This window comes from Onthophagus taurus, chromosome 6, assembly GCF_036711975.1.
Source record: "Onthophagus taurus isolate NC chromosome 6, IU_Otau_3.0, whole genome shotgun sequence".
In the NCBI taxonomy this organism is placed as follows: Eukaryota; Metazoa; Arthropoda; class Insecta; order Coleoptera; family Scarabaeidae; genus Onthophagus; species Onthophagus taurus.
Genome location: NC_091971.1, coordinates 29,244,358 through 29,316,446, shown reverse-complemented (window position 1 = coordinate 29,316,446; position 72,089 = coordinate 29,244,358). Strand labels below are relative to the sequence as shown.

At 34.5% G+C, this 72,089-nt stretch overlaps 4 protein-coding genes across 8 annotated transcripts; 3 read left to right on the top strand and 1 right to left on the bottom strand.

Annotated features, from left to right (window-relative positions):
- Positions 1 to 26,058: 26,058 nt before the first annotated feature.
- LOC139429954 (putative nuclease HARBI1) lies at positions 26,059 to 28,238 on the top strand. Its single transcript, XM_071196427.1, has 3 exons — positions 26,059 to 26,299; positions 26,359 to 26,671; positions 27,459 to 28,238. Exons 1-3 carry the CDS (start codon positions 26,163 to 26,165, stop codon positions 28,236 to 28,238), a joined length of 1,230 nt encoding a protein of 409 aa, XP_071052528.1. The 5' UTR covers positions 26,059 to 26,162.
- A 13,997-nt stretch (positions 28,239 to 42,235) lies between these two features.
- Positions 42,236 to 44,533, top strand: LOC139429953 (uncharacterized). Its single transcript, XM_071196426.1, has 2 exons — positions 42,236 to 43,970; positions 44,047 to 44,533. The coding sequence occupies exons 1-2, from the start codon at positions 42,806 to 42,808 to the stop codon at positions 44,133 to 44,135; spliced, it is 1,254 nt and encodes a 417-aa protein (XP_071052527.1). The 5' UTR covers positions 42,236 to 42,805; the 3' UTR covers positions 44,136 to 44,533.
- Positions 44,534 to 51,011: 6,478 nt separating this feature from the next.
- Positions 51,012 to 52,599, top strand: LOC111423542 (uncharacterized). Of its 2 annotated transcripts, none has more exons than XR_002707499.2 (2): positions 51,012 to 51,961; positions 52,099 to 52,599. XR_002707499.2 is itself a non-coding variant. In XM_023056785.2 (2 exons), the coding sequence occupies exons 1-2, from the start codon at positions 51,368 to 51,370 to the stop codon at positions 52,284 to 52,286; spliced, it is 723 nt and encodes a 240-aa protein (XP_022912553.2). In that variant the 5' UTR covers positions 51,232 to 51,367; the 3' UTR covers positions 52,287 to 52,599. The 2 variants fall into 2 exon arrangements, 1 of the variants encoding a protein (XP_022912553.2); XM_023056785.2 differs by having other exon boundaries at positions 51,232 to 51,902.
- A 16,357-nt stretch (positions 52,600 to 68,956) lies between these two features.
- On the bottom strand, positions 68,957 to 70,533 carry LOC111419713 (uncharacterized). Of its 4 annotated transcripts, none has more exons than XM_071196428.1 (4): positions 70,369 to 70,533; positions 70,226 to 70,266; positions 69,136 to 70,156; positions 68,957 to 69,080 (listed from the first exon to the last, which is right to left on the bottom strand). In XM_071196428.1, the coding sequence occupies exons 3-4, from the start codon at positions 70,154 to 70,156 to the stop codon at positions 69,034 to 69,036; spliced, it is 1,068 nt and encodes a 355-aa protein (XP_071052529.1). In that variant the 5' UTR covers positions 70,226 to 70,266; positions 70,369 to 70,533; the 3' UTR covers positions 68,957 to 69,033. The 4 variants fall into 4 exon arrangements, with proteins under 4 accessions (XP_071052529.1, XP_071052532.1, XP_071052531.1 ...); XM_071196431.1 differs by having other exon boundaries at positions 70,222 to 70,266; positions 70,369 to 70,531; XM_071196430.1 differs by having other exon boundaries at positions 69,136 to 70,176; positions 70,369 to 70,531.
- Between the last annotated feature and the right edge of the window lie 1,556 nt (positions 70,534 to 72,089).

The window sequence follows — 72,089 nt, the reverse complement described above, 5'->3', positions numbered from 1 at the left end:
CGTAGTTCGAAAGATTGTGAAAAAAATATCGGTATGAACTTTGGTAATTGATAATTGATGTTACATACAGCATGTGCGGGTCCTCTATACAACCCAGTTAGGGGATCATGATCGCATACTTTATTACCTTCTTTTATTTTGTGCGAACAAATTTGACAGATATCCTGCATCTCATGTATTAATCTATCTATAGGCGGTAATGGGAGCATTTCTTTTGATTGGCTTAAATAATTTTTGTATATATTCAGAACGTCATGTTCCAACTTGTTCATGAAAATTTGAGCAGCATTACGTCCGCGATATATTTCAAACTTCGACAATGATTCGTCATAAGAACATTTTATATAATATGCAAATGCATAAGGTTCGTGTTTGAAACATTTGACGGAGTATGAATTATCATCGTTAAGTTCAGTTGCTTCCGCATCGGCGATCGGTTTCTGTAATGCTTCAAAATCTGCATACACCACAAACGGTATTTTTAATTGTCGTTCAAAATTTTCGAACTGTAATATATTTTCCTTTTCTTCATTTCCACTTTGATGACGGATAAGTTTATTTTCTGACGTAAAGAACACCAAGCATCCATCGCAAATATACTTTTCATGACCATTCTGCGATGCTTGCGATGATAGTATTCGAGACAGATTTTTTATCCAACAATAGTGACTATTTCCGGAATCATTTGTAACCAATAATAAATTTATATGTCTTTCTTCTTTTTGCCGACATATATACATTGTAATTATGTCATAATTCATAATACCGTCTTTAAAATACTCATTTATTCCATATACATTAATAGATAATTTGTTCTGCTTTTCAAATACAGGTATATCACGTAATTTAACTGGAAAAACAATATTTGAATAGTCTAAGCCGCAGTCCAGGTAATTCGGATACGGAGATGTCCTCTGTGGTAAACCGTTCGGTTTATGTAGCGCGGATGTTACAGCCCATGCAAAACATGCATCATCCGCGTTTTGTATATTTATCACAGCATGCTTTGCTTTTATTTGCGGCGGTAAATCGATGTAATTAGATGCTCTTATAGGATTATATTTGTTTAAATTTAACTCCATATAGAGGATTTGCATTAAAATCCAGAGTAAGATTGTCTATTTACATAATCATCGCAAGCCTCACATTTTACTGCTTTTGGAATTTGCGGTGCGTCAAGCTTGATTCTCTTGCCAATACAAGATAATCGTTGATGCCTTTTTAAATTGTCAACTCGAGTAAAACTTTTTCCACAATCCTCACACATGACCATTTTACAATTTAATGTTGTACACTTCTACTTGTTATGAAAGAACTACGTCAATACCACATTTCGCAGGCGTTTATAAACCCTCACCGCTCCTGAAACTTATTGGGAGGAGGAGCATGCATCGAGTGCGTTTGTATATATGTATATTTTTAAACTCCGTATACCTTTGCATAATAAATTAAAAAAATATATATCTCGCAGGTAGATCATGACTCACTTACTAGTCTCAAGTTAATTGACCTCCTCCTCGAACGTATAAAAATTTGCCGATTTAAGAACCTCCTCGCATATTTTAAAGCCCCGTATACCTTTACATAATAAAATAAAAAAATATCCCGCAGGTAGGTCATGACTCACTTATTTGTATACCTACATGACTCAAAACCGTATACCTTTTTGTGTATAATAAGTTAAAGGATATATCGAAGACATGTTCTAACAGTTCATTGAGAAACGTCGAAGGATAAACATAGTCATTGTTTTCATCTAGGTAAACAAGTTACATATAAAGATAAATTTTTAATAACTTTCTCAAAATAAATAAATAAAGATAAATTTTTAATAATTTCGTCAAAATAACATGACCTTCTCAAGTTAATTGACCTTCTCCTCTCCTCATCGAATCTCCTCCGACCCCTAAAAGAATCGCCGATTCAAGAACCTCATCGAACCTCCTCTGACAACCAAAAAATTTGCCGATTCAAGAACCTCCTCCTAGAACGCAGGTTCGAGGAGGAGGTTCTAGAATCGGCGAATCTGTACTACTTCAAAGTTTTCTGGGCCTTACTGGTTATTTCACAAAGTACATCGCCGAGTATTCTTTGATTGCAAAACCGTTAAGCGATATGTTAAGGCAAGACAAAAAGCTTGTATAAAGAAGAAGAGCAAGCGTTTGAGACTCTTAAACAGATTCTAACTAGTGAACCAGTATTGAAAATTTTTAACTATTACAATAAAACTGAACTGCATGTAGATGCAAGCAAAGAAGGCTTTGGGGCAGTATTGAGTATTGCTGCAGAAAGACCAAGATGATGGAAAGTTATATCCAGTTTACTATTGGAGTAGAAAAACGACAGACGCACAAAAAAGGTATCACAGCTATCAACTTAAGGTACTTGCTATAATAGAAGCACTAAAGAAATTTCGAGTTTATTTATTGGGAAGTAATTTTAAAATATCAACTGACTGTGCAGTATTTGCAGCAACAATGAAAAAGAAAGACCTTTACACAAGAGTTGCACGATGGGCCTTGTTACTAGAAGAATTTGACTACACGATTGAACATCGGCCTGGAGATCGAATGAAACATTGCGATGCTCTAAGTCGAAATCCAATAACAAGAAAGACGGAACTATAACAAGAAACGGAAAATTGCCACTATACAGGATGTATCTGAATGACTGCAACAAACTTCAAGGGGTGATTCTTTAGTGAATTTTAAGGGTACTTTCATATATGAACCATGGGCGACTTCGGCTCCCCTAAGGAGCTACACCCTTCTAAAAATGGCGGAAAATTTTGGTTTAATTTTTTTTTTGAAAACCTTAAACGCTAAGAAAATGAAATTTAGGGAATATGTTTAACTCATAATAGGGCACGTTTTGATGCTATTTGTACTTTCAACCTACCCTTCTAAACTACTAAACGCAACCACCCCTGTTCAATTTATGCCTAGATTTTTTTTATGAAGATGATAAATACATTGGAAAAATTTCAGTTAGATAGGTAAAACTATTCTAAAACTTTTTTATCTCTCTGAAGTTCTTCGAAAATTTAATAATTTCTGAGAAAAAAAATAATTAAGCAAACACTAACTGTTAAGCTGTAGGGTTGTTAATCGAAAGTTGGAATGAATTTTTAATGAAAAAATCTTAGTAGGCTTTGCAATCTTTGTCAGAAATATTTTTGACGTTTAAATGTCAGTAGTTTTCTTACTATTATTATTATTTTATTTAAAATTTTGAGCGTAAATGCGATAGAACTTTATTCAAAAATTAATGTGAAAAATAATAATAATAGTAACAAAAACATTGACATTTAAACGTCAAAAATATTTCTGATAAAGATTGGAAAGCCCACTAAGATTTTTTCTTTAAAAATTCATTCCAACTTTTGATCGACAACCCCGTTGTTTAACGGGCAGTGTTTGCTTTATTTTTTTTCTCAATAATTAGTCGTTTTTGGGAAAATTTTAGAGAGACAAAAAAGTTTTAGGATACTTTCATCTACCTATGTACAATTTTTCTAATGTATTTATCATCTGCATACAAAAGATTTTAGCAAAAATGTAAAGGGGGTGGTTACGTTTAGTAGTTTAGAAGGGTAGGTTGAAAGTACAAATAGGGTCAAAACGTGCCCTATTATAAGTTAAACATATTCCCCAAATTTCATTTTCCTAGCGTTTATGGTTTTTGAGAAAAAAAATTAAACCAAAATTTTCCGCTATTTTTGGCTCCTCCAAAATTTTACAAAATTTTACTTCGAATACAATGATTCAATTCAATGCATTTTCATTACAGGATTTAGCCCTCCATAATCTCAAATCAATGTATTTCGAATATTAGCTTTGGAAAAACACGTCTTATCAAAAGTTTCTAGAAAAATATTATATAACAGGAAAGAACTAATGCCGTTATCAAAACCGCAAACCAACCGTCTTTAGTGCTTCAATAAAATATATTAAATTAAACGATATTATCTTTAGTACTTAACGAACACTTTATTCTTTATGAAAAGGTAATTAAATTTAATTTTAATTTAATTTAATTGAATTGAAGAACATTCTTTAATTTTAACGTGTTAACTTGTAATTTTGTCTTTAATTTTAAAAATTTTATTCGAATAATCACCTTTGTAAACTTAATATTTAACGATATGACTTTTCTGTGAACTCTTGTAAAATTAGTCTCTGAGGATGGCCATGGGCCGAAACTAGTCAGACTTAATTAATAAAACCAGTTTCAAAAGTACAAATTGAGAAAATTCAATTTAATTGCGTTTTCATAATTTAACAACTGGTAAAATGGATTTTAATTATAACTATCTAAACTTTATTCTTTATTGTTTTTAAATTTCTGTGAGTTTTTGTTTAACAAATCATTATGAAATCATCATTTATTACATTTATTACTTTTTCTCTTACCATTGTGCCATGATAAGTGCTTGTTTCGCAAATATTCTCAAAACTTTATCAAATTTAGAATTAAACCACTTACACTAAGTGTTACAGGGGAAGAACATACTAAGTCACAAAAATTCATTTTTTAGATTTTGGTGTCATCTGTTAGCGACGACATGACTCTAGCTTTGTTCAAGTCCATATAATGAAATATCAATCCTAGTCAATAGAAATCGGCTTTGAAATTTGAGTGTGCAACGAAAGAACATTCTAAGTCCACGGGAGTCCGGACTCATCAAGCAGGCTTGCATAAATGTGACGTTTGCATCAGATTGCGTCAGTGTGACAAGTTATTTCGTTGTAACGTGTTTGTGCTTGATGTTTTTATTTTCTTATTGACTTACTGATCGTGTTTAATACAGTGTTAATAATGTCGAGTGAAGACGAAAATGAGACGTCTGTAAGTTTTGGACGAAATACAAAAAAAAGGAAAGTTACAGGAAGATTACGTTCTGCTAATAAGAGGTTACGTGTTGCTAGCCATGAGTGTGGTGACAGTTGCTCCTGCAAGCGTTTAAAATCTTTTGAAACAGTATCCGTTAAAGAAAGAGACGGTTTGTTAAAAGATTTTAATTTGCTGGGATCGAAAAACAATCAAAGTGCTTATTTAGCTGGCTTAATTTCAGTTCATCAGATAAAACGTAGAAGTCCACGAAAAAATGAAGCAGACAGTAAGTTGCACAATCATGCATTTTGTTACAAAGTTAGATTGGTACGTGAAACAGGTGCGATTGAGGTTCCTATATGCAGGAAGGCATTTCTTTCAATTTTTGGGATAACTTCTCAGATCATAAGGACTATCCAACATTCACTCATTACAACAGGAAATCCTCCAATCGACAACAGGGGTAACACAAAAATAGAAAACACAAACTGTCAGACCAAACAATAGAAAGGATTCATTCCCATATTCAGTCTCTAAAAGGTAGGAAATCACACTATAGCTTGCATGATTCCAAACGTTTATATTTACCCGATGATCTTTCGATTAAAAAATTGCACAATATGTACACTGATATAAATCCAGAAAATCCCGTGTCATACGAATATTACAGGAATATTTTTAATACCCAATATAATATTTCATTTGGGGATCCAAGAACAGACACCTGCTCGAACTGCGACGAATTCCAGGCTAAGGTGTCATGCCTTCAAAAAGAAAAAGAAAATTGTACACCAGAAGAGTGCACCGCAAAAGAAAAGGATATACGGAATTTAACCGTACTTAACGAGTTACATTTGAGAAAAGCTAAAATGTTTTATAAGAGGAAAAGATTAGCATCTGCATGGATTTTATGAAGAATCTGCCGGTGCCTAATATTCCAACAAAAGACGTCAGTAAACGTCAGTTGTTATTTTATATGTTCAATATCCATGTTCTTTCTACCGCCGAATCTTACTTTTTCACATATGATCAGACCATTGCAAAAAATGGAGCAGATGATGTGGTCTCTATGCTTTACCACTTTTCAATTCTGTTATTCGATTCTGTTATGTGCAGTCGAACCGGTTAGTCGCTCATAGTGTTCTCTCCTCCGTGATAAATTTTTAAAAAACTTAATAATGTACGGTTCTAGTGAATACAACTTAAGAAACAAGGTAACAGTCGACGAAGACAGTATAGTCGAGAAGATCTTTAATAAAATGATAACGTCTCAAGAATTTTTACATAAGTTCGCGAACATTATTAGCGAAAATGTGGTCAAACAACTTCAAAACGACCTCAACAATATGGGAAAAGAGGTTATCGATCTCAAAACACAGCTGGACGTGGCCAACCGGAAAATTGATGAGTTAGAACAGTACACCAGAAAGGACAATCTTCGTGTATACGGAATTAAGGAACTGAAGGGTGAAAATACGAATGAATTAATTATGAATGTGTGCCGCGAAAAAATGGGTATAAACATTCAGTCATCGGACATCAGTACTTCTCATAGGCTTCGTGCCCCTGAAAATGGTATAAAACCGATCATTGTGCGGTTCACTAGACGGGACGTTAAGAAACAAATATTCAACTTCAAGAAGAAACTAAAGGGAACCCAAATAGTTATAAAAGAAGATTTAACCGCACGAAAGGCGCAATTATTAAAAACAGCTGCTGGAAAGTTGGGACCGAGAGCGGTGTGGACATCTAACTGTAACATTTATACCAAGTTGGGTGGAAGATACTTAGAAATAAGAAGATTAGAAGATATCCCTAAAAAGGAGGATGAGACACATGCGTAATGAAGGTTTATTTTTTTTTTTTCCTAACATTTATTTTTTTAAACGCTTACTTTATAATACACTTAATTGTTTCAGTTTGTTTTTGTTGGGTTGAATTTGCTGTGTTATTCTTGGTTGGTTCACTTGTTTATGGGATCGGTGGGGTTGTCTGTTGCTCATTTAAATGTAAGATCTTTATTGCCTAAACTAAATGATATTGACTATTTGTTGCGTAATTATAATTTTGACATATTTTGTTTATTTGAGACGTGGTTGAGCGGAGCTGTTCTTGATAATGCTCTTAACATAAATGGCTATACCTTCTTTAGAAGGGATAGGGATGGTCGTGGTGGTGGGGTAGGAATTTACGTAAGAGCTGCACTGTGAATATATTCCGTGTCAGGGCGATTATGAGCAGGTATGGGTTGCAGTTAAGGACAAAGGTAAAAAATACGCCTTTGGATGTATTTATAGACCTCCTTCTTTTACTAGTTCTATTTTTATTGTTCAATTAGAGGCTCAATTGTCTGATCTTCGTTTGAATTATGATTTTGTTGCTTGTGCTGGTGATGCCAACATTAACTTGTTGAACGAAGAAATAAGTGAGGCTATTGAGTTAACTAATGGTCTTCCGGCGGTTGGTATGTTGCAGCTTATATCCGATCCTACCAGAGTCACGGAAGCTACGGCAACCCTGTTAGATATCATTGCGGTTTCGGATGAGCTGGGGGTGACTGATTCTGGTGTGATTAATTCAGATATTTCTGACCATGATTTGGTGTTTTGTCGTCTGAAATGTGAATCTTTGAAACCCGTGCCATTTATGCACACTTATAGGGATTTCTCACAATTTCATTATGAATGATTTTTTGCTGATCTACGCGCAATTCCCCTTCATCATATGTTTCACATGGAATTGGAACAAAAATTAGAATTCTTTAATGAAACCTTATTAAATCTTATCGATTGCCATGCACCAATGCGTACTGTAAGAATCCGTAAAACAAAGATGCCCTGGTTGACTGACAATATCGTCTTACTACAAAGATTGAGAGATGAGGCTAAAACAAGGTACAAAAAATGCAGAACTGCTGGGTCTTGGATAGCATACTTTAATAATTTACATACACGCACGGATAAAAAAGAAATGTGGAACACTATTCGTGGATGTCATATAGGGAGTAAAAAGTCGAAAGATATACCGTCTCATCTTTCAAACGTAAATCAGATAAATAATTCATTTGTTGGTGGTACTCCTGACGTCAATATTAATAACATAAAGGATACGATACTATTTTACTCAAATAACAGCTATAGCGATACGAATACACCCTTTGATCTTCACACGGTAGATGAAGATACTGTATTTGGCATTATCAGGTCAATCACCAGTAAGTCTGTTGGCTCTGATGGCATTGCTGCGCAGATGATTGAATTAATAGTTCCTTATGCCCTTCCATATATCACACATCTCATAAACAGCTGCATAATTGAGTCACATTTTCCCTCGCAGTGGAAGTCTGCTGTGGTCATTCCAATACCGAAAATCGAAAAACCTGTAACGGTTCCGTTTGAGGTTATTGAATTTCTTAGATTTCGTTCTTTAAATCGTTATTTTTCGTATTCATATTCTAATAGTTCGCGCCTTTTTAGTGGAGTTGTTGCGTGCTTCTTTTTGATTGGTCGGATGAATGCGGAACGTTAAATTTCCGGTCGCGATCTGGAAGAGACGAGAAAAGGTACGAGAAAAGGTCGTGGTCTAGAGAAGATCTTGTCTCACTGTCGTTAGTGGTTCAGTTAAATTTTAGAATAGTTTAGTCCTTTTGAAGAATCAATCATTGAGTTTGGTTGTTACTGGGATTGTTCTTCGACCATTTGATGGGATTTGTGGACTTCCGTATCTATTATTAGTCGATAAATTTTACTGGAGGCGTTTACGGTAGTTCTGGTCCTCCGTGGAACGTCTTAATCGTGTTGAACGATTACCAACCCACCAATCGACGAGATCATCTTCCCCTTGATAAAGAATTTTAGTGGAAGAATTTTTAGAACGCCATCTTGAAACTGACGTTGACAATTCAAAGTATTATTTTTTTAATTATTTACATTTTTGTAAGGGTAATTGCATTTGGGGTTATAATTCTTTTTTATCGTTTATTTTTGATATCCCCTTACTGTTCAAATTGGCCAATATGAAAAGTTTTCGCGATAATGTTTTTTTGTTCATTTATTCTAAATAAAGTTAGGATCGTAATTGTGTAACTTACGATACAGGGGTGCTATATTTTCTCTTTTTGTATGCGATTACAGCAACATTTTGATTAAGTTGTATAAACTTTATTCTTATAATTTGGGAACTTTGTTCCAATTGTCATTACATATTTTTTATATACCCACGTATATTTACATGTGTATACATGAATATTTTTCTACGATTACATATAATATAGATATTCTTTCTTCAGTTTCAAATGTGGTTGTTGGTTATTTGTTCTCATTCCTTTCTGTAACTCTAAGTTCGGACTTGATTAGGGTGTGGTCAAGTACGTTCGTAAAGGTTTTATATAAGTCCGTGGCGCCCATTAACATCTTTGAATATTACTTTAAATCCACGCCGTCTCCACTGTCTAAAGGCTGGCTGAGGTAAGTAAACCTTTACGTAACCTTGACATCGTCTGGTGTTTTGTTTGCCCTTTTGCTTGTTTAAAAAGAAGTGCCACAAACCTACTGACTTTAAGCGGCATATATTAAGATTAGCTGTCCCTCTTAAAAATCGATGAATTTTTTTTAATCGGTAGGAAATAACTCAAAAGTTGTGTTAATGATAAAAAAAAAGTGCGGAAAAGTGTAGTACTTACCGAAAAATCACTTTAAAGTTGCGATTTGACGTTTCTTTTTGGAAGTTAAAAGCAATCTTAAAATTGCATTTTCGTATTAAATTCTAACCTGAAATTGTTTAATTTATACCCACGCACGAAATAAAAAGTTATTTTCACTAAACTTGTTGAGATTACAACATATTTTCGGATGAAAACCTTGTTTCTTAGGCTATCGATGCAGAACGATAATTAAATGGCGTTAGATAGAATTGTTTCTACCAAATGTGTATTAATAGACTTTGTGTTAATGGATTGTGTATCAATTGATCTGTCAAATGACTGAAAGCTCTTTGCAATCTTTATGTTGTAAATATAAATGATAAATAAGTATAGTAGCTTATTTAATAGTAGTTTAGTTAAATTAAAATAGTTGTTAAAAAAGACATGGTTACAAAATAAAAATAAATAAATAGCCTGTGTGACGATAGCAACAAACTGTGTATTTAACCAAATGACAATTACAACTGACAACACAAGCAATGTTAACCATGTATTTTCTCGTATTAAATCCTAACCTGAAATTGTTTAATTTATACCCACGCACAAAATAAAAAGTTATTTTCACTAAACTTGTTGAGATTACAACATAATTATTCATAATGACACCTATGTGAAGTTAGCCCCCAATTAAACAGAATTTTACAGGTATAGTATTTTAATTATAACATGAGAACCAGTGAACCGATTTCGATAAACAATGTCTCATTCGAAAGCTTAATCCTTGGCCAATACGAAAGTGGAAATGCCCGATTGACGATGTGACGATAGCAACAAACCTTCCAACAACAAATTTTTATTCGCAATTTCCTATCTATTTTATTAGCTGATATCTTTGTTATTATTAGATATAGCAGAACACTAAATGCACCATATGAAAGCTTGATTCTTTCTTTATGAAATCGTCGGTCCTTGTTTGCCGATATGTTAATATTAAAATCAATAAGAGATGAAGAACACCGTCCTGTACGTAAAATAGCTTAATATTACCAAACTTCAAGCCCTTGTGCAATTGTTATCAAACCGAATTTTAAAAAACTGTGTTCACAATCAGAAAGAACGCTCCTTCAAATATCTTAATCCTGGTTTTTGTTGGTCAATATCAATTAGCATCATGGTTAAATCACCTTTAATATACATCTTTATATACAGAAACGTTTAATTGCTCTACCTCTAAACAACTTTCTTACATATTTGATATGAGGAAAACTATAGAAGTATATCATGAAGTTATAGACTTACACAAGGACGTTTTTGGTCAAAAAATTATCAGATTCACACGTTGTAGCTACTTTTAAACATTGTTGGGATCAATAACTTTCTTATATCACCAGGAAAAAACTCTATAACCAAGCAGCGATAGCCGCGTGTTATACACCATTAGAAACAGCAGCAAATTGTAGATAAGATAGATCTATACTTCTATAGTTTTCCCCCTATCAAATAATAAAGTTGTTTAAAGGAATAGTAATTAAGCGTTTTTACGTGTAGGGATGTAGGTATATTAAGGGCGATTTAAGCATGACGGCGATAGACCCATTTACCAACGAAAACCCGGGTTAAGATATAATAAATTTAAAGAGCGCTCTTTCCGAGTGTGATAATAGTTTTTTAAAATTCGGTTTGATAACAATTGCACAAAGGCTTGAAGTTTGGTAATTTTAAGCTATTTAATCTAAGTACATAGCCACCGCTTTGTAGTTTAAGTACAGATTGATTTTAGTATTAACTTATCGACAGACGAAGACCGGTTTTAGATAGAGAAAGAATCTCTAATTATTATCTCGAATTATCTCTAATAATAAGAAAGATATCAGCTAAGAAAGTAGATAAAAAATTACGGATACAAGTTTGTTGCTATCGGACAAATGTGGAGGAGGCTGAAAACTAAAATTCGTAAACAGAAAACTAAAGAAAATTCCAATATTTTTAAGCACGACATAAAGACTGAACATAATATAAATTATGGATGAGTTGAGCTTTTACATTCGTGTAACAAATTATAAAAGTAATAATAACTATCTACTTATGAATGAACAAGTTCAACTTTTCCATAAACCCATCTTGGTATAATTTTACAATATACATGTTGCTTAAAAATCGTCAATCTTGCTTTTATCGATGTAATATCGCCCAAATAAGAATTTTGTGTAGAAATTAGATTTTGAGTTAGGTTAATTTACGTTTAAACTAGCGAAAATTTCCTAAATGTCGGATTAGATATGGAGAAGGGTGTGGGTCAAATATAAACACCAGCTATAAAAATAAGAATAACTATTTATAGGAACTCAATCTGTTTTTACAATTGATGACTATTGTTTATTCTGTTCTTAAGGTGGTCCCACACGACTGGTGTAATTGGCAAGTACGCAAGTAGGCAAATATTTCTGTAAACATTGGCCTTACATTGTTAATTCACGTGTAACATAAAAAATACCTATAACGATGTGAGCTCCCAGACGCTACGCAAGTGTATCCGAGTAGACGAATATATATAGACGGTTCGTTATCGGATGGATACTCATTTGCGATTTCCGCCAGGTGCTGTTGCTCAGCTGGCTTCCTAGGGTCGTACTTACATAATCGCAGCTATTCGATAAAATTCCGCCGCCTTATCAAGCTTCTTCGCTGTGCACGATTTGTGGAAAATATATCTGGCAAGATTCCCTGGGAGATGACTTTTAGTACGACCAGATGTTGACATACTACTCTTCGCATGACGCCAGGTGGATTCGATGGATTTGTAACTTAAAATATGCAAAAAAGTTGCCCTTTCGAAACGATACAACCTTACCGCACCTTTCATCTTTTTTGTTTCCGAGTGAAAACCCGAGTACCCATCAATTGCATTTCTACCTTAATCTTTTGAATTTCTCCAAAATAAGGTTTATTATTCTTCTCTTTCAGATTTTACCAAAGGATTTGACGAATATTATTTCACCCTACGTTATGAATTTTTGATGTTAAAACTTTGTAACTACGAAAGGGATTTTTATCAATAATATGTGTTATTAAGTTCCAAAATAACGTTAAACTAAATAATAAGTATCCTAATTATAATATTTAAGTGGTTTGAAGTCTTTTAATAACAAATTTAAAAAATAAATTAATATTATGTCAAATTTAAAAAGTGTGAATCTCAATTCTAAACTTTTTTAACTCTCATGCTCTCTATTTAAATGCGATAACAGATTATAAACATTTCAAATAGATTTTTAGAATCTATTTGTATCTTATATTCTATTCAATTTTTTTTCGAATCTATCTTTGTTCCTATCTGGCAACGCTCTTGTACATAGTTAATAGACACACAGTCTATGTAACGACAGGCACTTAGTTTACGAGTTATCATCACTTAAAGAAGGTCAATTTTGTGTTATTTTCGTGTATCTTCGCATTATTTTGCCGTTTTAGCGAAATTCGAAAGAGTTTTCAAATCGGACATTTCCACTTTCGTATTGGCCAAGGATTAAGCTTTCGAATGAGACATTGTTTATCGAAATCGGTTCACTGGTTCTCATGTTATAATTAAAATACTATACATGTAAAATGCTATTTAATTGGGGGCTAACTTCACATAGGCGTCATTATGAATAATTATGTTGTAATCTCAACAAGTTTAGTGGAAATAACTTTTTATTTTGTGCGTGGGTATAAATTAAACAATTTGATGTTAGGATTTAATACGAAAATACATGGTTAACATTGCTTGTGTTGTCAGTGGTAATTGTCATTTGGTTAAATGCACAGTTTGTTGCCATCGTCACACGGGTTTTTTTTTATTATTATTTTGTAACCATGTACACATCTTGTTTAATATTAATTTTTAATTAATTAACTATTTTAACTTAAGTAAGGTACTATTAAATAAGCTATTATACTTATTTATCATTTATATTTACAATATATAGTATATTGTTTTATATGGAAGAGAAGCAGTGCTTTTTATGGCGTGGTCTGTCGCTTAGCGACGAACGCAGTGAGTCGCTAATGACAGATGAGCCGTTAAAATTGTGGCGTGTCCGACAGTTTGCCGGACGAACGAAGTGAGTCCGGCAATGACGGACCAGCCACAAACGAATCTGCTTCTCTTCCGAATAAAACATAGTATTTTTTCTTCAAACGTTGCAAATAATACGGCGCTAAAGTGAAATGTTCTTCAACGTTATGGCGCTAAAGTGAAATTTACTTTAGCGCCATAACGCTGAAGTACTTTTTTGCTATGTTGATCTTAGCAACCGTCGTTATGCAACAATGACTTACTTCTACCGCGAGTAAACACGACAACAAAGTTGTCATTTAATGACGTTTGAAGAAAAAAGATATTTCAGTCGTTTGACATATCAATTTATTAACACACATTTGGCAGAAACAATTCTATTTAACGACAGGTAATTGTCGTTATGCATTGATAGCCTAAGAAATAAGGTTTTCATCCGTAAATATGTTGTAATCTCAACAAGTTTAGTGAAAATAACTTTTTATTTTGTGCGTGGGTATAAATTAAACAATTTCAGGTTAGAATTGAATACGAAAATGCAATTTTAACATTGCTTTTAACTTCCAAAAAGAAACGTCAAATCGCAACTTTAAAGTGATTTTTCGGTAAGTACTACACTTTTCCGCACTTTTTTTTATCATTAACGCATCTTTTGAGTCATTTCCTACTGATTAAAAAAAAATTCATCGATTTTTAAGAGGGACAGCTAATCTTAATATACAGGGTGCCCATTATGTATGGAATATAGTATATATCTTTGTAGGTATCAACTTTATAGAAAAACATTTTATACAAAACTTATTTCATATTTTATTTGCCATAATAAGACTGCAGTCAATTGTTTTTAATTCAGAAAACAAATGAGTAAAGAATAATACTTAAATTTTTTTAAATAGCAATGTGTTCTTTCTTTAGGCTCATTTGATAGAGATTATTTTTCTCTTTACGATGGCGTAAAATTTTTGTATCCTTACATCAGAAAATTTTTGAGAAAAATGGAAAAATTGTTTATTAATAAAAATTAATCAATAACATTAATCTAGATATCCGAGATCGTCAAGTACCTCGAATTATTACTGTAAATTAAATTTACATACAAAATAAAACAAATAACCGAAAAATTAGTGTACATCTCCAATAATTCGAGGTACTTGACGACTCGGATATCTAGATTAATGTTATTAGTTAAATTTTCTTAATAAACAATTATTACATTTGTTTCAAAAATGTTCTGATATAAGGATACTAAAATTTTACGTCATCGTAAAGAGAAAAAAAATCTCTATCAAATGAGCCTAACGAAAGGGTACATTGCCATTTAAAAAACTTCAAGTGTTATTCGTTGCTCATTTGTTTTCTGAAATAAAAACAATTGAATGCTGTCTTATTATGGCAAATAAAATATTAAACAACTTTTGTATAAAATGTTTTTTTATAAAGTCGATACCTATCAAGATATATACTATATTCCATACATAATGGGCACCCTGTATTCCGCGAATGTCAGTGAATTTGCAAAGAATCACGCCTTGATATTAAAATGTAATATAAAAGTGTAGTTATTCTGTTTGGCAGAAATGTGGAAGTCGAGAAATTGAAAGCTAATCTGATTCTTAGGTTGAACGGTTGCAATATACCTATTGTTGATCAGGCAACGAATCTTGGGCTAGTCGTTGATAATGCCTTTAGGTACAAACAGCACATTACTAAAACATTAAGTGTTTGTTTTTTGAAATTAAAATTACTCTATTCTTTCAAAGATATTTTTAATTTAAAAATGAAAAAGATGCTTTGTTGTCACAACTGGCTCGCCTAATTATTTGAGTAAAAAGATTCAGTTTAGAGGGGATCTACACAGTATAAATATTAGAAATAAAAATGTTGTTAATCCGCTTGCTCATAGTACAGCTCTGTTTTGTCGTGCGTTTAGCTACTGTGCCTATAAGCTGTATAATTCTATCCCCGTCACCATTAGGGCCAAAAGGGAGGGTGCTTTCAGAACGTTATTGTTTAGGCATTTATTTGAGCGACAGTGACTTCTTGTTTGCTTTGTAGTGGATCAATCTAATTTTAATGCAAGTGGAATAATTTGTTTTTGTTTATTTCATTATATTATTTTTTATTTTATTAGCTCATATATAAGATAGATTATAAGTGAAATGAAGATTATAATGCAGAATCAATTAATAGTTTTAGTTTTTAGGAGTAGGCATGTACTACGATTGAATAAAAGTGCAATTATTTTTAAGGTTAAGTGGAAGAGCAGAAGCGGGCTATATTATGGTCGCATTCTGAACTTTGCCTTAGAATTTCCACCTGTTTTGTATTTAAGTTATTTTTCTTTTTAAATATTGTTTTTTTTTCTTTTTTGATTATCTTTATTTTGCATTATAGTAACTATAGTTACTATTATTATTGTTTGTTCTCTTTACTCTGGAAATAAAGGCAGTTTATTATTATTATTATTTTGCCACCTGAAGTAAGACACCTTGATATATTTTGCGATAGTTGTGCCGGGCAAAATAAAAATTATACGCTATTCAGATCTCTTCATCACCTTGTTCATGACCTAGATCGTTTCGATACAGTTCAAGTTACGTTTCCAATTAGGGGAGATAGTTACATGGAGTATGACAAAAATATGGGCCTTATCAACACAAAAGTTAGAATTGAGCAGCCTTCACAGTGGAATGAACATGTACGAACATCACGCTCAAAACCTTCCCCATTTACAGTAATCGAATGCGATAGGAGCCTCTTTAAACTTTGGAGTAAATACTTTTTGACCACGTCCTACAAAAAAAAAGCTTCTTTTCAGACCAGACCCATTATTGAGATTCTCTTTGATAAACAACATCCACGGACAGTACAGTTACGGGAATCTTATTCTGGGAGCTGGGAATCTCACATTATACTGGACAAGAAGAAGAAGAAGACGAGTGTTGGACAGAACAGAAACCGAGAAGCAGAGGAACCAGAACTACTTTATGAGGGCCCAATTCCGATTCCAAAAAAGAAATTCGATAACATAATGTTTTTAAGTCGCTTCTGCGGACCCGAAGCTAAACTGTTCTACCAAAATCTCAAAATCGTTGACCAAGATAACGATGAAGATGACAAGGATGTTTTTCTAGAGGTAAGTTATTTTATAATAACCTTGAATCATTGAGTCGTACTGTTGTTTTATTATTGTTGCAGGACGCTAATTAGATATCAAGATCTCCATATCAAAAAACAAGACGCTATACTGATTAAAATGTACTATATGTAATCTCTATATTAACTTTAGTTCTTTCGTTAAAAATATAATTTAAAAAAAACACAGATTTTTTGCTTTGGGTCATATTAGTAATAGACTTCACATAAAAATGATTGCTAAAAATTTGTCAACATTGAATTTTCTACAAATTTGAAATTTAAAAAAAAAATGATACTAAGGGTATTTATTAAGACTAATCTGTTATACTTTCTTATTAAACTAATTAATAGCATTATCTATATTTAAAAAGTTATAGTTTTGAACTTTAAACTTCGATTATCTCGCAACTTGACTTTTGTGACCTAGTATTTTTTTTTTAATTTTCTTTTACATCAATATTTGTGTAAATAACAAATTTTTTTAATTCAGTTTTAAAATTGGAATGTTTGATTTTACTATAAGAACTAAAATACTTTTGTAGACTAGAATTATTTTCTTGGTCGTCTCTTTCACCCATTTCTGTTGTTAAACTAGAATCGTACTGCCGATCTAGTTCACGCTTTACAAAGACCATCAACAGTTTTAGTTGAAAGGTAATGCTACGAAAAGAGCTTCTTAACGCTATAACAGAGCATCCTTAATCTTGACCAGCCCCTGATTTAATCTGTTCATTTTCTGTCCTTTCTTCGGATTCAATCTTCTTCTAACTCAGATTTGCATTGTATCAATCCTTAGAATACTGAACCAAAGATTTAATGTCAATCAGTGATTGATTGTCTTACCTTGAAATTCTAATATAGCTAATAAGATTTTAGAATTGTTTAACATAAGCCATCAAAACGTCTTGCAACACAAATACCAACATTACGCAATTACAGGTTCCGAAATACGTTAGATACTAACAGATACTAAAATCTTTCATAAGTCGTTTACTACGGCAAACGATTACATAATGGAACAATTTGTTAATTTGTTCCGTTTAAATTAGCTGTGAAAAAACACTTATTTGCGCTCCCTTCTTAACGTGAGGTGATGGAGAATCACCAAATTAAGCATGTAAAAGTAAACAAAAAGTAACATTACGCATTGTGTTATACGTGTTATTCCCTTGAATATCACTTCTTTATTGCTCATCTCTACAAGTTACAACTTGTCTTATAACTATACATATTGTATATTTAGTTGCCTACCACGGCCCCGCTACATCCCCCTTTCTAAAGCATACTATAATTTATTTAACAAAGTCTTTTAACTTTAATGGAACTCGTCTTTCGCGTCCGCGTCTCCGTGGTTCATCTATCTCTGTCCAGGTTTCGGCCTCTTCGAAATATTGATCTTCTCTCGGACCATCCGGGGTCTGTTCACTGATTTGTGGTAGTTTTTGGAGATGTCTTCTATTTCTTCTTAAATCCTCTTTTTCCGTTTGTACAATATATGATCTTGGTTCTGTTATATATTCTTGTAACACAACACTGGATATTTAATAAATATTTTATTAAGTATAAATTAACGTACATTCTTAGCTTACACTTATTCTAAGATTTTAGTTACCGCCATTTACAGACATGACATGACATGACAAGTTCTTTTTTTGGTTAATGTTCGGTAAGAGCGTAGCGCCCTCTTTTAGTTGTTATCACAAACATTATGTCTACTATACTACATTCTCTCCCTACCTAAATAAGATTACAAATTTAGTCTTATAGGAGGTTTCGATATACGACCTGAACGAGTAGATACTGCTTTATTTGAATCAGGTGTACGTCGTGTATTTAAACTTGTAGTTTGCGTTTCAAGTTCTCTACTATTACCTTCAGTCGATTGCACATTTGTTGGTTGAACAATATCTTCGGACGGATTGTCAACAATTGCACTACTTTTACTACAATCATTACTAGGTGGTACAGATTCTGGTGTTACAACAGAATTCCTAATCAAATCACTATTACTAGAGTTACTTATGCTATCGTTAACAATATCCTTAGATTCCTTATTAGTCTTATCCGGTTTAATATCATTAGCATGAACAAACTTAATACTATCATTAATCTGAACTAAATAAGTTGCGTAACTAATTATTTTTACAACTTTACCTTTTTGCCAAATTTTCAATTCTTTGTTTTTTATATAAACAGGTTCGTTCACTGAATATAGTCTAACATTTCTAGTGTATTCAAAATCTGGTTTTACTCTAACAGAGTGCTGATCATTAGGTTTTAATAAGTCAAAACGAGTTCGAGGTTTTAATTTAAATACATGCTCTGCTGGACTTACTCCTGTTACTGATGAAGGTGTATTTCTATATGTAAACAAATAGTTTAACAATTTAGACAAAATCATTATTTTTGTTATTTCCCTTTCTCTTTCAAAATGTAACGCTTTCTCTAAACCTTTTTTAATAGTTTGTACAGCTCGTTCCGCTATTCCATTACTCTGTGGATGGTACGGTGGGGATTTAACAGGTTTGATTCCATTTATTTGACAAAACTTTGTAAACTCTTCTGAGTTAAAAGGTGGACCATTATCAGAAACTAATTTTACCGGAATACCAAAAATTGAAAAAAACTCCTTTAATTTTATAATAAGTTGCCTGGCACTAGTTCCTCCGTCCATAAGTTTGACTTCTATCCATTTTGATTTATTATCAACTATTATTAAAAAAGTGTATGAATATTTATGAAAAAAATCTATATTGACTCTTTGAAAGTTGTTCGTGGTTTTTGGCCATGGTATCAAGCATCCCGTACAAAAATTTTGCGTTTCTTCACAAACAGTACAAGTACTTATATGATTTTCTACGTCATTGTTCATATTAGGCCACCAACAATACCCTCGTATTAACATTTTTGATCTCACAATTCCCAAATGCTGTTCATGAAATCGATTTAGAATATCTCTCTGTAAACTTTTTGGTATGATCGTTTTGTTTCCTACCAATAAACAATTTTTCTCAACGGACATCTCATGTTTTCTTTTAAAATATGGTTTTAAACTTTCATCGGTTATAGAGTCTGGCCATCCTGATGAAGTATAATCTATTGCTTTAAGAAGTATTGGATCTCTTTTTGTAGCTTTCGCAATATCTGCCGCTTCTATTGGTATATTATCTACTAAACTAAAAGAATATATAGACTCTGGAATTTCCGTTATACTTGTTATTGGATTACGTGACAAACCATCAGCATTTGATATAGATGATCCTTTTTTGTATTGAATATTATAATTATAAGCTGACAATGTTACTGCCCAACGTGTTATTCTGGCTGATGCTGTTGCTGGAATACCCTTATTTTTGCCAAATATAAATTCTAAAGGTTTGTGATCCGTTATTAGTATAAAACTTCTTCCATAAATGTACTTATGAAATTTCTTCAAGGCAAAAATGATTGCTAAAGCCTCTCGTTCTAAATTACTGTAGCGTTGTTCTGCTGGAGATAATGTACATGATTGAAATAGAATTGGTTTATCCTCCCCTTTTACTTTGTGACTAAGAACCGCTCCAAGTCCGTATCCACTAGCATCACACGTTACATAAATTGGTAACTTTGGGTTAAAATACGTCAAAACATTATTTGATAGTAATAATTTTTTACTTTTTTGAAATGCACTTTCGTGTTTTTCTGTCCATTTAAATTGAACTTCAATTTTACAAAGGTCATACAACACTTTTAACTCTGTTGATAACATTGGAATAAACTTTCCATAATAATTTAATAATCCCAAAAAAGATTTCAATTGTGTCAAATTTGTTGGCGAAGGTGCGTCCTCAATTGCCTTTGTGGGATGGACACCTTCTCGATCAATCAAATGACCCAAAAACTCAACTTGGTTTTCATAAAATTTACATTTAGATGGATTCACTTTCACGTGATATTCACTCAAACGACTTATAACTGTTAGTACATTTCCGTGACACTCCTCCAAGTTAGCTCCATAAACTAGTATATCATCTAAGTAACATTTAGTTTCATTAATATTTATCAAAATTGCCTCCATAATAATTTGAAAAATACCTGGTGCTGAGCTAACGCCGTAGGTTAATCTGTTAAATCTAAATAATCCCTTATGGGTGTTTATTGTAAATAACTCTTTTGATCTTTCACCAATTTCTAACTGCTGGTAAGCTCCTTTTAAATCAATTACCGTAAAAACCTTGTTTCCACTCAGGCTAGAAAATATATCTTCAGGTTTAGGCAAAACACAATGATCACATTCAATATACTTATTGATTGTTTTTTTTTAAATCTACACAAATACGCGGATTTATAGAATTTTTCTTTGGAACTGCTATTATAGGACTTGCCCATGAACTTGTATTTACTTTCGTTAGTATGCCCTGTTGAACCATTTTCTCTAGTTCGTTTTCTACTCTTTCTTTTAGTGCATAAGGCATATCATAAGCTCTGTGAAAAATAGGATTGAAATTCTCTTTAAGAGCAATTTCTGCTTTAAAGTCTTTAATTGCACTTTTTGAGTTTTCATCAAATACTTCTGGAAATTTATTTTTTATTTCAAGAATATACTGACTGCGCAATGAATCAGATTCACACTCATTTCGTTTAATGTGATTTAGAATATTTTTCCAAGTAGGGTTAAACACATTTAACCAATTTCGACCTAGCAATGGTGTAAATTTATTTTTACTTTCTAATACTATGAGTTCTAAGTTAAAATTTTTGTTATTAAATCTGACATTGACATTTAATTTACCACTGATAGACACACTATCACCTGTTACGACACGTAATTTGAAAAAGACTGGTTTTAATGAAATCTTACTAAATAGTTCCTTATAATCTAATACATGTATAACTGAATAACATGCACCCGAATCTACTTCCATTTTTACATATTTATTTTCTATCTTTACTAATACTCTAAGACTTTCATTACTTTTATTTTGTAAATTATTTATCTCACCCACTATGCCTATTTTCTCTAACTTCCCTATCTCTACATTATCATCTTGAGAATCTTCTTCTACTTCTTGCTCTTCATTTTCTTTGATGTTATAGACTTTTTTTTTGCACATTGGAGACCTTGCAGTGTGTCCCACTTGTTGGCATGAATAACATTTCCATCCTATTGCTGGACACTTGCTGTTATCTTGGTGGACACGCAGACATCGTTTGCACTTCGGTTTCTTCTCCGGTTGTTTATGCTCATTTTTTTTATTAACAAACTTTGAATCCTTCCATACTTTTTTTGGCTGTATTTTATTTATTGTTTCAGCTCCCATGACTCTCATTTGTCCTTGTGCTGACTCCATGCTGACAGCAAACTGAAAAGCTTTATCGAATGTCAAATTCTCTTCCGTTAGTAACTTCCGTTTAATATTTTCAGACCGTAGACCGCAGACGAAACGATCTCTCAATGCTTCTTCCAAAAATCCTCCGAAAGAGCAATGTTTTGCAAAATTTTTCAATTTAACACAAAATGACCTTACATCTTCTTCACAAGATTGCGATGCGGAATAAAATTTATATCTTTCGGCTATAACTAACCTTTTTGGACTATAGTGTTTAATTAAAACTTCTTTCAAGTCTTTGTACACCTTTGTGTTTGGTAAATCTGGTGCGAAATGTCTTTTAAGACACCATATGCCTCCCCTCCAATTAAAGTTAAAAAAAGTGGAACTTTCTTGTCAACAATGTTATTACACTCAAACAATTGTTCTATACGTTCGATATACGAGGTAATATCAGACAATTTTGGGTTAAAATGCTCTATAGACCCAATCAAAGCCATGCTTCTATTTTAGGTTAGATTTCCCAACGTAGGTACGTGACCATGTGACTAGTCGCCAATTTGTTATATATTCTTGTAACACAACACTGGATATTTAATAAATATTTTATTAAGTATAAATCAACGTACATTCTTAGCTTACACTTATTCTAACAATAAGATTTTAGTTACCGCCATTTACAGACATGACATGACATGACAAGTTCTTTTTTGGCTAATGTTCGGTAAGAGCGTAGCGCCCTCTTTTAGTTGTTATTACAAACATTATGTCTACTATACTACAGGTTCGTCGGCTATTTCTTTTATTATGCCATCCCGCTTCTTATTTATTATCCATACTCGATCACCTGGTTCGAGGTTTGTATTTTCTCGAACTCGATGACGTTTGTGTTAGATGACTAGGGTTGTAATGAGGAACTTTTCTTTCTATAACGATTTATTCACGTTGACACTTTTACACGTTCGCATAACAACAACAACTAAAAACTGACCTTACAAACTTGACGTCTTAAAGAGAACGTCTTAGGTAGAGGCTACATTGGCGCCTGTTCAGGTCAGATCAGACCATACCAGACCAGACCAGACCAGACAAGATCAGATTAAACCAGACACGTCCGATGTAGTGGCTTCATTTGTACGGTTTTGTACGGTGGATAATACCCGACGAGTAAACACGGGGTTATTATTATTTGGTAAAGTGCAGAGAAGAGGTTCATAATGAATTCCTCAGATTCCGATGAATGGGATGAATGGCTAATGGAAAATATTACTAATAAATACAAAAAATCGAAGCGCCGTTATTGGATGCACACATTATACCAATCACGCGAAGAAGGGGAGTATAGAAAAACTTCTCTAAAGCTTCGAAATTACCCCGAGAAGTTTAGAGAGTATTATCGAATGGATATAGCTACTTATGATTATATTTTAAGAGCTATTTCTGAAGATATAAAACGATATTCAAATTTCAGACGGTGCATTGAACCTGGGGAAAAACTTACAATATGTTTAAGGTAAGATAAATGTGTATATTTTTCTTGGACCTTATTTTCATTGTATGGATGTACCTTTTCTGAGGGTTTCGGGTTCTTTGTATGACTTATTTAAAAAAAAAACTTAAACTTTTTTTCTTAACGTTTCAATTCTTGACAAGGAGATTCTTCAGAGTAATTTATTAAGTATTTATTAAGAATTTATTACATAGTTAAGTTAAGTTATTACATAATTAATACAGTGCATAGTTACGAAATATTTATTTTATTAAAGTAACTTACATAACATAATGTAGGCATCTACAATCTTTAGGAACCTAGGAGCTCTAAGTTGGCAATGTAATTCTGTAAGTCAGACGATGTTTGTGAGTGTGGTTGATTTGGTTCTTCAGGTTCATCATTTATTGTTATAGAAGAACTTTGTGTTTCTTCGTGAGTTGGTGTTAAAATGTAATGAATTCGGCTGGAACATCTACTGCTTGCTGGAGTTGATGTTGACAGTAGGTTGCTATCGTTTTGGTAGGTTCCTTGGTTAATATTCTGAAGTTCTCGTGAGATAATATTAATAAACTCCATTCTCACATTTCTCACTTTCATTTTTTGGACATCTGTAAATTTGCGAATGTGAGGAAGTATGCTTTTAAAAAAATGCATATCGTCATCGTCTTCTTGGTTTTGTGGACAAGCTCGTGCCCGAAGTTTTTGCTCAAACAATTTTACCTTTTTTTTTTCAATATTGATTACCTCATCTTGGAAACTGTTTCGTTTTCGTTTAGGTTTCTCAGATACTTTATCTATTATTTCCGAATCTTTTTCAACAACATCCTGTGAGGTAACATTTTCCGCATTTATTGCGGAAACTTCGCTATTTGGGGAGTTTCTTGATGATGCGTCTAGTAAATCACGTGAAGAAGAGGCAGATGGGATATTTGTTGCAGTTTTTCTGGGTAATAAAACATCTTTCAGGAACAGCATATATTTGAAGTAGGGCCATTTACAATCAGCCTCAATGTATTCATCATCTGCTTCTTGACCTGACTGAGTTGCGTTGACTTTTTTAAATTCTCTTCTAAACGTGTCGCGTAGAAGTTCCCACTGTTTTTTTGCTTGCTCGACTAAAAAATAACAAAGCTCATAAGGTACTTGCATATAAAGTTTATGCTAATAAATATTCAAATGGACACTGTTATTGCAATTATATTTTATTTTTCAGATATTTTGCGACTGGCTTGTCATTTCGTTCGCTAGCATTCTCTTTCCGTGTTGATCATTATACAATTGGAAAACTTGTTGAAGAGCTATGTGATGCGCTTTGGAATAAATTAAGTGCTACACACTTGGCAGTTCCTAATCAAGACGGATTTCGAAAAATCTCATCAAAATTCAACGCAAGATGGAATTTTCCAAATTGTGTAGGTTGCATCGATGGAAAACATATAGAAATAAAATGTCCACCAAAGTCAGGAACTATGTATTACAATTACAAACATTTTTATTCGATTGTTTTGCAAGGAGTAGCGGATGCAGATTGTCGATTTATTTTTATTGACGTGGGCTCTTATGGAAGACAAAGTGACGGAGGAACTTTTGCCATTTCTAACTTGTACGATTTTCTGGAAAATTACAATAATACTTTACCTCCACCTGCACCCATTCACGGAATACCCGATGATATGCCGTTTGTTTTGTTGGGTGACGATGCCTACCCGTTAAAAACATACTTAATGAAACCTTATTCAAAAAGGCAACTTACAAATCAGGAACGAATATTTAACTACAGGCTGTCCCGTGCAAGGAGATGTATCGAATGCACTTTTGGTATTTTATGTGCTAAGTGGCGCTTGTTAAATAAGGCCATTGAAACGGATGTAGAAAAGGCTATTAAAATTGTTAAAACAATTTGCTTATTGCACAATATGGTTATGGATTTTGAAGGCTCTCCTAATATTGCAATAGCGAGACAAGCGCTTGAAATTTACAGAAATCAAAATCAAAATAATGTCATCAATAACGCTAGAAGAATTGGCAGAACATTTAATAATAATTCAAATGACGCAAAACAAATACGAGAAGACTTGAACCGATATTTTAATGGACCTATCGGATCCGTTTCCTTTCAAACAAACTGTTTAAATATCTAGTTTTGGTTCATTGTAAAATTCTAATGAAATATAGCTACCTAATAAATAAATTACACTTTACATACCTGAAACGCCCATTTTGTCTCCAATGTCTTTCCATAATAGACTTTTTATATCCCTGTTGTGGTATCTTTTATCCCGTGGATCCCAAAGAGGTGGATTTTCTCTGATGAGGTCGATTAAAAGTGATTTGTCCATTGTCTCACAAATCAATTTACGGCCGTAGTCTGAGACAATGTCAAACACGTTTGATTCGTACCGACCGCCGGAACGTACACGTACGTGTCTGGTGAAAACGTGTCTGACGCGGTCTGAACGGACAACTGTAGCCACTTATCTGGTCTGATCTGGTCTGAACCGGCGCCAGTGTAGCCGTAGCCTAAAGGTGGCATTACACGGCGTGTAGAGTTACGCGCCTGTCGTGCGAAGCGTGGAGTGCCGCGCGGCAAGCGCGCCTGGGCGATCACGATCAGACGGCTTGTAAAATGGCAAGCTTCGGGCCGCGCGGCAATTCTGGCGCGGCGATTCTCCTCTATATTCACATTTGAAAATGTTGAGGCGTCGGGAACGAATGGCCGGTTGCGCAGCAGCTTGCTATATTTTATTAAACACCGAAAGTGATGATTTACAAAAAAAAAAGAAAAGAAAAAGGCGGTGGTTGGCGTCGCACTATAAAAGTCGGTCCAGGTAAATTTGAAAAATATATGAAATGTTTTATTTTATTATATTTATAAATGTATTTTTAGATACAACGCTAGTGACATGTTGTACGATTTAAACAGTGAACCTTCTGGAAAATTCTTCAATTTTTGTAGAATGTCTGCAGCAGATTTTGAATTTTTCATTAATAAAATTGGGCAACGAATATCAAAAATGGACACTAACATGAGAAAGTGCATTCCGGTACAAGAAAGGTTGGCTGTGGCACTGAGGTTTCTAGCAACTGGGGACAGCTACGCAAGTCTATCTTATTTATTCAAATTTTCTCCGCAGACCGTCTCAAAATGCGTCGATGAAGTTTGCAGTGCGTTGATAGACACATTACAAGGAGAAATAAAGGTAGGGTTTTAGAATATTATTGCGACCGCGATTCAAAAGCTTGTTGTGTTATTAAGAATGACTGAGAATGAGTAGATGATTGTGATGATTCTGTGGATGATTGAGCATGGGAATCAGGAGATGGCAAAAATTCTGGTAATGGTGGAGAACAAGGAGAAGGCGAAAACCCCGAGGATGTTTGAGAATAAGGAGAAGATTGAGAGTGAGAATACAAAGGGGAAAGCTTGAAAATGTGTGAGAGCTAGGGTGAGCAAATGATGGGTGCTGTGAGTATGCTTGAGAATAAGATGTTTGAGAATTGGATGGTTGAACAAACTGAAACTGTTGTTGCTTTAAACAAAACATTAGGCAATCAATCTCATGCATAGCATTGTCACGTATGTTCTTGTCCAAAGCTCTCAGTTTTTGACATAGTAGTTCAGAGAACAAGGAGCATTCATCGTCGATAGACTTTTCTTTTATAGATTTTAAATAATTGTACGCCTCATCCATACGTCTTTCTTTTTCTGATATCGTCATTTTGCGCTTTTTACTATTAGTAACATTTGTGGTTAAAACTGTAATGCCTTTTGAGTTTGAACTATTAAAGTTAGTAACTTCATTTTCTGATAAATGTACATTATTAGAAGATTCTTGATTTTCATTTTCGTACTCTTCTATATCAGCTAGTTGTTCCTAAAATGCAAAAATTAATACCATTTTGCTGAAAAACTGTACTATTATTAAAAATTTCGTTATTTTTCAACAAACCAAGCTTACTATAAAACTCTATTGTTGTAATTTGCAGTTACCTACAACATCAAATGAATGGATAAAAATTGCAAATGAATTTGAAAACCTATGGAACTTTCCGCATTGCCTTGGGGCTATCGATGGCAAGCATATTGCAATTCAATGTCCACAACATAGCGGAACAGAATTTTACAATTATAAGGGCACTTTTAGTATTGTATTATTAGCAGTGGCAGATGCTAATTATTGTTTCACTTATGTGGACATTGGATGCCAAGGAAGAATTAGCGACGGAGGAGTTTTTCGAAATACTTCATTTTTCCAAAAATTGGATAATAAACAGCTTAATCTTCCGTTAGAAGCTCCACTACCCACTCAAATCAAGCCTATGCCTTATGTATTTGTGGCAGATGACGCATTCGCCTTATCATCAAATATTATGAAACCTTATGCTGGTGTCCATAACAAAGGAACTAAGGAAAGAATTTTCAACTATCGTCTCTCAAGTGCTCGTCGTATTGTAGAAAATGTTTTTGGCATTATGTCGGCTGTTTTCAGAGTACTTAGAAAACCAATACTACTATCACCAGAGAAGGCTACAAATATTGTAATGTGTTGCGTTTTATTACATAACTATTTGAGAAAAAGTAAGACCTCAAGAATATTGTATACCCCAAATGGTGCGTTCGATGGAGAACTAAATGGCGAATTTCAAGCTCGATCATGGCGAAATGAAGATAACAACATTACATCTATGCTTCCACTTCGAAAAGTAGCTAGAAAAGCTGGAATTGAAGCCAGAAATGTTATGGGACATTTTTGCAGAATATTTTAAAACATCTGGCGCAGTACCATGGCAAGACCAATATTGAACAATAATTTCACACTAATTTCACTAGATATAGTCACACTAGTTGTATGACGGAAATAATTTAAATGTATAAGAGTTTTTTATCGGAAGTATAACATTAGTAATTAATATTGTAAGTAATGTTAATAAATAATAATTACCTCCGAAGATTTTGTTTTTCTGGGATTATATGTAGAATTGAGAAACCTTGCCATTTGCTCATAGGCAAACCATTCAGGTTTAAAAACATCTTCTGCCCCGCTTCCTGTTTTCATGCTTCCTTTAACTTTTGCATGACATTTCCGGAATGTCCCCATTAAAGTATCTTTTTTCTTTTTTAATTCTGTTAAGCTACAATTAATACTTAATTGTTGCTGGATTCGTATCCATGCATCATGGATAAGATTGCGATCTTTATGCTCCTCATGTTTTGGGTTCCAAATTATTGTTTCTTTTTCGTATAATGTTAAAAATTCGGAAATGATCTCGTTTGTCCCAGGCATGTTGTTTGCTACACAGCTACTACGTGACTAAACTATAGGCACCAAAACGACCAGTAAATTTGCAACCCTCGCGCCGTGTGAGTGTACGTTCGCTCCACGCGCGGCGCGTTTCCTTTGAACTGTGTAAAATTTACCGCTTATCGACGGGACTAGACGCGCGGCGTTAAGTTCGTGGCGCCGAACCATTCACACGACGCGCCGCGCGTCGAGTCACGCGCCAGGCGCGTCACTTCGCACGCCGTGTAATGCCGCCTTTACAAAGGACGAGAGTTGGTCGGTAAAACAGATTTCTTAAAACAAAATATTTCAGTTTGTCATAATTTCTCTTTTGTTCTTCCTTTTCTGTTTGACCATTAGCTTGTTGGTATTCAGGACTGCTACTTGTCCATTTAAACCCATATCTCTTCGCAAATTTTCTAAATTCATAGCTGTCAAACTATCTACCATTATCGGTTCTCATCTCAATAGGTATACCATTATGTGACATAATGTCCTGAAAGTGTTCAGTAACTTCTTGACATGTAATTCTGCCTAGTTTACGAATCTCGGGATATTCAGAATAATAATCTTGTACCACAAGATAAGTACTGTTTCGTTAGGTTGCTAAATCTGCACCAATTATTTCCCATGGTTTTCCTGGTATTTGTGTTATATATAATCATCGGTTCTACTACAGGATTTTTGATTTTTAAACAGTTTTCGACAGTACTAATTATGTTTCTTCGTATGCCTGGCCACCACACTGAGTCCTTTGCTCTAGCTATACATCTATTAATTCCTTGATGTCCTTCGTGGATTAGATTGAGACACCATCTTCTCGCTTCTCTGGGTATTACTATACGGTCTCGGTATGTGAGTGTAGCATCGACTATTTTTAAATCGTTTGCAAATTTTATGTATTCTTTTGCTGAGTCGTTTACTTAATTTTTCTTAGGCCATCCACTTTTGATATATTCTTTTACACATTGTAGTCCTTCGTCAAACTGTTGTTCCTTCTTGATCTTTTCTTCGGGAATGAAATCCACTGATACCTCTTTAATAATAGAGTTTACATAAATGTCTCCGTCTTCAAGTAAAATGTCTTTATTGGATTCAGTGCATAATGGAGCACGAGATAAGGCATCCGGCACTATTAAGTCTTTTCCCGGCGTATACACGATATTATAGTTAAATTTAGCCAAACGCATACGGAATCTTTGCAATCTGTTAGATAGTTTATTTAGTTCTTTAGTCGCAAGTATCGCGGTTAAGGGTTTATGATCCGTTACAATTAAAAATTGTTTACCTAACAAGAACTGTTCGAGTCTTTCACACGCCCACGTAATCGCGTACGCTTCTTTTTCAATTTGCGCGTAACAACGTTGCGTTTCGTTTAATGTCTTTGAACAAAAATACACCGGTTTCCACTTATCTTTTTCGTGTTCTTGTTCGAGAACCGCACCTACCCCGTACGATGATGCATCGGTGGACACTCGAGTTCGTCGTCGCGTATCAAATTTTGTTATTACCGGTGATGATGCGATCGTTTTCTTCAATTTTTCCATTTAAATTCTCGATCCTTCCGTAGTAATTCTCTAATATTCTTAGTTTTTTCGGTAACATTATGGATAAATCGTCCCATATAATTTACCATTCCAAGGAATCGTCTAACTTCGGAAATATTCATCGGTGCGGGATATTTTACTATAGCTTCTATGCTCTGAGGATCTGCATGTATTCCATTAGCTCCGACAATATAGCCCAAATAAGTGGTTTCGTTCTTTTTGAATTCACATTTTTGTTTGTTTAGTGTTAATCCATTCTTTTCCAATATCTTTAAAACATTCCTTAAAAGGTTATCATGTTCTATGTTACTATTGGTTGCGATCAAAATATCATCAACATGCACAATTACTTTTTCGGATTTTAACTCTTCTAAAACTTTGTTTATCGTTCGCTGGAAAATCTCCGGGGCTGATGAGATACCAAACGGAATTCTTTTGTAGTTGAATCTTCTGAAAGGCGTTAAAAATGTTGTCATCTTTCTAGATTTTTCGTCTAATTCCAGTTGCCAAAATCCTTTTGTAAAGTCTAACTTTGTGAAAATTGTAGCGTCTTGTAATTTTGCCAATGTTTCATCTACCGACGGCAATTGGAAAAATTCGCTCTTTACGTATTTGTTTAATTCAGTAAAATCGGAACAGAATACTTTTCCTTTATTCTGCGCCACCACCATTGGTGCACGCCAATCCGTAGGTTCTTCTTCTTTTTGTATAATATCTTCCTTTAGCATTCTTTCCAATTCTTTTTCTACTTCTTTTCGTAGTGGTATCGGTACTCTCCTTGGTACGGTAACTGCATACGGTTGTGTGTTATCGCTTAATTTAATGTTGTACTTGAAATTTGTAAGTTTCCCTATACCTTTAAATACCTTTGGAAATTTTTCTTTTACTTCTTTTTCTATGTTAATGCTTCCTATTATTAATTCCTTATTTTTCCATTCAACCATTTCTAATTTTGTCAGTGACGGTCTTCCCAATAAATTTTCATTTGTGTCTGCTACAAAGAATCTGATTAATTTTGTTTTATTTTTCCATTTAACTGGTAATTTAATTTTTCCATATACTTTTATTTGGCTATCTTTTTTGTCTCCTCCTGGTCCAATTAAGATTGCTTTGGTTTGTTTTAGCGAATAGTTTTTATTGAATTTATTTTTAAAACAGGTGTAACTCATGATCGATTCATCGGCGCCTGTATCTATTTTAAAATCAATAATTTTACTACCTACATCCAACCGGATTTCCCATGGTCGTATTTTTTCAATTTTGTTTACGCGGATTAAGCGATTGCATTCACACCTGACACCATGTGTTATACGTGTTATTCCCTTGAATATCACTTCTTTATTGCTCATCTCTACAAGTTACAACTTGTCTTATAACTATACATATTGTATATTTAGTTGCCTACCACGGCCCCGCTACACGCATTAACATTAAGCATGTAAAAAGTAACATCGGTGGTGAAGAAGGTTTGGAAGAAGAGATCCACATTTCACCCATGGACAATGAGAAAAATAAATCGAAAATTGGAAAGCAAACAGAACGAATTCTCATAGTCAGGCTAAAAACTACAAATACGCTACAAATGGGAATAATACTAATTTATGGACATAATGACAGATGAAAACGTCATTTTAAAGTGATTTTTCGGTTAGAGTATAATAAAGTAATAGTGGTATGATTAAATAATTAGATTATAATTGACATTATAGCTCTGTTTCAGCTAACGTTATAACTGGTTGGAAGCTCATCAGATGCAATCTCACATGTTATATGATGCAGTGATATTCAAATATGGCGGCATTATTTGACAGGTGTAATTGGCATACATATGTAGGTAATTGCATCTGAGGAATTCCTAACCAGTCGCAACGTTAATTGGAGCAACATAGTGGCAACTCTGTGCTTGGAGCTTTTATATATAAACCCAATCCAACCTGTATTCTAGTGGTTCAGTTCTTAGCTGAATAATTCCAAAATATCACCAACAGATGGCGCCACATGCGTTCAATTTTTAGTATGAAGTTTTTGTTTAGAGAGTTGCATTTTCAGTACTCCACTAGTCCTGGGACATACTTGGGCAAACCCTCCGGGATGACTCTGGCCATCCACGGCATCTTTGACTGGTACCCTGGTGAATAGAGATTTCACGTCGAAACTTACCAGCATATCCTGAGGGTCTGGCTTCATACTCCTAATTGATTCTACAAAATGTGTGGAATCTCTGACATATGACTCAGTTTTACCTGTAAAAGGAGACAGAATCTTGGAAAGGTGTTTTGCTAGCTGATAGGTGGGAGAATTTATGGTACTGACAATAGGGCGTAGTGGGACGTCTGGTTTATGGATTTTGGGTAATCCATATATTCTTGGTGGTACTGGAGCCTGTACAAATAAGCTTTTTTGTTGATCTGCTGGGATTTCTGTGGATTTTACCAGTTCTTTCATCTTCCTTACTATCTTCTCGGTTGGGTCCTTTTTTTATCTTCTTACAGGTGGCTGGATCCAAAAGGCTCTTGACCTTGTCGTCGTATTCCTTTCTGTCCATAACCCCTTGTCCGCTGGTAGGATGATAATGTCTGGTTTTTCCCTTATCGTTCGTAGTGCTCTTCTTTCGTTCACTGTTAAGTTTGATTTTGGTGGCTTTACAGTTTTAAGCACTCTCGCTATGTCTTGACGAATTTCTTCTGCTTTCACTGCAGGTATTCCGCAAAAGCCTTCGTCTTTTGCTTTCCACTGTATTTCTTGATCATTTATAATAATGTAAGGACCATTTCGATAAGGTGTTAGCGAAAAAATCTTGGTTTGGCATTGAGCAGAATGGCCCATTTTGATAACCATTTCTGAATTTTGTCCACTGACCTTTGAAGTGTCTCAATAGCATCAATAAGGATGTCGTTTTGTCCTATTATTAACATGTCATCTGCAAACATGGCCATTCCGAAGTTTACGTTGATCGGGATATCATGCATAAAGATGTTGAACAGAGTAGGGGATAAATTACTACCTTGTGGAACGCCTGCGAGTATTCTTCGAGTGCTGGAGGAGTATCCATTGATGGTGACGGAGAAAGTTCTCTCCTCCAGGAAGGAGAACAGAATGGCAAGTAAATAGTTGCTTAACCCTGTTTGATTGAGCTTGTATTTTAAGCCTTCAATACAGACAGCTGTAAACTTTTTCGCCTCGAACTCTTCAGCGATATATTCCGCTACTCTTGCCAGTTGGTGAACCGTGGAGTGTCCCTCTCTAAATCCGTACTGGATGTTTGGGATTATTTTGAGGAGGCTTAACTCTTCTTGTAGTCGATGATGTATGACTCGTTCGAATAGCTTAGATAAGGATGAGAGTAGACTCATTAGGCGATAATTGGCTGGGTCCGTATTGATTTTGCCTGGCTTTCTGAACATTAGGATTTGCGCTTTTTTCCATACTACCGGAAAGTAGTCAATTTCCAGGCAGCGATTAAAAATTCCTGTGATGTGACTCAGTAGTTTCTCCGGAAGGTGTTCAGCGAGCGGATTTTTGCGTCTAACTCGTTCTGAGTAGCTCATGTTGGTAAGTTAAATTCTTGATTATTCAGTGAGTCTCCAAACTCTGCCCAGTTGATGAATCCATTGATCAGCTTAGGAATTTTAGGTCTGTATTCAGGTTGCTTTGCAAGGGTGATGATTACTGGCAAATGATCCGAGTTTAACTCGCTGATTACACACAGATTTAACTGGATGGTAATATTTTTGGTTATTACTATATCTAAAATATCCGGTTGATAGTCGCTTCTATATGGAAAGTAGGTAAAATCGATTGGGCAGTGCACTTGAAAACCGTACTTGGTTGCTAATAATTCCAGATTCAGTCCTGATGGATTGTCTGCTCTACATCCCCAGAATTTATTCTTGCTGTTAAGATCTCCTATAAGTAGCGTAGGTATAGAGCTACTCAACATTGAACTTATGTCAGTTTCTAGTAGTTTTTTGTTAGGTTGTTTGTATCCACATATGATGAGTTGAGTTGTTTGTTTGAATTACTATTGCCGTTCACTAGCGGTGGTTTTACAGCTAAATTGATGGTGTTGAATTTGTCTTTTAATTATAATCGCCACTCCCCCGGCAGCTGTGGCGGAAGGCCTATCTGCTCTGTATACATTATATCCTGCTATTCGGAAAGTCTCACTTGGAGCTAGGTGTGTGTCCGTGATACAAGCTACATCAATCTGATAGCGAGCTAAAAACGCTGAAAAAAGGTTGTGTGTGATTGTTAGATTAGTCGTAAATTAAATGTGGGAGTAAATGGTTAATTACGAATGTTTTGATTTGTGGTATAAGGAAAACAAGGAAATCTTTAAGATAGGAGAGGTCAGTGCTTAATTTCTAAACTTTTAGGTGTGGGAACGCTCATTTACTCTTATAAACCACCCTCTCTATTTTCTAATAACTCACTCATTTATATATTTATTTTAATAATATTTAGATATATTGTACTTTTGACTTGATTTATTGTTTATTGTCGTTATGACAGCGCATTTTGTAATGAATGGTCAAATAAAGCCTTCTTTACATTTTTATTTATATTAGGCCTACAGTACAGTAGTAATAATACATAATATCAATACGTAAACAGAAGATGTTTTTGATAATTTTCTGGAAAAACTAGTAAGTCTAAATGTTTAAAATCTATTTTTATGTTACAGCTTGAATTGTGATTTTTTATATTTTCAAAATAATTATTTATACCTTCAAAGTAAACCCACTTCTTAAAAAAGAAAGGAAATGTTTAATGACAACAGGTAGAAAAATAAAAAGTTGTTTGTTAATTTTTAAAAGTGGAAACTACAAAACAACAATAGAAAACTAATTGTAAATAATAAAAAAAAACAGAGAAAATTCTTTTTCACAACACAACTACAAGTAATGTTTTTGAAAACTTAGTGTTCTAAAAACCTAAAAGATATTAAAAGAGAACGAGTTTTAGGAAAAAAGTTCCCACAATGCAATGCTGTCTTCATTGTACGCTTTCTGCCTTCGTTGTTTTGACTTGGTGTCAAGTGCAGAATGGTGTCCCTTCGCCAGCCAAGACTTGACGTGTCGCTCAGGATTGTATCTAGCCACAGGAGGTCCCAGGAGCCTAATCCGCAATAAATCAGAAACAGTGCTGATGTAGAGTGAAGATCTTAGAGGAGACATAATTAAATTCATTGCAGAAAACCCACGTTCACATTCAGCACTAGACACTGCAATACTATTTATGATTGAAATCGGTTTCTTAAACGACGGCGGCTGCTTAAGAATAGTAGGTTTCTCTCCGCTTAACATAGGCTTGAAGTGTCTGAAGTCTCTAATTATATCCCGAGAGCTGCTAATCTTGAATTTATCGCAGATTCGCTGGATCTCGTATTCTCCGTAGGTGATAGATAAGTCTTTTGGCCAATACATGGGGTGGATCACTTTGATGTCATTCATGATGGAGTTGTAGTTTTCAGACGCATTTGACGATGATAGCAACCTTGAAGTCAAGTTGTTAGCAAGGCTCCGGTAGAACTGTTTTTCTGGAATAATCGGAATCTTGGCTCTTTCACAAAGTTCAACATCTTGAAACTTCATATTGTCTATAGCAATTTTAGCTTCCACTGCACGTCTACCCATATTATCAACTCGGTTTTCAAACACTTTTATTAACATTGTTACGTCACTGTGAGCTTGGATTAAGTTGAGGCTTGATTTCTGAAGCTGTAAGGATAAATCCGCTAACTCATCTAAAGCATCGTACATCAACGCCAGGTTGTGTACAAAAGTTGTAGATGACAATGTACTACAAAGCCCTTTGTAAGTCGAACGTTGTTTCGAGTCCCGTTGCTTGTCTTCAGATGCTTCTAAAAAATGATTGTACAAAGCTTTAAAATCTGTCCATACTGCTTTCACCGCCATTAAGCTGGAGGCTACCCAACGAGTATCTAAAACACGGCCGATTTTCAAAATCTGCTCCTCTAATCCTTTAGCAACTTCTGCCAACTCCCTGCTATTTTTCGGAGAGCAACTAAACATGTTTCTAATCCTAATCTATCTCCTCTAATTTATCCATGAATATCTTGAAATGATTGATTCCAGCTACTTCTTCTACCGAATCGTGCACGGCAAGCTCTAAACGATGGTTTAAACAATGCCAAATGAACAGGTTGGGGAATGTTTCAGTAAGCTGCATAGCAAGGCCAGATTTTTTGCCTAGTAGCACTGATGCACCGTCACAAGTTAGAGTAATCACATGGTCTTTCATGAATTCAAAGCTTTGACCTAATGCTTGTAACTGATTAAAAAGTTCTTGTAAAATACCAGCTGATGTTGTGCTATTTAGCTCAAAAAGTGTTAAGAACATTGTCATAGGGTTTTGCATTCCTTTTAAAACAGTTCTGATATAAACCACCAAAGCATTTGTGTTCGAAGCTGAAGTTGCCTCATCCAAAAGCAGTGAAAATTTAGAGTCTGACTTGAATAGGCCATTTATTAAGTCTGATTTCATTTCATCAGAAATATGATGAACTATGTTGGAGCAAGCAACATTTGAATGGAGTATTCGGCCCATATCCAAACCATTGATTATTTGAAGATCGATTTCTGTTTCAAACTCAAAAAGCGGCCGAAAATCTGCTGCTCCTGATGCATAAAAGCAACAGCTTTTTTAATTTCATCTTTCTTTGCTTCATTGAGTATTCTTTCAGCTAAAGAGTGAGCTCGAGACCCACGGTGTAAAAACATCTTTTTCCTAAGAGAGGATTGTTGGTCTTTTTTATTGTTTCCATAAGCAGTAACAGTTCCTAAAACCCACTCCTCACTAATTTTAAGGCCCTTTGTTTTCTCGGCACCTAGAGTACTGACGCTTCTGCAAATATTACAACCTAGTTCTTTGTTCACAATTAACCATGGATTTTTTGCTTTAAATTCAATAATTTGTTCAAGAGACCAACAAACTGGGTGTTCATCCCCATTAACATAATCACTATCTTCATTACTAATCTTACCATCGTCTGAATCAGATCCTAATCCCACCAACCTGGATACTTCTTTGTCCGATGAGGAAGTTGAAGGGTAATCATCCTCCTTGATTCCGATTGCGTCTTCTTTTTGATCTAGATCAACAATTGGAGTCGTAGTCGATGCTTACCAACTGCATTTCTCATTATTCACATTAACTTTTTGTTTCTTAGGGTTAGGTAACTCTAGTAGTAATCTTTTGTAGCTGCACTAGCAGTAGTAAGTATAAACAAACACGAACGCGTCAACGTAACCTATGCTGTGATCAGTGTTGCCACTTGCCACTGCCACTGTGATGTGTGTGCGGTGGCGCGGTGAAGGAATGGAGAGGATAGGCGGAGGGTATTGTTTTGTTATTATGTGGCGCGAACGATATGACTGACCTCCCTCCCTGATTAGGTGCATCACAATCGCTTGTTAGGGCGCTTATTATCTGCTTACGAGCCGCTCGCGAGCAAAGCCTAAAATTGATCCTACCTACAGTTTTTAAAATTTGTAGTTTTAGAGTTACGTGCGTTCCCTTACGTTCCGGCACTGTTGGGAGGTAAGGGAACGCCGTTCCCGTGCGTTCCCACTGAAATTAACCACTGGGAGAGGTGCCTGTGATTCTGAGGATTGTTGTTGGTTTGGTTGATTCTCTACTTGAGCTGGAGCAGGCGTGTTGTTTACTGTCGACGCGTACCTCCTGATATTAGTCTTTGTTTGAGGTAGGTATTGCTCTGGGTTCTTTGCGCAAGATGGACTGAAGTTGTTTGACGATGGTATTTGTTCTGATATTCGATATGAATTTTACAGTCTCAATAGCTTGCTGGATGATCTTGGCCACAATTGGTACACTTTGGTGGATCAGCTTGAAGTTTTTTGCAGTTAGTGTGGTTGTGATTTTCACCGCATTTGACGCACCTAGGACTCATTGAGCAGTAATTTTTCGTATGTCCATATTGTTGGCACTTATGGCATTGGGGAATTTCTCCTGGCTTCGACCGTGATGATTGCGTTGGAAATTTCCTTGATTTGATAGATTACTTTGGCGTTCTCTGTGGTTTCTAGATCTACTGCGCATAAAGGTATGGGGTATTTCGACTTATTGAGCAATCTCGTGACTCTTATGACTGGTAGGTTTAGTTGACTCAATTCGGATTTGATTTCTTGATCGCATATTGATATCGGGACATTGCATAAGATCACAGAAAGAGGTGTACTGAAGGGATCTTGATAGGTATGGAACGGAATTTTGTTTTCTTTGTAGAATTTGGTGACCGCTCTGTAATCATCAGTATGGGTTAGGTTTACTTTGGTATTTGAATTTTTGTACGTAGTGAAACTGTGTTTTGTATTCGCTTTCAAGTCAGTAATTAATTGCTGGTGGTTTAGGGCACTATGGATAAAAATAGAGGGAAGTTTTTGGTTTTTATTTTCTTCTTTATTATTAGGGTTGTTTGAAGTCGAAATATTAGGTTCATTGCTCTCATCAGAAACATTCATTAAGGCGGCATATTTATTTTGAGATAGAAGCGTTGTGAGATCCCATCAGTATCTCTTGTTGATTTCCTTCATGGGAGGAGATAAATGATCGGAGGTCCTTTTATTATTCATAGAGAATAACGATGCCCTTAAGGGGCCTAAAAATGTTTATCTACGACTGCTTGGATAAGTCATCATTACCGCACTCATTTGAGATGATTTGAGTTACGTAATGAAGTTCATTACCGCACTGGTTTCATTACGTAACGCATTTTTACCCTAATCAGAACAGACTTAATTTATTGAAACGACCAACAATACAAAAGAAAAAGTGCTATCTACTTACAAAGAAACAATACTATTTATTTTAAACATTAATTGTTATGTTTTTACATTTCGAAACACTTATTCCAGATGAGTAAACATGTTGATGAAACTGACAATTCAAAACTGTCAAAAATCATTTCAAAATATTTTTATAAATGTCAAATAGACTTTTTTAAAGAAATTGATTTTTTAGTAATTTTTAGCAGTCGTAGATAAAGTGCTGTGTATCACACGTGGGCTACAGCATAATTACAGTACTCGTGTGATTACACGACTCGGGCTACGACCTCGTCGTGCAATTCTCCATACTCGTACGGTAATTATGTTTCTAGCCCACTCGTAATATAAATAACTATTATAACTGCAATAAGTTTGCACGTTGTTTATCGAAAAGCACTTGTTGAAAAAAGCCAATGGGAGTATAAAAAAGACTGTGTTACAATTGCCTGACAGTCACCTATTGGACACTGGTATTCATCGGGAACATTATGTTTTTGCTTAAATTTTCAAATACCAAGTGTGTATTGTCTTATATACTTGCCGTCGAATTTACGGATTTCCCTTCGTGATCTTCAATGCTTAAAATTAGAAATTACCCGGTTTGCTTACGATTTGCTTGCGTGAAGTAGAGATATAAAGTTTTTGGTTTCCCATGAATCCAAAACGTATTAAATATAGATATTCGGTGGCTTCTGCTATCATGATACATTCAAATTTTTCTTTTGGGCCTTTATCAGTAATAAAATGGCCTTTACATCGTAACTGGTTCTTTTGCTTCTTAACATTTTGTCCATATTTGCCAGATGTTGTTTTTTTAAATCCTGTATATTTCAAATTTTCAACGGTGAATATGGATAAAATATTAGCCCATACTTCGGTTCGCATTCTTCAACCTTTTCCATTATAAGAGTCACCTTGTTCTTTGGTTTTCCTCTTGTTTCTTCGGCCGTCACCAATGAGCACTTTGTCTTGATTATCTGAATTACATGTTTCAAGTTCTGAAGAAATATAAGAAGAGTCAGAGGTTTAGTAAGTATTTCTAATTTTAAGTATATCGCTATGTAGGGTAACTATTGCATTCCAACTATATTTACATACAGCGAATATAAACTTATACGGCTTCCAACAATACATAATTTAATTCAGGAAAACCGTTAACCACGTGCTTTCAGCTGCCAAATATGATTACGACTAATTGATCTAGCTATTTTTGAACTTGGTCTAACTTGGTAGAATTTCCAATCATTAATTTTCTATTAAAAAGATTAATTTTTAATAAACGTAAAATGATAACTACGGAAATGATTGTTGCTTTTCAAACGTTATTATCTCATCGATCATTTCTAAAAATTACGAACAGTTATTCCATTTAGTTTTCTGCATAAAGTAGAAAATTTCATGTCGATTCTATATGGTCTCTGAGCCGCTGACGCGGCAAAAACGCGCAAGTACTTCAAACCAACAATGAAGCCAGGAATAAAGAGTACACACGGGAGCCTCATGAGATATAAAGTGGTGATCACACGACGCCTGGCATTGCAATTCCTGCTTTATCAACGAATATATTTATTAACGAACACCTTTCACCTGATAATAAGCGGCTCTTGAAGCTTATCCGCGGCGCCACCCGAGCTAAAGGATTTAAATACCATTGGGTGTCGCAGGGCGCCATCTTTGTTCGTCGCAACGACAAATCTAAAGCGATCCCCATCAAATCAGCTTCAGATCTCGATAAGCTTGACACGAACTGATGCGGCTTGATGTTTATTACCAGAATGTTCGTGGTTTACGATCGAAAACCAACACTTTATATTTAAATACCAGCGACTCTGAATTCGACATCATATGTCTCACAGAAACGTTCTTGAATAACTCAGTTAATGATGGCGAATTATTTAATACCCAGTATAATGTTTTCCGAAGAGATCGTGAATCAACTTTTTCTACAAAGTCTGGCGGTGGAGGTGTTCTTATTGCCGTAAGATCAAACATTGTATGTTCCAGAATTGCTCACGCAGAGGATTTGTGGTTATCTGTGCAGTGTGGAGTAGTTCGGTTACTTCTTTGTTGTGTATACCTTCCGCCGACAGATCAGGAATCGCTTGATGCCTTTCTCGAGAAACTGCGCTCTGCGTGCGACGGATACCCAGATCACAAGATTCTCATTTTTGGGGACTTTAACCTTCCATACATATCCTGGAATCCGTCTGACTCACTGTCCTTACTCCCGTCATCTGCAAATGATATGCGTTCCAGATTATTTTTAAGCTCGGTATCTTACTGTAATTTAAAGCAGTTCAACAGCGTACGCAATGCTAATGACAGAATCTTGGACCTGGTACTGAGTAACTCCTTTATCGTGACAGATATCGCTCAGTGTACTAACCCATTGGTACGCGTGGACTCCCATCACCCCGCTTTAGCACTTTCCATCAATTGTTCTTCCGTGCGTCCCCTTCGCGAAAATTGCTTGCATAAATATCTCTTCCATAAGGCCGACTATGGGGGTTTGCGTGCGTCTCTTGCGTCGGTTGATTGGGATGGTGCCATTGGCGTCTTATCGGTTGACGGGGCGGTTGATATGTTTTACTCAATTATCCGTGGTGCGGTTGACGAGCATGTTCTTCATCGAACTGTTCATAAACGTAGATTTCCATCATGGTATTCGCTGTCTACTATCAAAGCCATTAAAGAAAAGCTAAAATACCATAAAAAGTGAAAGTCCACAGGTTGCGATAATTATTATGAAACGTTTCGCTTGCTCAGAACTCGCACTAAAACATTAATCGCAGCCGATTATAGGACTTTTCTTGACGTCACACAGTCTAATATGTGTGTCAACCCTAACGCTCTTTGGTCTTACACTAACAAGGGAAGTGTCACAACTGTGTCTCACCGATTTCGATGCAATTTGGTACAGTCATAGAATGGGCCAAAATAAGGTTCGTACATTTTTTTATACGTGCGGTAAAAGCCCCTGGGGCGAGTTATAGGGGTTGAAAGTTTGGAGAAAAAGTACGTTTTCACTTATATTTTAAAAATGAAAAGTGCTATCAAAATTTGGTAAATTGTAACTGATATTCATTTTAAAAGAGCTTTCTTTTGATGTATCACACATATACCAGAGGGTTAAGAAGGGTGAACTACCCCTATTTTTTTGGAATTATTTAAAAACCACCCTATCGATTTTGGCGGCATTAAGTATACTTCCAGCACGTTCAAAAATATTAGTTAAGGGTTTTTTCCCATTCGCTCTAGATCATCCCCAGCGAAGTTACGGGGGTTAACATGTAACCACTTTTCGTAAGAATGATGTGATAAAATTGTCAGGTATTTTGAAAATACTTTAACAAAACCGTAAATTAGTCGCACAATAAAATGTTTAATGTAAAATAAGGCATAATACACCATTTAGGGGTGGTTGGGGTTAACCACCCCCTTAAAAATTAATTCTATCCCGGGCATTACTTGTTGATTACGGCGAAATTTGGTACTGTGTTTGTTTTATATAGTTTATTAGTTTATTTTTATTCTACATAATGTTGCCAAAAATACACCTACCAAAAAAATTTTGGCACAATATTTGTTTTTTTAGTGCCGCTTGCTAAAGGTCATTTCTCAAAATAGTTTTTTCTAGTATAAAAGAACGTGTGCCCAGTGGGTAGATTTTAGTTTCAGAGCAACTGACAGAAGCAATGGTTACAATAAACCCAATAAACGTTTTAAATTTGCTAATGACAGTTTTTACTGTTATGAATATTCCCCAGACTCCTGTAAATGAAGCAGAAGTTAGTTTAAAAGAAAATATACAGCGTATTTTAATGGAAAGTATGGAAGACTACAATATGCAAATTGAAGACGAAACTGTATTAATTTTCGATTCATCCAATGGCATCAATGACGGTCAGCAAATTATTGAAGACCAGGATACAACTGACAGGTTTGTAGAAGATACTGATGCTCATTGTCCATTGAAGGATGACATCGACTACGAGTACAAATTAGAGGCGGTAAATTACTGGACAAGTGGGAAGAAAGGTTATTTGAAACTAGAAACCGTAAAAAACAAATACCGAAAAGTAACGTCAAAGACCCAATTGCACAGATGGTCTAAATATATTGAAGAAAGAGGGACATACAAAGAAAAATTAGCAGAAATTACCGAATTTGTAATTAATCAAGCGAGAGCCGCCGTAGATAATAAATTGCCACTACATGATATTGATATACGCAGATGGGCTATACAAGCTAGAAATGAAAAGAATTTATCTCCTCAACTGTTCAAAGCATCTCATAGCTGGGTGCAACGTTTTAAGAAAGCAAATCGGTTAGTAAGCCGAAAAATAACAAAATTTCTATCCCAAAAACAAATTGGAAATGTTGATCGAGTAAAAACTTTAGCAAAAGATTTCGTTAAAGAGGCAAAGCTACAAATCCAAATATATGGACCTGAAAACACCTACAATTCGGATCAGAGCGGTTTTAACTTGGAATTCCATTCGGGAAGAACATTAAGCGATTTAGGAGTTAAAACCGTAGAAAGTGTGGTCCAGTCGGTGTCATCTACAACGCACAGTTACACAATTCAACCCGTAATATCTGCTGATGGGAAACTTCTTTCTCCACTTTTTATTGTTTTAAAAGAACCCTCTGGCAGCTTTGGACCGAGGGTAGCAAATACAATGTTTAAAGCAGACAATATATACGTTTTGGCATCAAAATCTGGAAAGTTAACTTCAGAACACATGAAAAATTGGCTCCAAAATGTATATTTTCCAAATACTGGTTCTAAATCATTATTATTATTAGATTCTTGGAGTGGCCATTGTCCTGAAGTTATTAGTGAAATAACTCCATCAGGTACTAATTTTAAACATTTATCTATACCTGCAGGGACAACAGGTCAAATACAGCCCCTAGATGTATTTGGTTTCAGAATATGGAAAAATTTTATTAGAAGATTCTCTGATCAGATTATTCTTTACCAGTATGATGTCAATTTACATCAGAGGGATAACATATTAAAATTGCAATCGTTGACGCATAACCAGTTGGCTTCCCCTCGGTTTATAAATGTTTTTAAATACGCATGGTTTGCAAGTGGCTATATAGAGGAGAGACCAGACCATTTTGAAAATCCCGTGGAAGTTTGCTTTTCGAGTGAGAAGCCAACGTGTGATATCTGTGGGGATATAGCGGTCATAACATGTGCATGGTGTAAAAAATCCTTATGTTTAAAACATTTTTTCCACGACTTTCATTTTTGCCAACACTACGTAGAATAAAAATAAATTTAATATTGAAAATTAATATAATACATAAAAAACGTCAATTAGTAATGTAGAATAAACTTCTTTGGTATATTGAACTATTTTTTTTGTCAGTTGCTTTTTAACTCATAAATAAATAAAATATCTTATTTATCTAGTAGTTTTATATTTATTATTTAAAGAAAATGAGGGTAGTTTACCTCGTGGAACATCGATAGATAGATTTTTAAAAAACAATACCACAGTTACGATGGCAGTTTTCATCTTCGAGGTATAAACAAAAAACTACCCCTAATTTGTAACCCTTATAACCATTTTCAAAAATTTTTACTTCAAATATAAAACAAACACAGTACCAAATTTCGCCGTAATCGACAAATAACGCCCGGGATAGAATTAATTTTTAAGGGGGTGGATAACCCCAACAACCCCTATATGGTGTATTATGCCTTATTTTACACTAAACATTTTATTGTGCGACTAATTTACGGTTTTGTTTAAAGTATTTTCAAAATACCTGACAATTTTATCACATCATTCTTACGAAAAGTGCTTACATGTTAACCCCCGTAACTTCGCTGGGGTTGATCTAGGGCGAATGGGAAAAAACCCTTAACTAATATTTTTGAACGCACTAGAAGTATACTTAATGCCGCCAAAATCGATAGGGTGGTTTTTAAATAATTCCAAAAAAATAGGGGTAGTTCGCCCTTTTTAACCCTCTGCTATATGTGTGACACATCAAAAGAAAGCTCTTTTAAAATGAATATCAGTTACAATTTACCAAATTTTGATAGCACTTTTCGTTTTCAAAATATAAGTGAAAACGTACTTTTTCTCCAAACTTTCAACCCCTATAACTCGCCCCAGGGGCTTTTACCGCACGTATAAAAAAATGTGCGAACCTTATTTTGGCCCATTCTATGACTGTACCAAATTGCATCGAAATCGGTGAGACACAGTTGTGACACTTCCCTTGTAAGTCTAAAAAAAGGGGTAATATGAGCATTCCCAGTAGAATTACCTATCGCGAACGAACGGTGGATGGCGGGCAGGATGTCTGTGACCTATTTGCCGATTATTTTGGTTCTGTTTTTGTTGATGGCGCTCTGAATGGCGAGCGATCCAATCTGGGGCTCATGCACTGGTTTACCCGCGATGACATCCTGCGCGCGCTATTACTTGTGGACCCCAACGCCGGAGCGGGTCCTGATGGACTGCCCGGCTTGTTCTTTCGTGAATGCGCTTCGGAGCTCACCGAACCGTTATTATATATCTTCAAAACTTCTCTCTATACTGCCACTTTCCCTTCTGAATGGAAGAAAGCCCTAATACTTCCTATACATAAATGTGGCGAACGTGATTTAGTTTGTAACTACAGACCTATCTCTATTCTTTCAATCGCCTCTAAAGTCTTTGAGCGTCTTGTTTACGATCTTATTATGTATAGTGTTAAATCATCTATAATCCCTGAAGCCATGCTTCTACCGAGGCAGGTCAGTAGAATCTAATCTAATCTCTTATTCCAACTTTTTACTAAGTTCTCTTGATGACAATTGCCAGGTAAACGCCATATACACCGATCATGGGATCCTTTTAATTAAACTTGCTAATTTTGACATTCCAACTGGTTTAATTTCCTGAATTTCATCTTACATCTCCGGCAGATCGCAGGCTGTTAGCATAGGTAATTACCGCTCTGCATTTAGAGATATTTCTTTTGGCGTCGCTCAGGGCAGTCATCTGGGCCGCTTTTCTTTCTACTCTACATTAACGATATCCATGCATGTTTTCACCATTCAAATTTTCTACTTTACGCCGATGATAGCAAGATATTTAGCCGCATCTGTTCTACCGACGACTGTGCAAAAATGCAAGACGATTTAAACAGGTTACATGAATATTGTTTAAGAAATAACTTGTTCTTAAACCTTGATAAATGCAGTAAAATTACATTTACTCGTAAACGCTATCCTGTCGTCTTTGATTACTCCCTTGGCTCAACTATCCTCAGACAATCCGAATGGGTGAGAGACCTTGGAGTTATTTTTGACTCTAAACTCTCTTTTTCGGCTCATATTGACTATATTGTTAACAAGGCTTCTCGCATGCTGGGATTTATATGTCGCATATCCCGTCCTTTTTCTGATCTGTCTTGTATTCGTTCACTATATTCTGCCTTTGTTTCCTCTGTCCTTAATTACGCATCTGCCGTTTGGAACCCTCAATATCATACCTACATCGACCGCCTGGAACAAGTCCAGAAGCGTTTTGCTCGGTATTTGTCGTATAAATTTTGCTTACCGTATTGTAATTATACGCAGCGAATCTCTTCCAAACGTAAAATAATGACTTAACCCTACTTTATAAACTGTGCAATGGCCTTATTGACTGCTCCGCGATCTTGTCCGAGTTAAAATTTAGAATTCCTGTCCGACCGTCTCGCGACTTGTCTTTATTTTCGGTGCCTCGTACTAATACAAATGCCTTTTCAAATGCCGCGGTTCCAAGCCTTATGTACACGTTTAATTGCTATGGCTCAGGTCTCGATATGTTCAACACCTCTACGGCGACATTCAAGAAAAACATTCTGAGATTAGCATTGCGTGCATGGTCTGACAGCTGAGCGAGTCGTTGATATTATTATTAATATAGTTACCAAATGTAGCCGCCCCTTAACATCTGTAATTGCCGAATATGAAGCGTCAGCAATTAATTGTTATAAATAACTGCGAGTACTTCGATATCGGGGAATTGTAATTCCGACTCCACGAAGTACTCAAATCGTCGACGCGGTGTTCAAGTTACGCTTCCGTTTTTATAAAGTCTTATGTAATAAATTATAATTTTAAATAAAAGTTAAATAATTAAAGCGTCCTTTTAATAAAAAAAAAACTCTAAATAACAGTTAAATAATATAATTATATCATTAAACATATAGTCATTTTGTTTTTGTTATTATTTTATTTTTTGTTAATTTTTTCTTTTGCTGGTTTTTGTTTACTTTTATATATATATATATATATTTTGTTATTATTATTAACATTACTTTTTCTATTGTTCTTCTTATGTATTATTAGTGGATACTTCACTGGGCCTGTCCTGTTTGTATCCCAAAGATTACAAATAAATAAATAAATAAAATTAGGTAGTCTGGCGAAATATTAATTGAGTTTACTAAATAAAATAAGAAACGAAAAAGAGAACAATCAAGTTTTAACAGAAATATTAGACTGCGTTATGTAATATATTTTAAGCATCGTTACAAAAAAAAAGAGACCTTTTGCTTTTATTTAAAGTAAAAGTCATAAAAAGGTACAACTAAAATTTTTAAGGTAAATATTAATTAAAATTATATACTATGGTGATTATTTATATATTTGTCTTACTAGTTTCGGTTACATTACCGTCTTCAGAGACCTCTACAAAGGTAAGTATAAAAATTATTCATAATTATATTTTTTATAGGTTAACAAAAGAGGGACTATTAATTGTAAAAAATACTTACGTTAACTAGTTTCTATAAACGTTGGGAAGTGAATGTTTGCTTATCATTATATGTATCTATTCATGCACTAAACTACAACTATCTATCACAAAAACTAATATTAATAAATAAACTCGCCAATTATTATATGTGTGACAAGTTGGGCAAATGAGTTATTTCTAGGTTATGAACAATTGAAAAAATAGGAATCGGTATTTAATTTATAAAATTTGAGATAAAAACAAATCAAATTATACTATTGTTTTCGCAATCAATATTCAAAGTTAAAACGACAAAAATTTGCACATCCACAACAAATCTAAACAAACTTTTCTTTATATAAACTATAAAATGCATAAATCTTCAAAATGAAACAAAATTAACATGGGAGGTACATTCGAAGGAAAATTCAAGATTAAGGCGATTTGGGGCATGGGTTCTCATCAATGCAGTGATCGAGTCGCCACCAAACTCGATTCTCTCTTTTGATGAGAAAAGTGCATTATTTTGGGAATGGGTTTTTTAAACAGCAATATAGTGGTGTTTTTTGTGGTAAAATCTGTTCATTTAGTATTTCAATGTTTGCGTTGTCATGTTTAAACTTATTAATTTCGTAGAGTTCTAGTAGTTCCATGTGAAGGCTCTTGTTCATTTGATGTATTATTTTGCTATTTTTCCTTTCATCAAAGTTGTGATTATTAAACATAAGATGTCTTCCAAAATTTGAGCTTTCTCTAGTTTTGTGTTCTTTGATTCTCTGGATAAGGCTTCTACCAGTCTCTCCTATGTATATGGCTCCACAAGTGTCACATTCTAGTTGGTATATACCACTTTTTTGTAAAAAGTCTGTTTTGTCTTTGTTATTAACTATTTTATTCTTGGTGGTGTTGCTAGATCTGAAGGATAAACAGATGTTATATTGTCTATATATTTTTTGAATTTTATGGGAAATTTTTCCTGGGTAGGTGATGGCACGATAAATAATATTATTATTTGTATTGTTATCGTTCCTCATAGAAGTTATATTGAGTAAAGTGGTCTTTTGTTGTATATTATCAATCAGTTTGTGTATGTTATATTGTGGATAATTATTGTTTTGGGCTATTTGTTGTATAATATTAATTTCTTTTTCAAATTTCTTGTTGGGTAAGGTGGGAATTTAAGGCTCGCCAAATATATGCTCTGAAAGAAGCATATTTCTGGTTTTCGTGATGATGAGATTCGTAGGGTATGATACAGTCGGTTTGTGTAGGTTTGCGATAAATGGAGAATTCTATTGTGTTATTATTTCTGGAAAGCGTGAGGTCCATAAAGTTTATCTTGTTTTCATTTTCAATTTCAACCGTAAATTGTAATTTATTGTGCAGAGTATTTATATAGTTGTGCAGATCACTTATTTTTGTTTCATCATCAATGACAACCAAAATATCATCCACATACCTGGTCCATAAAAGAATGTGTTTATTGTAGGGGTTGTTTTCATTGATAATCTTTTCTGTTTCAATTTTATTAAGAAAGACATCTGCGAGAATGTTGCTTAGAGGTGAACCCATTGGAAGTCCATCATTGTATTTATAGATCTGGTTGTTGAATTGGCAAAAATTTTGTTTTGTACACTGTTTAAATAAGGTTAAAATATTTTTGATGTCGTCTTCTTTTGTAAAGGTATCTTGAATAATTTCTTTAATTGTTTCTAAGGTTTCTTTAACTGGTATATTTGTATATAAGTTTTTAATGTCAAATGATAAAATTTTGTATTTATTGGGTAATCGTAGGTTAGTAATTAGGGAGATAAGTTGATTTCGGTTGATGATTGTATGTTTTGGTTGAAAGTTTATGTAGTTTCTCAAAAAATTAACTAATATTTTTGATAAGTTATATGTACTGGAATTTATGCAGCTGATTATAGGTCTGATGGGGTGATCTTCTTTGTGTAATTTTATGAGTGAATATAATTTTGGGATTTGAGGATTCATTATGTTCAACGTTCTTTTGTTACCTGTTATTTTATAAAGTGTTTCTTCACATTTTTTAATGGTATTTTTTGTTTCTTTATGAAAGGTTTTAGTGGGGTTTTTGTTTATTAATTCAAAGTTGTTATCTTTCATGAAATGTTCTGTTTTGGAGATATATTTTTCTCTTTTTAGAATTATTAGACCAGCGTTCTTGTCTCCTGGTGTGACTATTAGATTGTTTTCCTCTATTTTCCGTTTAATGTTCTTAATAGTTCTTGATTGGTTTTTTATCATTTTCTTTTCGGTATTGTTGTTATGTCTCCTATTCTTTTCCTCCTTCAAAAGTATCTGTTGTATATCCTTTTTTATCTTTTCTTCATCTTTGTGTCCTTTTAGAGTGGATTGTATTTCTATGGCAATTAGGGGTAAATTAAGATTTGTCTTTGTGGCAAATTTCTGTCCTTTGTTCAGAAATTCTTCTTCTTCCGGACTAAAACTAACATTTGTAAGATTTGTGATTCTGGGATGAAAATTATGTGTGCTAATGTCTTTGAATTTATCATCTATTTCTCTAGTTTTTCTTTCTCTGAGTTTGTGTAGTTTTTCTCTTTTCTTTTTATTTATTTCTTCTAATAAATTGTTATTGTGTTTCTTGGCATCTTCAATGCTTTGTTCTAGTTCGATGTGGTGTACTTGTTTACTAATTGTTTGGTACAAATAATATAGTTCTATATTAATTAAGTTGATTTTATTATAGTGTCCGTTTATAGTCTTTTTAATGTGCTGTGTTTTCAAGGATATTATTTTATTTTCATGTAAGTGTTCTGGATATTTTTTATTGGTGAAGTTAGGAAATAGTTTTTCTCTTAAGCAAGTTTTCAGGAATTTAATGTGTTGTAGTTGTAATTTCAATCGATAAGTGAGACGTTTGTAGAGGAGGATATTATTGGCCGTATTTGCCGTTTGTATTCTATGTATTTGTTTATCCATATCACCGTTGTAGAATTAAGGTAAATATTAATTAAAATTATATACTATGGTGATTATTTATATATTTGTCTTACTAGTTTCGGTTACATTAAAATTTTTAAATTCAAAAATTTAAAATGTTACAATATTCGTTACTTAAGTTGACCCAATTTTTTTCTTTTTCAAAAACGTGCAATGACTTTTTGATTTTCAACGACTTCTATTACTATTATTATTACTACAATATTGGAGTATCTAATTCTATATCTTTTCAAATGACTATTGCTATCATTTTAAAATAGACAACTTTAAGGTTTAAGGCTTTAGCAATATTTTTAAATTTGATAATTTAAATATATTTTCCCGTGATAGGTGTGTCGCAAGATAATAATATTTAATTAAGCTCAGATTATTGTGATGATTTCATTGGAATTCTGGATAAAATTATCTCTCAGAATCATATCGTTGAGTTCATTATCGATTATTCACCATACAAAACACCAAAAGCGCATGCGTTTATCATTTCTGATCGAATAAACTCCAATTTCTCCGGGTTTTTTAACGCAACAAAGCAAAATGTTCAAATTAAACGAAAAAACGTGTGATAAAATTTTCGTAGTTGTATACATAGTGTGTTTTTGTACTGTGTCTATTTATATGTATTCTGGAAAATCTAATAATGAAATATTAAATGAAAATATTAATGAAAACGAAGAAGTTGAAGAGAAAAATGTAATAAATGCAGAAATAATTCAAGAATCAAAAAAGATAGATGAAGATTTTACATTAAACTCGTGGAAACATTTTTTGAATGAATATATCGGGAATAAAACTAAATGCTATTTTTCTAAAGAATTTGATGAAAAACCAAAGTCGTCAGAAGAAAATGAAACTGTTATTCATATTTCGATTTTGTTGCTTCAAACGTCTTTAATTTGGACTATTGTTGATTTTGTCGATAGATACATGAAACGAGGGAAGAAAAAAATAGAAAAGCCACCGTTGCATCGAACCTGTTCTTTAGCTGATATGACTTTAATGAGACATCAAAGACGTGAATCGATGAGGAAGGATCTTTCATTGGATGCAAGGTTTCCATCGAGAATGATTGGTAGGAGTTCAAAAACAGAATTGTGCGCGATTTATAAATAAAATAATAAAACTGATAAGGTATTAAATGGTGGTGAATTTATTGCTACCGAATAAAAACACTAGAGAAAAAAAAATAAGTAGAAAATGCTTTTTATGGTTGATAATAATTAAAAAACTAATGTTGATTATAACATAATTAATATTTTTGATTTTAGTTTCCGAAAATATTAATCGTCGATGTTCCCTTCCTTTGGGTGGCCCTAAAGATCAGCACAAGATAAGAAAAGATTCCATTGACGTCACCGGTTCATTACGCAGAAGGATGACTATTAACAGTATTGTCGAAACGCCTCAAGAGTTGGAACATAAAAGAAGTCATGTGAGACTTTTACACAGACATTAAATTCAAAATTTAAAGGCAAAATTTATCAAAACGAACATTAAACACTTTGAGATGCGCACAACGACTAAAAACTTACTAAAGGAATTCTCAAGATTTTAAGACCAATTTTATTGCATCGTGCAAAGAGCTATCGAAGATTTTTAAAACATTTTGAAACATCGTCAAAAAGTTGAAGATCCTATTTTTGTAAAACCGTACTACATATTACAAATTTAATGGTTATCTGTAAATTTGACGTCTCACATGGATTAAATATTTAATTTTGTTAAGAAATGTATTTAAATAACAATAAATGTGGAGATAATAAATAAAATTCTATTGAATAATAATTAAAATCCCATGTAAAAGATTCCATTTCATCCTTCCATCGTAATTCAAGAAATTAGAAAATTAACAAATGAAATTAGGATCTTGAAAAGATGAACGACACTCTTCCATGTTATTTTTATTGCTTATGAGCGATTTCAAATATACGAAATCCTCCATCTTTTCGAAGTTAAAAGTTAAATTTTGTCTTATTCGACTCTTCATATTTACTGAGCCATGTATTTTGTTTTTGCTTCATTTAATGGGAGATTTATTGAGGTTCATTTAGTATGTCAATATCATCTATGTATCCCAGAATTTGGACTGATTTGACAAATACTATTCTTGTAGTTTCCATTTCCACCTCTCTAAATACTTTCTCCAGCATGATATTAAACAGCTGACATGACACCCAATCTCCTTGTGGCAATCCGTGGTTTATTTCAAAACTTTTCTGTTATCCTTTCCAATGATGTCAAACCTGACCATAGCTTTTATTACTTTGCTTCTATTTATACACAGCTCCGAAGTCTATGGACAGGTGATATATATTTATCTTGTATTCCCCTTGCCTTTTTCAATATTTGTCTTAGGACAAATAATAATCTCGAATGATGATTTTTCTTCCTGTGGTACCTTTCTGAACGTCTCTGGGTTCTTTATAATTTCCTTTAACCCCTCTTCATTCAGAAACTCCTCAAACTCACTTTTTGATAAAACTTTTGATCTCATCGTTGTTTCTTAAGTTCTCCATATCTTGGATGGTTTTGTTCTCATAACTTCTTCATTCAGTTTTATGCGTTTTCTTTCCTGTTGCCTCTTCTTTTTATAGAACGTTTCCGGTGTTGTTGTTCTTTTCCGCTGCAGCTTTTGGTTCACTACGTACTTTGCGTCGATTGCCGCTCTGCACTGCTCATCAAACCACTCACCCCTGTTCCTTGTTAGTTGTATTCCCAACATCAACATTGCCGCCTCTTTGACGGATGTTCTTATTTTCTTCCACCTCTGGTTAATGTTAAGTTCTGGTGATATGTTCGCTTCTTTCAGTCTTGCTGTATTAAATATCCTTTGTTTGAGAGCCTCGCCTTTTCTGACATTTGATATTCGAAAAGGGAAGTATTCTAAGTGGTATTTAATTATAAAAAATTTTCAATCTGACTAGTTACAGCTATATGGGATCCTCAGAGTCGAAAATATCGTTAAAGGATTAAAATATCAAACATTGGTTCTCGAAGATTATTACACAGCCTTATGTTTCATATTTTAATCCCTTGACGATATTTTCGACATAGTCACTGAGGATGGCATAAAGCCAAAACTAGTCAGACTGAATTTGTTTTATAATTAAAGGCCAATTAAAAAATACATAGAATTTTTTCCCTTTTATATAATTATTGGTAAAATGGATTTCGATTATAATTCTTTTCATAATGTTTGATATTCTGGCTCTACAAAGAAGCGTTTGTAGAAAAGTAGAGAAGAAGAAGTTTGTGCCTTTCAAAGATCTTATATCCAATATGATGGAGCTGTGCCTACCATTTGTGATCCAATTGGTCGATTTACACGTCATTTTGTGTATTTGATTGTATTCCTGTCTGGTACTGGCTATTACCATTTCTTGACGCTGTAAATAAAATGAGTCTTTTTCCATTATCATTGATTTGTGTTTCTAGATAAATTAAAACTTTGTGTTTCTAAAACAAATTGTGGTTATTAGAGAAATAACTTTATGACGTTATTCATACGGTATTGCTATGTAAACTCTCAAAGGCCACTAAAGGCACTTAAACCGAATTATTATTAATTTGTTGTAACATTTCCTCCCCATTGAAATCCTTATTTCAATAAAGTGTACAATAAAGAAGTAACAAATGAAGAAATTAGACCTTATACAAAATCTAATTCTAAAACACCTCCCTTCGAATATTACTAGCCACTTAACTGATATCTTCAATTCATGCTTAAAAATTGGTTACTTTCCGGTGACTTGGAAAGAAGCTGAGATAGTAATGTTTCCCAAGCCAGGAAAACAGACCAGCCGTACATCTAATTATCGTCCTATAAGCCTCTTACCGACTCTCTCAAAATTGTTTGAAAAAATTATAATACCAAGACTTCAAAATCAGCTGCTGAAAAGAAATATTATCCTAAACATACCGTTTAGTTTTCGAACGGGTCATTCAGCGATTCACCAATTGGTGCATGTTACGGAATTTAATGAGAAAGGTTTTGCAAATAAGCAATACACCATTATCGCCTTTTTAGATGTAGCTAAAGCCTTTGATACTGATAATAATAATGTTTATTAATCGGATAAGATACATGTACAATTAGAAAAAATAACAATAAAATTATAACAAGCCAGTTCCGATTAAAGAGGGTCATGTCAGATCAACCAAGTGACCAAGGCCCCTTTGTCGCACTGCTTTTCAATGACCCTCAGCAAAATAATAAGACAAAAATTGAAAAAAAAATAATTGAAATGAAATCAAGCCGATTATAAGCGCAAAAAACATAACAAACTTAAAACTTAAAATACACAATAAGCAGCATACTTACATACAACAAGCATAAATATATATATAATTACAATGAACACGTGGGTTCGTTTGTTTTTAAAAAGTTTATTTAAGCACAAAATTATTAGAACAACATTAAACGAATTATAACGAATGAATAAATGAATATTAAAATAGTTAAAACTTTAATTATTACTTATAATTAATTATAATTAAACTTTCTTTCAGATTATAACAAAGAGTTTGATTTGTAATAATCTTCGCGACGCGAATTGCACCGATGCTAGATAACAATTAAAAATTACATTGTGCATTCGCGGTGTTTTATATCTTTTCTTCTCGTTGATAGCGATTTCCAGGAATTCCTCCGGGATCCTGTATCTCTAACCGTGTAACTCCTCCCTCCTTAGCGTGAAGACCGCAGCCAGGGGTGGCGAGGTCTGTCTTCTGACTTTTCTGTTAATGATTCTTCCTTTTCTCCCTTGGATCTTCTTTTTCTTAGGTAGATTAGGTAACTTACAACCCCTATAACAACTAAGCAAACAAAGATTATTGGAGTGGCGATGGTGGCGGAGTAATGCACGACGCGTAATCCTTTCAGTTGCTCTTGCATCTCATGGAGTTGCTCCTTGGAGTTGTTCAGTTGGGTCCACTGGATTTCATCCAGTTTAATGTCTTCCATTTTCCAGTACGGCAGTTCTTCTTCCGTTTTGGATAGATTAATATGGTTTAATTGAATGGTTCGATCAGGAATATTAGTAACGTGTGCCTCCATGCGTTCATGTTTCCATTGGACGAAACATCCATTAACTATTTGAATCAAATAGTTTCCTTGTATTGTCCTGTCTTCCTTCTTTTCTTCACATTGAATTATTATATGTTCGGATGTGGTGGCCCTGAATAACCATTCATTATTGGTGACCATTGTTAGTGTCGGCATGGGATTTCTTAGGACAATATGGTTACATCCTTTGCCATCATATTGATGTCGCAATAGACGATATTGGCAAGGTGTTCCTATAGTGATATCTCTGCTGGCTGTTTCACAGAGATAGTGTTCTTCTTTTATCTTCAAGCATTCCGTAGATTCAGTTATGTACCTGTCGTCATTCTCGGTAAGGTATGGGTTGTTTATTGCGAGGGTTATGAGTGTGTTATTGATAACTTGAGGGACTGGGAAAAATTTATAGTATTGATACGATTCGGATTCGCATATAGGAATATCTAATAGGAAATAAAGTTTGGTGCCTTTGCGATACGCTTTAACCTTAATTGCTTTTTCCAGTGCATAGATATTTTCGTTTGTTATTGGAAGAGGTAACTTATATGGTTTGCTCCTTTCTTGTATCATATGTAATTCCTTGAGCAGAGTTTCTGATTGCATTATGGTTGGGTGATAGATTTCTATTTTAGCAAAGGTCTTCGCAGTGAGTAGTTGTTCTATTAGAATGTTAATTGTATTGATTCCCATAGTCAATGTCCAAATCATGGCGTAAAGGTTTGCCCTTCGATTTGCCTCAAGAGCGAATATTGTAATGTTCTGGATAGCTTGGCCTAGTTGTAATATTCGTGATTTAAGAATCAGTTGATTTTTCTTTATTGTTTCAGTGTTTTGCCGAAATTCTTCCATTGCTCTAATCGAGAGTGATATTTGATGTTGGTTAACCTTGATGACTTCTTCTTGATTTCTAGATAATTTTTCAATGGCTTGGTCGTACCTAATAGCGTCTTCACTATCCAAATTTCCTGATATCGCCTTGATGATGGATCCTACGAAGTTTAAGGCCCCTCGTTTGTTCCTGATTTGCGGAAGTAATTGCCTTAAGCCAACATTCATGAGATTCCTATTGGTCTCCATTGCTGACAACATTCCTTGAAGCTCTTGGTGATTATGGTGAGCTTCTTTACTGGTGTTTATCATCAATGTCATCTCTTCACATCGATTATTCATATTTTCCGCTTCCAGCAGGATTGGTTGAATCTCGTATTGAATTGCTAGTGTCTATATCGCCTGTTTATTTTCCACCCTTCCGAGATAAAGCGGGAAAAGTGGTCCGTCGATGGGTGTGATTTTCACTTCTCCGTAGGCGTCTCCGAGGACGGTCCATCTGGAACAAGACCATGTTTTAACCGTCTCGTGTGGTAGGTTTGTGTTCCTCTTCTTGTATTTACTACAACAGTATCGTTATCATTTATTTGTATTATTGTAAAAGGACCGAGGAAAGGCTTCATTATTTTGCTGCTCTTGGTCAGATTAGCAACATAAACGGTTTCTCCAATTTTCCATTCGCTCTGTTTTACCCTTGGTTGTTGTTTTTCCTGTATTCGTCTTTTTCGATCGTCATCTTTCCTTTGCAGCCTTGCATAAAGGATTTGCATTCGTTCTTTATGTCTATTAACCATCTCTTGGTATGTTCTTCCATCGTAAAATAGTTCCATAGGATTTCTTATTCTCGTATGCCCCAGTAAAACTTCGATAGGAGTTAGGCTGGTTGCAGAGGAAATGCTGTTATTGTATGCAATTATTGCGGAACGCATTCTTCTTTCCTTTGTTATGTCGGGTTCGTCTTCTAGGCACCTTAAGTGCTCCAGCAATGTGGAATGGAACCTCTCCACATTTGCTTGAGATTCAGGGTTTTTAGCTGTTCCGAAATGGAGTTTAATTTTATGCAAATTAGCGATTTCCTTGATAAGTTCGTTGTTAAATTCCGTTCCTCTATCACAGCGGATTTCTTCCGGAATTCCATAATAAGAGAAGTAAATCAATAAAGCGTCTAGGACATCTGTTGGGTTTTTAGTATCAATTTCGATGGCTTGGCCTAATCGGGAGAATGCATCCACCAACGTTAAATATTTTTTTCGGTTGATTGAAAAGAGATCCATGAAGACTCTCCTAAAAGGCGCATCTGGTGTTTCTGTTACCGGCAGAGGTGGTACCTCCGGTGAGCGGTCGTATTTGGCTCGGTTACATGTGTCACATCCCTTTATGTATTTTGTGACAGAGTTCTTCATTTTTCTCCACCAATAATCCCTCTGGAGATGTTTAAGCGTCTCATCTATACCCCTGTGGTTCGTTACACCAGTGTGATATTGGGTTATTAGCTGTAGTTGCTTATCAATTCCATTTATAACTTTAGCTCTACGTAAACAGCGGATTACCTTTGATCCCTTATCTCCCATCAGCTGTGTATACACTCTGCAACACTGCTGGTACAATTCTTCATCAGTTGTATAAATGTATGAAGTTGAGTCTCCGGTCATGTATTCCAGGAATAATCGAGATATTTCTTCTTTTTGGTTTTCTTTTGGTATTTTCACAGTATAAATACACCTTTCATCTTGTTGTTTCAAATGAACTGTTAGTTCATTATTTATTCCTGACATCAGAATGAATTGCTTCCTTTTATTGTCCAGAATTGAATCCTGAATTTCGATGGACTTCTTAGGTTCAATTGTGTTTGTCGAATGAACAGTGCTGTTCGTCTCATCGCACTCTTCTTCTGGATGTTCCTCATTTATATTTATTTGTTTAGTAGCTATCCCTTGTCCAAAACGACGATCTTTACTTGTGGATGGGGCTTCTGGATCACCACTCTTATTCAGGATAGCAATTGACATCTCTTTAGCCAATTGCATAAGTTCTTCATCGTCTATCTCAACTATCATAGAATCGTCGCACTTTTGTGGCATTACATTTAACTGATCTAACTTAATACGGGATAAGGCATCAGCGTTTCTATTCGCTTTTCCCTTTTTATAAATTATTTTGAAGTCAAATTCCTCTAGCTTAATTCTCCATCGCATCAAGCGCGAATTTGGCTCCTTTAATGACCACAGCCAAACCAAAGGCTTATGGTCGGTACAGATAGAAAACTTCCTTCCATACAGGTACGGCCTAAATTGCTTTGTCGCGTACACGATGGCTAGTAGCTCCTTTTCTATCACGGAATATTTCTGTTCCGTATCCGACAAAGTTCGGGACGCGTAGCATATGGGTCTATCTGCTCCTATCGTGCCCTGTGATAACACAGCACCCAAGGCTACTTCGGACGCATCAGTAGTAACGATAAATTCCTTTCCAAAGTCCGGATATTGGAGGACAGGGTCGTTTGTTAACAGCTCTCGACATCGTTGGAAAGCATCTTCATATTCTGAATTTATCTCTATCTTGGCGTTTTTCTTTAGGCACTTAGTAAATGGCTTTGTTAATTTCGCAAAGTCTCGTATAAATTTTCGATAATAACCCAAGAGTCCCAGAAATGACTTAATTTCTTTTCTGGTTCTTGGCATTGGATATTTTCTAATTGCAATAACTTTTTGTGGATCGGGTTTCACGCCTTTGTCAGTTATTAAATGTCCCAAATATTTAAGCTCTTTTCGCATGAAGTGACATTTTTCCAGTTTCAATTTAAAGTTCGCCTGTCGCAATCGTTCAAAGACTTTAGACAATCGTGACAAGTGTTCCTCCAGGGACGATGAATAAACAATTATATCGTCTAAATAGACGAGACAAGTGTCCTCCTGAAGTCCTCTCAACACACTGTCCATCAGTCGTTGAAATGTGGCCGGGGCATTTTTAAGCCCGAAAAGCATTCTCTTAAACTCGAAGTGGCCTTGTTCCGTAGAAAACGCCGTTTTCGGTGATTAGGATCCATCTCAACTTGATGGTACCCACTTGCTAGGTCTAAAGATGTAAAGTAATAATTTTTCCCCAATTTATCCAATATGTCCGATATATTAGGTATCGGGTACTTGTCTTCAATCATGCCTTCGTTCAGTTTCCGATAATCTACGACCATTCGTTTATTTATTTTTCCATCTTTCTCGGTCGTGACAATATGTACAGGTGCTGACCACGGTGAGATACTTTCTTGTACAATGTCTTGATTAAGAAGTTCGTTTACTTGTTTTTTTTATCTCCTTACGTGTTTCTAGCGGTTGTCTATATCGTTTTACATATACGGGATCTTGTGTCTTCATATTAAGCGCGTGTTTTATCTTATGTGTAAAGGTCAACTTCTGGCCTTCTAAATGAAATAACTCTTTGTATTTCATGAGAACGGCTTTTAATGCTGCCTGTTCTTCGAAATTTAAATGTTCTTGCTTCACATGATCGTTTATCGCTTTCATTAACACGAACTACTGCCGCTGGTGACAAAATTAATTTTTCTCCACTTGGTAATTTGACACGGGATTGAGGAAAGTAACCATATCCGTCTTTAATGTTATTGACTTTATAGTTTATCACTTGTGATTGTCCCGGAAATAATTTTATTTCTCCAATTTTTGTATAATAAGGGAGAGATACTTTAGAAGTTTTTAACGTTTCATTTTCAGTATCTACTTGGGCTCCTAATGACTTCATTATATCCATTCCGATAAGCATGTCGTATGTGTCCGAAAAATTAAAACAGTAAAACAAATATTCTTTGAGGTCTTCCTTAAAGATCTCCGGCAAAGTAACTTTTAGTGCTCTTGTGCCTTTTTCTACACCATGTGGTGTTTGTATACAAAATGGATCCTTTACTGCATACTCGTCCCTCATTGAATTATAGATCTTTTCGTTTATTAAACTTTTCGACGCTCCGGTATCAATTAGAATTTTTAGATCGTTATATTTTAAAAATGGTAATCCGGGGTCGATGCTGGAGTTGTAGGTTATTACACCCGTTATCTCCGTTGATTCGGTAGGCTTGTCATGATAAAATTTAGAGTTCCGTCAGACTCATCTAACGGTGCTTCATCGTTAGGCTCTTCGTATTCTTCTTCCGGATGTTGATATCCTTCCGGAATATCTTCATAACCATAGTCTCCTTGCAAACTCTCATAGGTTTCTTCATTTTCGACTTGATTTTCATTAATGGGCTGATCTTGTGCCAAGTGAGCGTACCAAGGTTTTTTAATCTGACGTTGAATTGATGAAGAGGCTGGCCTTTTTGGTGTCGGCCGATCGTAACCACTTGACGTATCCATAGGAGTTGGTCTTTGTACTTGCGGCGAGGCCATTTGTCCTGGAGATAAAACGAATCTCGGCGGCAATACCTTTGGATAACTGGGCGGTATAAACTGCCTTTGCGGATTAATGTATCGCGACGCTTGAATCATTGGTCTTTGTTGAGAATTGATTGGTGCCGAATTATAGATTCGTGGCGTCGGCCGCTGTTGGAAATTGGTGGCGTTATTCAACGGCAACAAAGGGCTAGAATTTTGAGCACCAAGCTGCTTGTGCGTTTCCATGTACCGTTTTTTCTGTACATTGTAGTTCTCTACTTCCAGAGCATATCCCTCAGCAGTTTCTATGTCTTCTGGCTGTCTCATTTTTACCTCCATTCCTAAACGGTCATCCAATATGTCTAACCCAAACAAGAACGTACGCAATGCAATTGAGTTATATTGACTTATCTTCATCCTTTTAACCTCGTTGTTTTCTTCTTCTAGGTTAATTTTGGAGAGCAAAGTGTACAGGGTAGCTTTGATCTTACTTGCGTAACCCTGAGCGGATTCATTTCTCGTTGGTCGAATGTTGTTAAGGTCATAAGCAAGGACATCTTCCGATCGCTTGTCTCCGAAACTATGTACTAGGATAGCTTTAAGTTCAGGCCAACTAGTAGGTAGGCGATTGGCATCCAAAGCCTCTCTCGCTTTTCCTTCTAGCTTTCCCATAAAGATCATCAATAATCGACGGCCCATCCTAGCGTTGTCGGGATTGGGGGTCATGAACTCTTCTATCAAATATTCACATGCGTTGACATAGCTCCTTAGTGTGATCTTATCTCCATTAAAAGTCGGAATCAAATTTTGATCGACTGGTTTGATTTCACGTTCTACTTCCCTTTGAGCATTCATTGCTATTTCTTCTTCGATCCCTTGTAGGGCGTTTCGTAGGTCTTGCAGATTCTCAATTTTGAATGCAACACTTGTTTGACACCAAACAAGGAGAGGGCAAGAGAAGGAACCGACAATAACTAAACTAGGTACTTACAGTAAAAATATTGTTGTAATGGTTGACATGTAATCCTCTTGTTTTCCTAAGTTCGATAATCCAATCCGTCGTCAAAGGATTGATATTCACCAGTGTCACTTTCACTCGCGACGTTAGAATTCACCAGAGAAAGAGTCTGTACGCGGATCCTGTTCGCAGCGCCAATTACAATGAACACGTGGGTTCGTTTGTTTTTAAAAAGTTTATTTAAGCACAAAATTATTAGAACAACATTAAACGAATTATAACGAATGAATAAATGAATATTAAAATCGTTAAAACTTTAATTATTACTTATAATTAATTACAATTAAACTTTCTTTCAGATTATAACAAAGAGTTTGATTTGTAATAATCTTCGCGACGCGAATTGCACCGATGCTAGATAACAATTAAAAATTACATTGTGCATTCGCGGTGTTTTATATCTTTTCTTCTCGTTGATAGCGATTTCCAGGAATTCCTCCGGGATCCTGTATCTCTAACCGTGTAACTATATATATATATTATTTTTTTTATATCTATCTCAATCTCTGCCAGCCCCCAATCCTAAATATCATCTAAATCATTAATCTAAAAATCTAAATCATTTTTAACATACATACCCACACCACCATCCATTCTGTCATGGCTACCCCTAAAGATGCTTTTGTATCCTTCAACATGAAATAAGGAAGTATCACAATTAGGATAAATGCGAGCCTCCGAAATCGCAAGAATATCAAAACGCTCCTGAAAAAGCAAAAGCTTCACGTTAGAAAAGTGAGCGAATATTCAAATGAGCAATCAACATATAGCGGCAAAATCAAACTTTCTCAATTTACAGGAAAATATATAAAAGAAAAATTTAAATTTAAAGAGTAATGTAGAAGTAAAAGAAAAAAAACAAAAATAATAAAAGAATAGTTCCACCCAGGGAGACGACATAAGGGATACAGTTTGGATGGAGGGATTAAAATTCAAACTATTGCATCTAGGTCTAGATGACTATATTACCGCAATAAATATGTCATATCTTCAAGAACGAACTTTTTGTGCGAAAATAAATGGGACCTATTCAGATATAAGATTAATTAGAGTTCCTCGAGGAGGAATATTGCATCTAGATCAACGATTAAATTGGGGCATTGACTGGATTTGCACCATTTCTGTCTTGATTTTTACTCCACCAAATATTCTTTTTGGTTTTTTGTTTCCAAAGCTGTTCGATTGACATATCTTCATTTAAAATTGTGCTAAGTGGTCTACCAATAAGGAAGTGACCAGTTATGTGTGGGGATATATGTTGTGGATCAGTGCTTACTGGGGAAATGAGTCGGGAATTTAAAATTGCTATGTTTAAAGATAATGTAAAATTCTTCAAATACTAAGTTTGTACGATAGCGACTCTAGTTAAATGAAATTTCACAGAGTTCATTGATGATTCCCATAAGCCACCATAATGTGGAGATCTGGGTAGAATCAACAAGAAATGAAATGATAAATTTCAATGTTGATTATTTTGTGTTACAATAAATTTACAATTAATAGTATAAATTCTTTGATTGTCGTAGCTGGACGTAAAAGTGTTTCACGTCCTGGATGTAAAAGATTTTTACGTCCAGCTTGTTATTTCATTTCATGAAATGATAAATGATTTGTGCATAATTGCAAATTTTCAAAAGAGCTGCAAGAACAGTATTTACTTAGAGTAGGTGGAAGATTAAAAAATGCAAAGTTGAATTTCTTACACCCAGGACGTAATAATATATTAAAAAAATAAAGTTTCGTAAGACACGCAAAATTCGTTTTTTAATGAATGAGTTCGCGTTTTTATCCTTTTTTTTTTAACAAAAATGAAATAAATTTTGACAATGTAGGGAAATAGATAGTTGGTAACACCGTAACACTTGAAAATAGAAATTTGAATTGACAATTAGAAATTGTCAAAACACAAAATGTATTCACCTGAAAAAAATGTTTCATGTCCACCTCTCGAAATAAGAGAAATTGCTCAGAGTTCTATTAAAACACTACTTCCAGAGAACTTCCACGAAAGAAATGACACCAGTTCGTTAAATTTAAGGCGTGGTGCGAAGAGAAGAAGATTAAAGAAATTTCAGAAAATGACCCAATGTCACCAACTTGGATTAGTTCCATAAAATGTTACTAAAATCTCATTACAGCATCGGATGCTGTAAGAAGTTTCATTACAGCGCCGGTTTGAGTACTGTAATAGGTTTCATTATCGTCGTGAATTACAAAATACTTATTTATATTACAAGTGGGCTAGAAACATAATTACTATACGAGTGTGGAGACATTTTATATACGACTGCTAAAAATTACTTAAAAATCAATTCTGTAACCAATCAAATCTGTTCTGATTGGGCTAAAAATGCGTTACGTAATGAAACCAGTGCGGCAATCACCTCAAATGAGTGTGGTAATGATGACTTATTCAAGCAGTCGTAGATAAAAGACTTTTACGTCCTGACAAAAAAAATATCGTTTTCACGGTTGCTAACTACAATGCAAAAGTCCACTTTTAAAATATGTTTTTTAAAAAATTTATTATTAACTGTTTGTGATAAAAGGGCACCTATACAAGAATTAGAAGCGTCTCTAAATCGGATATACTATATTAAGTATCCAGAACCGAGTATCTAAGTATCCAGTTCCGACATTGTCGTCAACCGGTAAATTGTACTTACCGTTCGTTAATAAATAACATTTTTTGCACCATCGAAATGAATATAAATAATAATTAATTTACTAAAATATATTAATATTTCGTGGGGTTACTGCAAAAACCCGGTAAGTCCAGTTTTGGACGAAATCTGGCTATTTGTAGATATAAGTCCAGAATGAGCTACGTTTTTGTCTGAAAAAACCAGACAAGTCACTTTCTATACCAGAGTTGTGATATAAATTTTAGTGAAAACCGCATTTCGATATCGCCACCCGTTCTCGAATTATAGAAGAAAATGCTAAAAACTCGAGTGCCATCAATCGGATCCAATTACCTCATCGAGAAAAACAAATCACATAACCATGGTAACTGTAAACATGTCATTTACTAACGCAGAAGCGTATGATGATTTATTTTCAATGTTTCGAATACGATGCAGCTGCATGGCAAAAATGTGCAATGCAATTACGACAAAGAAAGACATTTTTCTCTAGAAGTGTTTCTAAGATTGACTTAGCGATTACGGAAAACTGGCAACGTGTAGCCCATTCAGACATCTCTATGATTTCGTAAATCACATTGGTGCGCAATGTGATCCCACATAATCTGGGAACTCCGAAAACAATTGTCCACAAGATTTTTCAAGAGAATAATATCTCCACCACGTTGTTTTACATCAGGCCTCAACAGATACCGATTATGATAACAGACTGAACTATTACCATTGACTTTTAAATATGATTTGGGCAAATCCAAACCTTTTATAACAAATGCTATGGATGCATAAAGCATCTGTCCACAAGCTGATGTAAACTTGCATAATATGCATTCTTGGTTCGAGCAAAACCCACATTGCTTTCACCCCTTTATCTATTGGGTAGACTAAACGACCTGACTTTTCAAGAAAAACCAATAACCGGGGAAAATATGACAAAACACTAAATACCAGTAGAAATGTGTCCAGGGCCCATTAAATAGGGCATTAAATAAATACATCGGTTTACGTACATAGGTTTATGGAAGACATTTCGCACATTAGTGAGTTATTTTTGCCAAAAATTTAAGTTATTCTAAGTGTTTTGGTTTATTTTGTTTTATTTTCATTGTTGATGTTTCATTGATCCGTTGGCTTCTCAACGCGCCTCAAAAGTAGTTTTGAAGCAGTTCTAAGCTTGGATAAAGTGTGAAGAAAGGTTCTAGATAATAAAATTTTTGTTCTGTTATTTGTTTCCTAAGGTAACTTGATCCGATTAAGATATACGAATTTTTAACATTTTCTTTTATAATTCGGGAATGGATGGAGATATCGAGATGCGGTTTTCACTAATATTTAGCAAATTTTATGGTGATTAATGGTCTGTGAAGTAAATACACTGTTGGAAATAATTCACGAGCACACCCTGTATAATCTGAACGCGTGTGTCTAGCGCAATAAAATTTGGTATGGAAGTAGTACTAAAGTAGTGTAACTTACTCTCACAAGGAGAGCAGCGCAACTCTGCTGGGAGGAAAAACATCAATAGCGAGAGTATCCCCCGTGAGCTTCGCGTATCATCGCTACACGACGTGGCATGGAGTCTATAAGTCGCTGTATTGTAGCAAGAGGGATGGCCAACCATGCCACCTCAACTCGCCTCCGACCAGGAATCCGCTGTATCGCACGACGCGCGCGCAGTCCACTATCTACCAAACGCCGCCATACAGTTCGCGTAGTGAGTGCGCCTTCCCCTGCCGGTGGCCAAACAGCTCCAAGTTGCCTTGAGGAGGACGCACACGACGCTAAAGCGCTGAGCACAAGAGTGCGATCCTCGTGTGCTGGGGTCACGAAGGACCGTCCCGGCCGCGGCTGTAGGTACCTATGTCCTACCTCAGACCATTCTTGCCATGCCCGTTGCACTGCCGATAACGACCGCTCGAGACGACGCGCAATTTCACAGAACGATACACCCTCAATGTGCATACCCTCAAACATTCCTCGCTCAAACTCGCTTAAGTAACGCGATCGCCCATCCATTACGCACAGAGTACGATAACAATGTGGTTCCTCACACCACACTAAAAACGACCGGTATTTTCCATCCACTTCGGTCTCCATAGCGACGGAATGTTCCACTTGGAAGAGCGGCTCAGTCAACAATGCCGCGCCGGAACAACACGAAACTCGATGAATAAACTCGTCGACAGTAAACCTTTGTGCTCCGCAAATATCATGGATTTATTTTCACGCGTTCAGATTATATAAGGTGTGCTCGTGAATTATGTCCAACAGTGTAGTACCGTTCCATTTAACTTTTTTTCAAAAATCACAAAAATATGTAACCGCTGCAGATAACGCCCTCTAACTTATTTGTTTTAAATCAAGCGGTCTTACTGAATCTATCTTTTAAAAGAGCATGAAATGCTCTTTCAAACAAGACCAAAAATATTCAGATTGGTTGAATGGTCTAGGAGATATTAAAATGTAAACATTTGAAAACGCATTGGCCTCCCCCTTCCTTATTATGACAGATATGAGAAATATCGCAAAACAAAAGCGATGCGGTATCATCCAAGCTATTAAATGATGTTGTCAAAGTTATAGCTCATCGTCTAAGTTTCTGAGATAGCGGGAATTTTATGTTTCTCAATGGCAGTTACGCCCCCTAGCGGTTGAATTACGAACTTCAAAATAATTTCCAGCTATTTATCTTGCCCACTTTGCTTATAAGGATTTTTTCCCAAACCTCTAGGCCTTACCGTTGTTGAGATACAGCCGCTCCGTACGCTTAACGGGACACCTGTATGTGCAAAAAATGACATTTTATAGGAAGTCGTTTTTATGGCAAAGTTTAGCAATTTTTTGTGACTAACATTCTAATTACTTTACAACAAAAAACGTAATTTTGTACAGAAATATGTTAACAACAATCCTATGTATTTAACTTTGAATTGTAGCGATCCGCAGATCAGTTCAGATTTTGGTAATTAATTATTGATATTTTTATTCATTCTCGGATAGAGGGGATCGCTGCTCGACTCATCCTTCCCTTCCTTTTCTTTTGTCTAATTGTTATAGTTGTAATTGTTTGATTGGTTAAACCACGCGTTGACCAATAAGATTATTCTTAGAGTTAAGAGCGTTCAGGGGGAAAACGTTTTCCTTTTGTTTTCCTTCCCTCTCTTTTGTTTAATTGCTGATGTTGCAATCTCTAATTGGTTGAGCTATGTGTTGGCCAATGAGGACTTTCCTCGAGGAAAGAGCGTCCAGGGGGTAAAGGTTTAAATATTGAGGAGGAGCGCCTTTTATGACAGTTTTTGGTTTGATTTAAATTAATTCCTTCGGCGAAGCACCCTGTTCGGTTTCGGTTGAGAGTCTTAGTGTAAAGTCCGAGTAAGACTCCGGTAATTCTTAAGTTTGATGTAAGTTATTTAATTAATAATTATTAATTAACTTTTATTCGATCGGATTAAAATTAAAGTGTTATACTTTTTGACGAGTCACTCCTCTCAATATGATCGCTTTAACCCTTGGTAAGTCGTAAATGTTTTATTTTACATATTAACTTGTAAAGATTGTAACTAATTGCTTTAGCTTTTTCTGATTTGGTATAAACCTACGTAATATTCGATGTTATTTTTGAATTATTCATTTTATTAAATTGATCATTTTGTAATTGTTGAACTTAGATATTTTTTTGATTAATTTGCTTATACAGATTTTCAAGTAAAGTCAGGTAAATTACTAGATTAAAATTTCTCTTGTTAATCAATATAAAGTTTTCGAGTTATTTTTGTAGCTAAATTTTGTTCGTTCCAATTTATTTTAACTTTAATTCTGTTTATTAATTTTAGGTAGTATTTTATTTCTTTGCTATTGTTTTCGTTTGATTTCACTCCATTAAATTTGTTATTTAAATTTGACTTGATTTCTTTTATTATATTTCATTTAACTTTGCTCCCTAAATCCAAGCCGGCGTGACAAGGTTCTGCTTGTCGCATACGCCTTTAGCACGCCCACACAACAAAGTAAGAGCCGCTCCTTACAGAATAAAGAAGTGAACCAGTTGAACGGCGGCCTTAAAAGAAAGACAATGATAAAAATTTCATTTAAAAACTAGTTCATCAGTGATTTGAATATGGAAAATAACTAAAATTATAATTATTTATACAAATATTCTTACTAATCATACAAATGGTTTATGAAACAAATAACTTCTATAAAATTAAAATGTATTTTAAATTATAATAAGATCTCAGTGTGAAGAAATAAGATCATAGAATACAACATTTTTAATCCATGTTAACTTTAGAGCACCAACTATGTATTGTTGTTTCACCTGCAAATAAAAACACATGGATATTAATAATAACTCAATTTTAATTAACATTTACCTGGTAATGGGTAGTTTAAACTATTTCGTAAATATAAATAACAAGGCTTGCTAAGATAACGCAATGTAAAAGCAATACTAATATCTTCATCAGTCCATCTAACTTGTTTCTTTGTTAATATTTTATCTAACTGTTTACTTGTGAATACATCAGTTAATTTATTTCTTATTATCTGATCCACCACCTTTTTGGCTTCCTTGTTCTGTTTCAATTTAAAATTACGGATAACTTGTGACAAATTATTATTTTGCCGCCTTTGTCTTAAAATAATTTTTTGTTTTCTTGTCAGTTTTCTTTTCAGTTTATAATTTTCCTCTCTCAATTGTGATACTTCAATTTGCAAATCAGAAACTCTGTTTTCAATTCCTCTGTTTGCTGAATGTGTTTCTGTACTCTCTATTTCTTCTTGGTAATCAGTTATTTCTATTTCTATATTTGCTGGAGGTACTTCCACATTGTTAATACTGCTATATGTTACCTCTTGGTAATCAATTATTTCAATATTTTTAATTGATGACTGTGTTTCTACACTCTGTATGTGGCGCTTTGTTTGTTCTTGGTGATCAGATGTTTCTATTGTGTTGTTTAATAAAATTGTTGTTATGTTACCATCCTGAACATCTTCAATGATATCAGTTATAACATGGCTATCAATTTCTTTTTGTTGATCAGTTATTGCTATTACATCTTTTGTATTATTGTCCTGAACTTCATTAATTTGGTTGTTTATTTCTTGATTGACAGTTTCTCCTTTCTTTGTAGGTATGGCTGTCTTCTTTAATAGCAATTTTGGTTTTAAATTCAAAAGTTCTGCTTTTAAATCACGCTCAAAGTCTTTTTCTTCAAAATGCAATGAACATACAAGAGAATGCTTTAAATTTACCTTGGGTTTGCATTTACTAATCCATTGTTTACGTAAAGATTCATTCTTTGGTATTTGAAAAAATGATATATTTAAGCCTATAACCCTGGATATTTCTTTCGTCATGCGACAACCCTCAAAAGCACAAGGAGATGGCATCTGAAATAAATATTTGTGTTCTAATCAACTCCAGCATTAAATGATATATCTATGAAATAGTATACTTACTTTTAATTATTCATAAAAATATTAAGTAAACTAAGAAATTCCTGAAACCAAAAATATAGTAATTGTAATTTAATATAATTATTAAACAATTTTTTTGTTGTTTTTTCCGGTGAAATGACGAAGAATGAAGAGTCTAACCTAACCTTATGGTCTATTGATGTTGAGTAATAGCGCGGGTGGCGCAATCTATTAATCAAACACACCAAATATAATTTAGACAACACTAAATTTGTAAATAATTTAATGTGCTTATTATAATAATATCAACATAGGGAAATCTAAACTATAAACTCACTTAGCAATGCTTAGCAATAAGATGAAGGTACACGGCGATTTCGTCAAAATATTGAGATTTCGTAAAGAAATCTGTATAAATCAATAAAACAAAGCTTTGCCATCCGCCTCGTAGATGGCGCTAATCCCTAAAATAAATTCTTTTTTTAAATGCTGTTTACTAACAAGGGAAGTGTCACAACTGTGTCTCACCGATTTCGATGCAATTTGGTACAGTCATAGAATGGGCCAAAATAAGGTTCGCACATTTTTTTATACGTGCGGTAAAAGCCCCTGGGGCGAGTTATAGGGGTTGAAAGTTTGGAGAAAAAGTACGTTTTCACTTATATTTTGAAAACGAAAAGTGCTATCAAAATTTGGTAAATTGTAACTGATATTCATTTTAAAAGAGCTTTCTTTTGATGTGTCACACATATAGCAGAGGGTTAAAAAGGGCGAACTACCCCTATTTTTTTGGAATTATTTAAAAACCACCCTATCGATTTTGGCGGCATTAAGTATACTTCTAGTGCGTTCAAAAATATTAGTTAAGGGTTTTTTCCCATTCGCCCTAGATCAACCCCAGCGAAGTTACGGGGGTTAACATGTAAGCACTTTTCGTAAGAATGATGTGATAAAATTGTCAGGTATTTTGAAAATACTTTAAACAAAACCGTAAATTAGTCGCACAATAAAATGTTTAGTGTAAAATAAGGCATAATACACCATATAGGGGTTGTTGGGGTTATCCACCCCCTTAAAAATTAATTCTATCCCGGGCGTTATTTGTCGATTACGGCGAAATTTGGTACTGTGTTTGTTTTATATTTGAAGTAAAAATTTTTGAAAATGGTTATAAGGGTTACAAATTAGGGGTAGTTTTTTGTTTATACCTCGAAGATGAAAACTGCCATCGTAACTGTGGTATTGTTTTTTAAAAATCTATCTATCGATGTTCCACGAGGTAAACTACCCTCATTTTCTTTAAATAATAAATATAAAACTACTAGATAAATAAGATATTTTATTTATTTATGAGTTAAAAAGCAACTGACAAAAAAAATAGTTCAATATACCAAAGAAGTTTATTCTACATTACTAATTGACGTTTTTTATGTATTATATTAATTTTCAATATTAAATTTATTTTTATTCTACGTAGTGTTGGCAAAAATGAAAGTCGTGGAAAAAATGTTTTAAACATAAGGATTTTTTACACCATGCACATGTTATGACCGCTATATCCCCACAGATATCACACGTTGGCTTCTCACTCGAAAAGCAAACTTCCACGGGATTTTCAAAATGGTCTGGTCTCTCCTCTATATAGCCACTTGCAAACCATGCGTATTTAAAAACATTTATAAACCGAGGGGAAGCCAACTGGTTATGCGTCAACGATTGCAATTTTAATATGTTATCCCTCTGATGTAAATTGACATCATACTGGTAAAGAATAATCTGATCAGAGAATCTTCTAATAAAATTTTTCCATATTCTGAAACCAAATACATCTAGGGGCTGTATTTGACCTGTTGTCCCTGCAGGTATAGATAAATGTTTAAAATTAGTACCTGATGGAGTTATTTCA

Excerpts from the sequence above, each read along its gene's own strand:
- LOC111423542 (XM_023056785.2), top strand. The coding sequence starts at position 51,368 with ATGTTCAAATTAAACGAAAAAACGTGTGATAAAATTTTCGTAGTTGTA. Across the intron at positions 51,903-52,098 it reads GTTTCCATCGAGAATGATTG|TTTCCGAAAATATTAATCGT; the intron begins GTAGGAGTTCAA and ends TTTTGATTTTAG.
- LOC139429953 (XM_071196426.1), top strand. The coding sequence starts at position 42,806 with ATGGTTACAATAAACCCAATAAACGTTTTAAATTTGCTAATGACAGTT. Across the intron at positions 43,971-44,046 it reads TAGTGAAATAACTCCATCAG|AATATGGAAAAATTTTATTA; the intron begins GTACTAATTTTA and ends ATTTGGTTTCAG.
- LOC139429954 (XM_071196427.1), top strand. The coding sequence starts at position 26,163 with ATGTTGAGGCGTCGGGAACGAATGGCCGGTTGCGCAGCAGCTTGCTAT. Across the intron at positions 26,300-26,358 it reads CACTATAAAAGTCGGTCCAG|ATACAACGCTAGTGACATGT; the intron begins GTAAATTTGAAA and ends ATGTATTTTTAG. Across the intron at positions 26,672-27,458 it reads CATTACAAGGAGAAATAAAG|TTACCTACAACATCAAATGA; the intron begins GTAGGGTTTTAG and ends TGTAATTTGCAG.
- LOC111419713 (XM_071196428.1), bottom strand. The coding sequence starts at position 70,156 with ATGCCATCTCCTTGTGCTTTTGAGGGTTGTCGCATGACGAAAGAAATA. Across the intron at positions 69,081-69,135 it reads TTTAAACTACCCATTACCAG|GTGAAACAACAATACATAGT; the intron begins GTAAATGTTAAT and ends TTTTATTTGCAG.